The following is a 72089-nucleotide window of genomic DNA, read 5'->3' on the forward strand; positions in this document are numbered from 1 at the left end:
GAATCGTGCCCTAACGTGTTGGGTTGCAATTTCTCGTTTGCTTAAAATAATCAAATATCCCTTCAAAATTTCACTCAGGTCTTTTAAAAATCTTTTAAAACGAAGGTAATACTCGGTGTTTGATAATTCGGGAATCATGCCCTGTCGTGCTGGGTTGTGATTTCTCGTTTGTTCAAAACAATCGAATATTCCTTTAGGTTTTTATTCATGTTTATTAAAAACCTTTCAAAACGAAGGCGATGTTTGATGTTTGGCGATTTGAGAATCGAGCCCTATCGTGCTGGGTTGAACTTTTTCATTTGTTCAAAACAATCGAAGATCCCTTCGGAATTTCACTCGTATTTCCTAAGACGAGGCAACGTTCAATGTTTGGAAATTCGAGGAATCGTGCCCTACTGTGCTGGGTTTCAGTTTTTTCGTTGGACCAAATAGTTGAGTATCCTTTTGTGATTTTCGAATTATAAACTTTCGGACGTCGAAACGAAAAGATTTTTGGCAATCAACTCGGGTTATTCGAATGTTATTGAAAAGGAATCACATTTCAAAAACGTTTTACAAAAGGACAGCATTTAATCGATTCGTTACCAATTTTGGGCGTAGTGAGGGTGCTAATCCTTCCTTATGCGTAACTGATTCCCGAGCCCATTTTCTAAAATTTTCGTAGACCAGAGTCGTTGTTTTAGTAGATCACAAATGTTTTATTAAAATAACCAAATTCTTAGGCGATTCGATCACACCCAAAACAAAAAGATCGGTGGCGACTCCATATTTCTATTTTCCAAAAGTCAATCCCCCCGTATTTTCATTAAATTTAAAACTTTAAAATTTTTGAAAAAGGGATGGTTTCGACAATTATTATTTCCAATATGTATATATTATGTAAATATTTTAATGTTATATTATATATGTATTTTTTATGTATTATGTGTGCGTACTTTTTAATATTGTATTTTTATATATCATGCATATATATCGAATACTATACTATATTTTTACATATTATATTATGTATATGTTTTTCATATACGTTATGTACATACATCTTTCAATATTTATTATTATGTATATACTTTAACATTACTAGTTATATATGTTTTACCACTTCATGTATATATTATTATTACATTTATTTTATTCCTATTATATTTATTATTAACATTAGTACACATATTTTATTATACGTGTATATATATTTTATATATATAGTATTATTTTCATATGTTATTATACTCATTAATATACTTGTTATTTTCCTATTGTCACTTATTATTTTATTTTAATATTATTATGTGTTATTCGTGTACATATATCTCTTTATTATTACTATTATTACTATTATTATTAGTATATATCTCATTATATATGTATATTGTATATGTTCATTTTAAATATATTATGCATATATATATATATATATATATATATATTATGTACCTATATTTAGTATTATTATGTAAACATTTTTCATTCCTATATTACTTATTATACTTTAATATATATATAGCACTATTAGTATTTTTAATATTAGTTTTACGTCATTTCATTTATTATTTTATGTTTATATATATTCATGATTTTATTTCGCGTTTAATAATATTGTCATCATGTTTAATATTGCATACGTTGTTATTGTTTTAATATTGTTATCGAAGTTATTATTTGTTTCGACGTATTTCTAACTCTGTTATGTTTTGTTACCTCCCATTTTTGTATCATCTCACTATTCACCGCTTTAAAGATTTTATCCAAATTTTTATAAATAAGGCAATGTACCGATTTAACATTAAGCCATAGATTTCATCGCTATGTTAGATGAAATTTGTCGGCTTGTGTTAAAGACGGAACACCCTTCTAAAAAACCGAAATCGAAATTATAAAAACTCTCATGTTTTGGTTGGATCATGATTAAAATTTAAATTGAACTTGTATTTTTGAGAATTAAGACAACGCGTGTTTTACAATATACCAATTTTGGGCGTCGCGAGGGTGCTAATACCTTCCTCGTGCTTAATCGACTCCCGAACCCTATTTTACTCTGATTTTCACGTAGACCCAAATTTGGCCTTCATTTTTGTTCGAGAATAAATTTTCTTAAAAAAATAATTTATTTGGTGTCCAATCACACCTAGAAAAAAGATCGGTGGCGACTCCCTTTTTAATAAAACAGTTTTCAAATTTTTAAATAATTGCCTCAATTAGCAATCGAAAGGAAAAGTTTACGTCGCTAAGCTGGCGACTCCGCTAGGGAACCTTTTTGAGAGTCGAGTCGAGTTAAGCATGTGTTGTCAAAATTTGTGAAAATTCCTTGTTCGAAAACATATTTAGTCGTGATCCTTAAAATTTTAAATTTCGAAAAATCATTTGTATTGTGTTGTAAATATTTTCCTAACTTGTTTATCTTCCGTTTTTTAACTCTAAGTTTTTATGATTCTAGTTTTTAGTTTTAAATAAAGTGAAAAGGTTTGCAAGTTTCTCCCCATACACCGTGCACTTGCATTTTGCATAACATGAGCTCTCTACTCGGGCTCCGTCCGTTTAAGTGGAAGTAAACGCTATGCCTTCGTGAGTTAACTCGTCCCTCCGCACAGGCTAGTGAAGAATTTCGGGTTACATATGACTTATGCTTTCGTGAGTTAACTTGTCCCTCCGCATAGGCATAAGTAAATGTAATCCCTCGAATGGAACTCGTGAGCCTGTGATGGGCTACGACCGAGGCTTCGTACTAGTCTTAGTAGACGATAGTACGAACAATTCGAGTACCTGTCTAGAACCGAAACCGTATATAGTAAACCATACGAACCACCTAACTAGAGCCATGCCAAACCTCCATCCGTTTAGTAGTCACCAAAATAAGTGCACGGGAGGAACGCCTCTTACCTTTTATTTCTTTGACATTTACACTTTTTATTTGGATTTTCCGTAATTTATATTTGTTGTGATTACTAACTAAGGTTGTTTGTCTTTATTTTTATTTTTCATCATGCATTAAAGGCATCATATTAGGAAGGTGTTGACTAGAGATCGGTTGCCAAAAAACAGGTTTTTAATAGAAGAGTCAATTATACAAACAACCGAGAAGAATGCCGTGGTTCGAGACTGGTCTCTAAAAACTTAGAAAGAAAAAGGGGATAGTCTAGTGGAGGGATGTATTGCCAATCTGCCCGAGCACATAACAGTGAATGTTCGCCAGAATAACCTTGAAGATTTGGTTCGGGTTTGGAATTAGTGGGACTCGAACAATAAGGGTATTTTCACTGAGAGGTACGGAGATATAACCCACTTGATCACTATCAACATAGACGAGCGTTTGATTCAAGCCATGATCAGATTTTGGGATTCGGCCTATCAATGTTTTACTTTCAATCATGAAGACATGACCCCGACTATAGAAGAATACGCTGCTTTACTTCGTATCGATAATGTGCAATTCCACAAAATATATGTGAAAGAGCCCAAGCCGATGACCTTCAAGAAAAAAATAGTAAAATTGACAGATATGACTGATACATGGGACGAAAAACAAATAAAGAAGAAGAATGAAGTCATCTGTATCCCGTGGTTTGCCCTGCGAGATTTGGTTCTAAGTCATCCTGATGTGTTAAAGAGAGTGAATCTTTTCGCTTTGGCCATTTATGGATTGATCGTCTTTCCGAAGGTCTTTGGACACATAGAAGTTGCGGTGGTGGATTTCGTCGAAAGATTAAAGCAAGGAATCAACCCTGTCCTAACTATTTTGGCCGAGACCTTCAGATCCCTAAGCAGTTGTAGGAGGAAAGGGGAAGGACGTTTTATCGGATGTGCGCAATTGCTTAATGTTTGGATTTTGAGCCATTTCTGGAAAGTAGAGCGCACACCGTACCACATGTTTTCAAAAACCTTCGCTCCGTTGGAAGCCTATCTTGAGAGAGAATGGCCAAAGGATGTCACAAAAGAGCATTGGGTTTTAGTTTTTTAGAACCTTCGAGCTGAAGATGTAACCTCGAGAGCACCGTGGATTCGCCCTTCGGTTCTGTTATACAAGGTTGGAAATCAAGATTTGGTGCCACTACTCAGGTTATGGGGAGGAATTGGATATGCTCCGTTAATGGTCCAAAGGTAATTTTCTTCACGACAATTCATACCAGCCACCGGAGGATTAGCACAGTCTGAGTTTGCTTTTACGGGTGAGGGATATATGAAGAGGGTCCGAGATACCGTAAAGTCTTGGAAGAGAATTCATCTCATGGAGTTAGCTCTATACACTGACACTTTCACCCAAGATTATGTCATATGGAGAAAGCAACGAATGAATAGTCAGCATGTCTCGTCGACAAATTACACCGTCCAGAATCTTTTCTCGGAAAAAGTGCCATCTGAGCTAGAAATGGCAAGACAAGAATTTGAACGAGAAAAGGCCAAGATGTCTCGGGACCTTAGTGCTCTTCAAGAGGAAAACTACCAACTGAAGATCGACGTTCAGATTGAAAGATCCAGAACCGAGAAAGCGCAAAAAGAAACGAAGTCGTAAGAAATGACTTAAGGGGCCTCCATCTGGAAAATAAGCAATTAAGAAGCACTATAAAGAATAGTGGGCTGGGAAAATCATCAGCGGAATGGAAAGAAGAATTAACCAACATCAAAGGCGGGATGGAATTCTGGAAAGGGAAAGCGAAGAAAGAAGAAGAAAAGGCTGCGCGGGCTATGATGGAGCTAAGGAAGAAGAACGCCGAATATGAAGTTGTGTCTGCCGAGGTAATGACTAGTCGATCTAAACGTTAAGAACTAAAAGAGAGGATATGAGAGTTAGACGACATGCTGCAAGATCATCAACAACAGCTAGATACTCTCTTGGAGGCTTTGGAAGAAAAGAATAGTCAGTATGATAGAGACATTCGTGCTTACGAAGAAGGCCTCCAAGAAAAAGAAATGCAACTTAGCTATTTGATCAATGAAGTTCGTGGGGTAGCCATGCACGCGGTACAATTATCGGAAGAAGATGAAATTCTCATTTGCCAATTCCCTCCAAGTCGAAGATCAAATATATCAGAATTCTTAGCACGAGTAAAGAAATATGGCGATATAACTAGGAAGTTTGTGTAATGGCTGAATCGAAAATGGCAAAATATTTTGTAATGGACTCTTTTGATAAATGAAATGCCTAAAAAGGGGCCATCTTGAAATCAACACTAAATTCTTGCATATTCATGCATGACTAACATTCATTTTACATTTATGCATTCATTCATTCATTCATTCATTGCATATCCCATAATCGTTCGCTGAGGTTAAAACATACACTTCGCAGTTATAATACCACAAGACTGGAACCACGTCATTTGTATAGGACACGCCGACAAGCTAGAGTAATGGAGGCTGAATTCAATGAAAGGATCGAAAGGATGGAAAGAATCCAAAGGGAATTACAAGAGCAGTTGGCCAAGTCGCAGCAAGAGACAAGAAACTTAATGGTGAGATCTCGAGAAGAATCGCTCGAACAGAAGGATCAAATGGCCAAGATGATGGAAATGATGTCGGCTCTGGTAAAAGGAAAGGGACCTATGAACCCTGACATTGTGGAACCACAGTCAAGGGTTAACCTCGATCAAGATCCACCCCATCCTCCAGGATTTACTCCATCGCACACCCACGCAACACAAAGAGGGTATGCTCAATGGGAACCTACAGGCCTGGAGCAACGACCAGTGCCACTTGCTAATCTGGGGCAAAGAATGTTCGTATCAAACCTGGGGGCTAGTCCTGCTAATCCACTCATTCTAGATTTGGACGATCCAGCAGAAATAGCCAAGTTGAAAACCGATAATCACGAGGCTCAAGAGAAGTATAGGAGCTTAGAGGAAAGACTCAAAGCGATAGAAGGCACTGAAGTCTTCTTCGTACTAGATGCTAAATAACTCAGTTTGGTACCCGATCTAATTTTGCCTCCGAAGTTCCAGGTGCTTGATTTTGAAAAGTACGATAGGACAAGATGTCCAAAAGCGCATCTTGTCATGTTTTGCCTGAAAAGGACCGGTTATGTGAATGAAGATAAGCTACTCATACATTGTTTTCAGGATAGTCTAGTAGGATCAGCTCTTCGGTGGTACAACCAGCTTAGTAGAGAAAAGATTCGATCCTGGAAAGACTTGGCATCAGCATTCTGTGAGCAGTACAAGCATGTATCGAATATGGTGCTTGATCGAATGACTCTACAAATGATGGAAAAGAAACCAGCAGAAACCTTTAGACAGTATGAGCAAAGGTGGAGAGATATCTCTGCCCAAGTGAAGCCTCCACTAACTAAGACTGAGATAATGGTCCTTTTCATCAACACGTTGAAAGCGCCAGTCTATGACAAGTTGGTAATAAGTGCTACAAAGGACTTTTCGGATATTGTGATATCCGGGGAACTTATTGAAAATGCCATAAAGAGTGGAAGGATGGAAGGTTCTGACAGTTCAAGAAGGGCAGCACCCGTAAAGAAAAGAGAGCTAGAAACCTATATGGTGGGAGCTGGAAGCCATTATACTCCAAACCTATATCCAAACCAACCCCGACCTTAAAATTATCCACTTCCGAATTTCTATTTCCCTCCTCAAAACCCTTACTATCAAACACCACCTCCTTACTCATCCTACCCTGTATATGCCACGAACAACCAAAGACCAGTCACTGCATTCTCACAAAATACTATACCCTCCCAAGGCCAGCCTAAAAACGAACAAAGGCCAGCAAGACCAAATCTTGAGAAACCGTAATTTACTCCTATTTCTGTGTCGTATGGGGAACTGTACCCAAAACTCTTGGAGAAGCAATTAATATCTCCCCATTACATGGAACCCCTTAAGCCTCCATACCCGAAATGGTACGATCCAAATGTTAGTTGTGCATACCATGCTGGGAACTAGAGGCACTCTACGAAAAACTGCATTGCCTTCAAAAGGAGAGTTCAAGGACTCATCGATGCGGGCATTCTGCGATTTGATGGTACTGGCAGTACGGCTGGGAACCCATTCTCAAACCACATAGAAGGGAATATGAGCACAGTGGGAGAGGAGGACAAACGGCAAAGTAGAAGATGGGTTTCTGAAATAAGAACACCTCTGCAGAAAATCTAGGAGGTATTAGTTGAAAAGGGGTTACTCTGTCATCTTAACAGAGTATTCGAAGGAAAAAATGCAAAAGGTCAAAGTTTTTGCGAATTCCATGGTATTGAAGGGCACGACATTCAGTCCTGCGAGGAGTTCAGGAGATTACTACAAAATATGATGGATAATAAGGAGATTGGGATTTTTTATAAAGGTGAAGAGGCCGATAAAGAAGAAATATGCGCCTCTGACAATGAATCGTCAGGTTTTTCGTATAGCGCCGACCGGCCGTTAATAATTTATTACGACGTGAAAAAAGAGCCTGTAAAACCAAAGATGATCATTGAAGTACCATCTCCTTTCCCTTACAAGGCCGACAAGGCGGTACCGTGGAAATACGATATCAACATCGTCGCACCTGAAGGTGAAAAATCTAAAACCACAACTGGAGATGTTGGGGAGGTAGGCCATTTTACCCGCAGTGGACGGTGTTATTCTAAAGAGATTTAGCCGATAAAGAAGAACAGTGACTGGAAGCAAAAAGAAAAGGCAGTGATGTATGAGGCCAAAGTCGAGCAGGAAACTCCACCTGTGCAAGAAACTAAAAAGCCTGTGGATGAGGAGGAAGCACAGGAGTTCTTGAAATTTATCAAGCACAGTGAGTATAATGTGGTAAAGCAATTGAATAAATAACCAGCACGAATCTCGGTTTTATCTCTACTGTTAAATTCAGAGCCACACCGGAACGCCTTGTTAAAGGTGTTGGATCAAGCTTATGTGGCAAACAATATATCCGTTGAGAAGCTTGACAGATGGGTGAATAATCTAAATGCGGATAATTTCATTTCTTTTAGTGATGACGAAATACCACCCAATGGTAGAGGCTCCGTGAAAACATTGCATATCACAACCCACTACAAGGGTTACATAATACTGAACGTGCTCATCGATAATGGGTCGGCACTCAACGTCATGCCCTTGGCCACGCTTTCCAGAATTCTGATGGATCTGTCCTATTTAAGGCCTTGTCATTCCACAGTAAGGGCATTTGATGGGACAAGACGTGAAGTCATGGGGAAGATTAAGATCCCTCTAGAAGTGGGTCTCTACATATATGATGTCGAGTTCCAAGTCATGGACATTACACCCTCATATAACTTCCTTTTGGGAAGACCCTGGATCCATTCCGCTGGAGCGGTCCCATCATCCCTCCATCAAAAGGTGAAATTTATCATGGAGGGCTGTTTGGTCACTGTCGAGGGAGAATAAGATATTGTAGCATCTATTTCTACTGACGCACCATACATTGAAGTGAGTAAAGATGCTATAGAATGTTCCTTCTGATCCCTTGAATTTGTCAATACCACATTCTTCGCTGAGGGAAATAGAATTCCCGTACCAAAACTATCGAGAAATGTAACACCCCAAACCCGGCCCAGATGTTATGACCGGATCTGACATGCCACATCGAAGCGTTCAAAACATTTTATATTGTTGATCCAGAAAAACTTACTTAGTGTTTTAAAAGATAATTTCATTATAGGTTAAAGTGAATGGAAGCTGTGCACCAAGTAGGAAACCGGAAAAGAGGTGGTGAGTCCATCAGACTGCTTAAGTACCAAGTTCCCTTCGGATCCAATCCTAGACATGCATACCGCCATTGCCACACCTTAACGTCATGGATATTTCTAAGAAACCGATTTGATTAAGTCATTTTTAGGAAAAGTGATTAATTTTGGAAAATACTTTCATTGCGGAAACTTTGCTTGTTGTCGTGTTATTTTGAAATCAATTGTTGTTTTTGAAAACGCGCCCTAAAGCTATCCAATTTCAACAGTTAAAATAAGTAATACCTATCTTAGTAATACATATTAAAACCATCAAAAATAATTAAGCGGCCTTATTACATTTAAAAACCCAAAACTCCAAACGTAAATAAAAGGATGTCCAGTTCACCAGAAGAAAATCAAATTTTCAGAACGGGTGGCCACTCCGAATTCCCTCACAGCTCCAAGCCCACTATAGTTGGGGATTACCTGCGTGGATGAAAATAAAAGGGGTGAGTTTAGGGAAACTCAGTGTGTAAGGAAAACCCATTCAAAGCCCAAGTCAGCTCAAGCCAATTGGGCCTAAGCCCATTCAGTAACAGTGGAACCGGACGAGCCCTTTTGATTACAATAAACGGGCCTTAGCCCTTATTGAGATAACAATATGGCCCATAGGCCCATTTCAAAATACATGCAACATCAATAACATATGCAAGCCCATTTGGGAGACTACTCAACCCACCAACCACTACACTCCACCGTACCACCCTACACTCCATGTGGGAATAGCTCAACCCACCCAAACCCAACACTCCACGAGCTTGCAGACTTCTTTGCTCGATTAACGAAGAATTGAGGCAAAGCCTCCAAGATCGTGGACAAGCCACTTTCAGTACTTCCTCCGTCAATATCCCAATCCCATGCATCGATAATAACATGGCATGCAATAAATAACAACAATCAAACATGTATTTAGGTCAATTTAACCCTAGGGTATTTTGGTAATTTATCTACTAGGGGTAAAGCGTAAATTTTCACTTTTAAAGGTATTTCAGTAATTTATCTATTTTAGGGTTTTTCATGCATATTCTTACTTTTCACGTATAATGAATCACGCATCGAGGGTTCTTAAGAATTGGGCAGTTGGCCCATCATTCCAATTTTGGCCCATTAAGCCCAAAAATATCGAGGGCACAGAAATCATGCACTTTGCAATCCAAAATTTTGCGGCTTACCAAAAACATTAATCGATTTACCTCACGAGCATTCGCACACTTGCAAATTTAAAAAAATACCGGTTTTCGGCATTTCGGCTTTTCGAATTTTGCCGATCCAGACTAAGAAAGAGGGTGTTGGTTACACACCTGTTTGCGACGATATGCTGACGAGATCCACACACGAACTGCCTACAATTGGATTAGTAACACGTTAATCTAACTATTCAAATAGGAACTACGTATTAACCCCTTACAATATTCGGCCAACCACACCTACAGATCTTAGTAAGCTTATAAGAAATCAATAAGCAACTCATTAACAAATTTTTGTCAATGTTTACCACATAATCATAATTTCACTGCAAGTTGTCTTCCTGAGCAACAGTCACTAAATCATTTATAACTGGAGCTACGAAACTCCAAATCAAGTTCCGTTAATTTTCCCTGAAAATAGACTCATATATCTTTTATCCATAAAATTGTCAGAATTTTTGGTTTAGCCAATCAATACCAGATTTTTCTCAAAGTTTCCCATGTTTCACTATTTGACTAATCTGAGTACTCTTCATTACGACTCAAATTTCTCATTGTACAGAATTCAAAATATGTCCTCGTTTATTTCATTTGAAACTAGACTCATTAAGATTTAATTACATAATTTTTGCAGCTTCTAAATCATCTCCCACAATTTATGGTGATTTTCCAAAGTCACGTTACTGCTGCTGTCCCAAGCAGATTTATTACCAAATCACTCTTTCACACCTAACTTGCATGCTTGTTATTTAAACATGTATATCACCAATCAATCATCACATATCTATGATTTTACTTAGGTATAATCTCCATTTCATCATTTTAAAGCACAACATGTTAGCTGATTTTTCCCCTTAGCATCTAAGGCACATGCATGCTCATTTGTTTGGCTCAAATTCACCTATCTTCCATTTTTCATCAAAAGAACATGAAACAACAACCATTTCCTTCATTTTAATTCATGACTAAATGCTCACAACACAACTAAAAACCAAAATATGCTTCAAGAGTTAAGGTAGAATCGAAAAGAACTCATGAACATCAAGATAGAAGCAAACTACCATGAACTTACCTTCAATTTTCTTCCCCAAGTGACCGAACATTCAAGAGCTTTCTCCTCTCCTTTCTCTTCTCTAACTTTAGGCTATGATGAACAAAGATGGACAAAACTTTGTTCTTTTCACCCTTTTCTTTTAATAAAATTTCATATTTCATCCATTTAATTCTTTAATACAAAAGACATGAAATGCCCATCATGGAACATTTACCTAAACCATTATCATGGAACATTTACCTAACCCATTATCATGGAATATTTACCTAATCCATTATCATGGAACATTTACCTAACCCATTATCAATTTGTACCATGAATTATGGATATCAAGTGCTCATATTGTCTACAACAACATGATGGCTGGCCACTTCATGTAAAATGAGAGGTTTGTCATGCAAATCCTCCTATTTTGCACTCCTATTTATTTGGCCACTTCAATTTAGCCTATAGCATTTTCAAACATTTTCACATAGGTTCTATTTCATAATTTCACCCCTTTTTTCTTATGGAACAAAAATTAACTAAAATTGTCCGGTTCTATCTTAAGCTTGGGCCTTCTAGAGGCCTACTAACATAATTAAACCTATGCCAACATTCACAAAATTCCTGAAAATTGGGGCGTTACAACTCTACCCTCCTTAAAGAAATTTCGTCCTCGAAATTTACCTGATCCAACTAGTTGAGGGTATTGTTGACGCATTGTCTCTTCTGATTCCCAAGTAGCTTCTTCCCTTCCATGATTACGCCAAAGTACTTTCACTAACGGGACAGATTTCCTTCTGAGAACCTTAACATCTCGAGCCAATATTTGCACAGGCTCCTCCTCAAAGGTCAAATCAGTCTGAACTTCAATTTCTGCAACTTGCAGGACCTGAGCAGGGTCAGAACGATACCGCCTTAACATGGAGACATGAAAAACATCGTGAATCCTGTCTAACTCTGGAGGCAATTCCAATTGATAAGCCACTGGGCCTACTCGCTTCAAAACCCGAAAAGGCCCAATGAACCGCGGACTCAACTTGCCCTTCTTACCGAACCTTAATATCTTCTTCCAAGGAGAAACCTTTAAGAAGACCATATCACCTACTGAGTACTCAATCTCCTTACGCTTCAAATCTGCATACGACTTTTGCCTATCAAATGCTTCTTTTAACCAGTCCCTAATTATTCTGACCTTATCCTCAGTATCAGCTACCAACTCTGGTCCAAGAATTTGTCGCTCTCCTAGTTCAGTCCAACAACTAGGTGTACGACACCTTCGTCCATCTGATGCTTCATATGATGCCATTGAATACTAAATGCAGTAAGCTGTTATTGTGCATAAATTCGCCAGCGGCAAGTAATCCTCCCAACTACCTCGAAAGTCAATCACGCGTCCTCTCAACATGTCCTCCAGAATCTGAATAACCCTCTCTGACTGACCATTAGTTTGGGGATGGAAAGCCGTACTAAAGTTCAATCACGTCCTCAACGCCTCATGCAACTTTTGCCAAAACCGAGATGTGAATCTGGGATCCCGATCAGAAATAATTGAAACTGGGACTCCATGAAGTCGTACAATCTCCGCCACATACAGCTTGGCTAACTTTTGAAGTGAAAAGTCAATACGTACAGGTATGAAATGGGCTGATTTGGTCAACCTATCCACAATCACCCACACCGAGTCTTTATTTGATGGTGTCAAAGGCAACCCACTCACAAAGTCCATGGTTACCCTCTCCCACTTCCAAAGTGGTATCTTCACCGACTGTAACAGTCTAGAAGGTAATTGATGCTCAGCTTTCACTTGCTGGCATGTCAGACATTTCCCTACAAACTCAGTTACTTCTCGTTTAAGTCCAGGCCACTAGTACAATTCTCGCAAGTCGTGATACAACTTATTCCCTCCAGGATGCATGGCACAAAGTCCTCCATGAGCTTTCTTCAATATTGTCTGCCTCAAATCAGAGTCCTTAGGAACATAAATTCTTCTTCGGAAACACAGAACTCCTTCGCCATCTAACCCAAACTCAGAAGTTTCCCCTTCCTTAACTTGTTGGAAACGAGCGACCAAACACTCATTGTTCAACTGCTTTTCCTTAATCTGATCCACCCAGGTTGGCCTCATTTGCAACTCAGCCAACAGAGTTCCATCATCATACAGACTCAGACGAGCAAACATTGCTCTCGGATCGAATCTGACTCTACAACTTAGAGCATCGGCTACCACATTAGCCTTGCTTGGGTGATACTCGATCGAACAGTCATAATCCTTAAGCAACTCAATCCATCTCCTTTGCCTAAGGTTCAGCTCCTTCTGAGTCAACAAATACTTAAAACTCTTATGGTCAGTGTATATAATACACCTTTCTCCGTACAAGTAATATCTCCAAATCTTAAGTGCAAATATCACTGCTGCTAACTCTAAATCATGAGTCGGATAGTTCCCTTCATGAGGTTTAAGCTGTTGTGATGCATATGCAACCACCTTACCCTCTTGCATTAACACGCAGCCCAAACCCACGTGTGATGCGTCACTGTACATAGTAAAATCCTTTCCAGACTCCGGCTAAATTAACACAAGTGCTTCAGTCAGAACTTTCTTCAACTTCTCAAAAACTCCCTGCTGCTTCTCAGTCCATACAAACGGTTCTCCTTTCCTTATGAGTTTTGTCAGAGTTGCTGCCATAACAGAAAAACCTTCCACAAACCTTCTGTAGTATCCTGTCAGTCCTAGGAAACTTCGTATTTTCGACACTGACCTAGGCGGCGTCCACTCCAAAATCGCTTCAATTTTTCGAGGGTCCACCTTAATCCCCTCAGCAGAGACCACATGTCCTAAGAAGGTTACCTCCCTCAACCAAAATTCACACTTGTTAAACTTCGCAAAGAGTTCCTTCTCCCTTAATACTTACAGCACTATACGGAGATGCTCATCATGTTTTGTTTCAGTTTCAGAATATACCAGGATATCATCAATAAAGACGACTACGAACTGATCTAAAAATGGTTGGAACACGTGATTCATCAGATCCATAAATGTTGCAAGAGCGTTCATCAGTCCAAATGGTATAACCGAAACTCGTAATGACCATCTTGAGTCACGAATCTTTGTCTTATGGATATCCACTTCCTTTACCCTTAACTGATGGTATCCAGATCGAAGGTCAATCTTGGAAAATACCGAAGCTCCTCTAAGTTGGTCAAATAAATCATCAATCCTTGGCAGTGGATACTTATTTTTAATTGTCAGTTTGTTCAACTGGCGATAATCAATGCACATCCGCATCGTACCATCCTTCTTTTTCACGAATAGCACTAGTGCTCCCCATAGAGACACGCTTGGCCTAATGAAGCCCCTATCCAACAACTCTTGAATTTGAGCCTTTAACTCCACTAACTCCTTCGGTGCCATTCTATACGGTGCGATAGACACTGGTGCCGTTCCAGGCAATAAGTCGATTCCAAACTCCACTTCTCGGTTCGGAGGCAATCATGGAAGCTCCTCCGGAAAAACATCTTGGAACTCCTTTACGGTCCTAACCTTATCCACTGTCAGTCTCTCCTCTTCCGACTGACTTACAAATGCCAAATAGACCTCACAACCTTTCTGAATCCACTTTTTGGCTCTTAATACCAACACCACATTGGGATTATTATCACTATAACCTCATCATCCTTTGTGGTCCTTAACACCATTCGTTTAGCAGCACAATCCAAGGTCGCTTTATGCTTAACAAGCCAGTCCATTCCCAAAATGAGATCAAACTCTCCGAATGATAACTCCATCAAATCTCCAGGGAAAATCCTACCTTGAGTTTCTAAGGGTACATCCCTATACAGTTTGTCTACCCTAACCGAGTGACTCAAAGGACTTAGTACAGATACCCCACTCACAATCTCCTCAGAGCAGTCTAAGTTGTCCATAATCCGTTCTGTGGCCTCCAACCAATATTCCGCCACATTCGGGGCTATACCAGACAAGCCCTTAAAGATCTCCGCTCCGTTAGCCCGAAGTCGTTCAGAAATAGATTGCCGAACTCCATTGCCCGCACTTGCCCCGGCAACCCTTTCCAGAACACGAAGCATTGCCTATGACAGGGCATCATCCTCGGCACCGCAGTTATAAGACTCTACCTCTGTTGCCGGTGGTACCGGTGCATCTACCGCCGGCATATGTCTCGAAGACGAAGATCTCGCTCGAGCACTTCCTCGGCTCCGTCCAGGCCTCTTGTACTCATATCATATTATCTTGATTACGAATTTTTATGCATTGATTCAATATTCTAGTGTTTATTATAGATGTTTTATGAATCAAATAGTAATTCAGTGTTTGTTTTCGCAGAATCGAAGTCTAGCTACAGTTTCAGTCTCTTATCAAATTTTTTTGTGGTTTCAGTATCATCCTATCTAGAGTATCCTAGCAGGATTTAGTACAGACAGATAATTCAGGAAAATATTCAGAAAAGTTAAGAGTAATACTTACAGGCTTGGGCCAGAGATTCAGAATGCCACCTTCTGAAGATCTAAATTTTGAAAATCACATTTTTCGTAAAAAAAATTTTCAAAATCTTTGTTTTTTTTTGTAAACCCATTCCACAGCGAGTTGTTGCAACCTAGGCTCTGATACCACTAAATGTAACACCCCAAACCCGGCCCAGACGTTATGACCGGATCTGACATGCCACATCGAAGCGTTCAAAACATTTTATATTGTTGATCCAAAAAAACTTACTTAGTGTTTTAAAAGATAATTTCATTATAGGTTAAAGTGAATGGAAGCTGTGCACCAGGTAGGAAATCGGAAAAGAGGTGGTGAGTCCACGGATCGCTAATACCAAGTTCCTTCGGATCCAATCCTAGACATGCATCGCCATTGCCACCCTTAACGTCATGGATATTTCTAAGAAACCGATTTGATTAAGTCATTTTTAGGAAAAGTGATTAATTTTGGAAAATACTTTCATTGTGGAAGCTTTGCTTGTTGTCGTGTTATTTTGAAATCAATTGTTGTTTTTTAAAACGCGCCCTAAAGCTATCCAATTTCAACAGTTAAAATAAGTAATACCTATCTTAGTAATACAAATTAAAACCATCAAAAATAATTAAGCGGCCTTATTACATTTAAAAACCCAAAACTCCAACCGTAAATAAAAGAATGTCCAATTCACCAGAAGAAAATCAAATTTTCAGAACGGGTGGCCACTCCGAATTCCCTCACAGCTCCAAGCCCACTATGGTTGGGGATTACCTGCGTGGATGAAAATAAAAGGGGTGAGTTTGGGGAAACTTAGTGTGTAAGGAAAACCCATTCAAAGCCCAAGTCAGCTCAAGCCTATTGGGCCTAGGCCCATTCAGGTAACAGTGGAACTGGACCAGAGCCCTTTTTAGATTACAATAAATTGGGCCTTAGCCCCTTATTCAGATAACAGTATGGCCCATAGGCCCATTTCAAAATACATGCAACATCAATAACATATGCAAGCCCATTTGGGGAGACTACTCAACCCACCAACCACTACACTCCACCCATACCAGCCCTACACTCCATGTGGGGAATAGCTCAACCCACCCAAATTTCCAACACTTCCACAGCCTTCTTTGCTCGATTAACGATAGAATTGAGGCAAAGCCTCCAAGACGTGGACAAGCCACTTTCGTACTTCCTCCGTCAATATCCCAATCCCATGCATCGATAATAACAACATGGCATGCGATAAATAACAACATCAAACATGTATTTAGGTCAATTTAACCCTAGGGGTATTTTGGTAATTTAACTACTAGGGGTAAAGCGTAAATTTTCACTTTTAAAGGTATTTCATAATTTATCTATTTTAGAGTTTTTCATGCATATTCTTACTTTTCACGTATTAACGAGAATCACGCATCGAGGGTTCTTACCGAATTGGGCCGTTGGCCTATCATTCCAATTTTGGCCCATTAAGCCCAAAATATCGAGGCACGTAAATCATGCACTTTGCGGTCAAATTTTTGCGGCTTACCAAAAACATTAATCGATTTACCTCACGAGCATTCGCTTTTTCGCAAATCTAAAAAATACGGTTTTCGGCATTTGGCTTTTAATTTTGCCGATCCGGACTAAGAAAGAGGGTGTTAGTTACACACATTTGCGACGATATCTTGTGAGATCCACACACTAACCGCCTACAATTGGATTACTAACACGTTAATCTAACTATTCAAATAGGAACTATGCATTAACCCCTTACAATATTCGGCCAACCACACCTACAGATCTTAGTAAGCTTATAAGAAATCAATAAGCAACTCATTAACAAATTTTTGTCAATGTTTACCACATAATCATAATTTCACTGCAAGTTGTCTTCCTAAGCAATAGTCACTAAATCATTTATAACTGGAGCTACGAAACTCCAAATCAAGTTCCGTTAATTTTCCCTGAAAATAGACTCATATATCTTTTATCCATAAAATTTTCAGAATTTTTGGTTTAGCCAATCAATACCAGATTTTTCTCAAAGTTTCCCATGTTTCACTGTTTGACTAATCTGAGTACTCTTCATTACGACTCAAATTTCTCATTGTACAGAATTCAAAATATGTCCTCATTTATTTCATTTGAAACTAGACTCATTAAGCTTTAATTACATAATTTATGCAGCTTCTAACTCATCTCCCACAATTTATGGTGATTTTCCAAAGTCACATTACTGCTGCTGTCCCAAGCAGATTTATTACCAAATCACTTTTTCACACCTAACTTGCATGCTTGTTATTTAAACATGTATATCACCAATCAATCATCACATATCTATGATTTTATTTAAGTATAATCTCCATTTCATCATTTTAAAGCACAACATGTTAGCCGATTTTTCCCCTTAGCATCTAAGGCACATGCATGCTCATTTGTTTGGCTCAACTTCACCTATCTTCCATTTTTCATCAAAAGAACATGAAACAACAACCATTTCCTTCATTTTAATTCATGACTAAATGTTCACAACACAACTAAAAACCAAAACATGCTTCAAGAGTTAAGGTAGAATCAAGAAGAACTCATGAACATCAAGATAGAAGCAAACTACCATGAACTTACCTTCAATTTTCTTCCCCAAGTGACCGAACATTCAAGAGCTTTCTCCTCTCCTTTCTCTTCTCTAACTTTAGGCTATGATGAACAAAGATGGACAAAACTTTGTTCTTTTCACCCCTTTTTCTTTTAATAAAATTTTATATTTCATCCATTTAATTATTTAATACAAAAGACATGAAATGCCCATCATGGAACATTTACCTAAACCATTATCATGGAACATTTACCTAACCCATTATCATGGAATATTTACCTAATCCATTATTATGGAACATTTACCTAACCCATTATCAATTTGTACCATGAATTATGGATATCAAGTGCTCATATTGTCTACAACAACATGATGGCTGGCCACTTCATGTAAAATGGGAGGTTTGTCATGCAAATCCTCCTATTTTGCACTCCTATTTATTTGGCCACTTCAATTTAGCCTATAGCATTTTCAAACATTTTCACATAGGTTCTATTTCATAATTTCACCCCTTTTTTCTTATGGAACAAAAATTAACTAAAATTGCCCGGTTCTATCTTAAGCTTGGGCCTTCTAGAGGCCCACTAACATAATTAAACCTATGCCAACATTCACAGAATTCCCGAAAATTTGGGCGTTACAAGAAATACCAGGATGGGCATCAAGATGACTGTGGGAAGAGGAGCCCGAGCAAGGAAAGGTTTGGAAAGGTACCTGCAAGGAATAGTCAGGGCTTTAAAGCCAGTACATCACAAAGCTTGATACGGTTTGGGATTCTAGCCAGACATGCGTCAAAGAAGAAAACAATGGAAAAAAGATCAGGAAAGAAGGATCGCAAGAACTTTTGGCCGAGAATTAGAATGGGAGCCCATAACGTACCCTCCTTTGTTAAAAACATTTACATCTGCAGGAATGATATACCCCGGGCAAGATAATCCACGAAGTATGATGGTATTAATTGAAAAGGGTCTTCAGAATGTCAGTATAAATGTCATTGACAAAGGAAGTGATGCAATTAAAGATGTTTCAACGATACGCCCTTGTCCTCCTGGATTTGTTTTGAACAATTGGACTACTGTGGAGCTCCTTGTAGTTTCTAAATCTTCTCCAGAGTAATGCTCAATATTAGCGCTATTCATTTTGTGTGTCCCTAAGTACTAGAGGGATTCTTTTGTAAGAGCTTATGATTTGCTCTTTATCAGTTAAATGAACATTAATGAAGATGCATTTTGTCATAGTCTTTACATTCTCATTAACTTCATAATTTTTCCTTCTTCTCACAGCCTGTCATTGCATATATCTCACGTCATACCATGCTTGTTGGTCTCAATACTTTGATACTCCTCTATAGTTTTCTTTTCCATTCAAATTTCAAGTGCTCAGATATCAACGATATGAACAAACCCGTTACAAATCTTGAAATCGATTTCGAGAAGGCTATTTGTTTAGGAGAATTCAAAGCCGAAAAAAATGCTGAAGACTATGTCTCGTCTCCTGACTTGCTAAAAATGGTGGAGCAAGAGGATAAACAGATTTTGCCTCATCAAGAATCTGTTGAAACAATAAATTTGGGAACTGAAGAAAAGAAGCAAGAGGTGAAGATTGGGACCTCTATTTCAGGGGGCACCAGGCACAATTTGATCGCTTTGCTCTGCGAGTACAAAGATGTATTTGCATGGTCATATCAGGATATGCCAGGATTGGATGAAGATGTAATGGTCCATAAGCTCCCATTAAAGCCAGAATGCAAACCCATTCAATAAAAGCTAAGACGAATGAGACCTGCAATGCTGTTAAAGATAAAAGAGGAAGTCAAGAAGCAATTTGATGCTGGCTTCCTACAAGCCTCCAAATATCCAGAATGGGTGGCTAACATAGTCTTGGTACCAAAGAAAGATGGTAAAGTACGAATGTGCATGGATTATCGTGACCTGAATCGAGTAAGTCCTAAAGATAATTTTCCCTTACCACACATTGATACGTTGGTGGATAACACAGCAAAACATTCATTGTTTTCCTTCATGGATGGATTCTCGAGGTATAATCAGATCAAGATGGCCCCTGAGGATATGGAAAAAACTACCTTCATAACAATGTGGGGAACATTCTGTTACAAGGTGATGTCATTTGGGTTAAAGAATACTGGGGCAACATATCAGAGGGCTATGGTGATGTTATTTCATGACATGATACACAAAGAAATAGAAGTCTACGTCGATGATATGATCACCAAATCTAAAGGAGAAAGAGAGCATGTTGGGAACCTCAGGAAGTTGTTCGAAAGACTGAGAAAGTTCCAGCTAAAGCTTAATCCAGCCAAATGTACGTTTGGGGCTACCTCGGGAAAATTGCTAGGCTTCATCGTCAGCAAGAGAGGCATTGAAGTTGATCCAGATAAGATAAAAGCCATACAAGAACTACCACCTCCGCGCACGCAAAAAGAAGTCAGAGGATTTTTAGGGAGGTTGAACTACATCACTCGGTTCATTGTTCAACTTACCAACTAGTGTGACCCAATTTTTCGACTCCTTCGGAAACATAATCCAGGAGAGTGGAATGAGGAGTGTTAAATGGCTTTTGACAAGATAAAATAGTATTTGTCTAGTCCCCCGGTGTTAGTACCGCCAACTCCAGGAAGACCGTTAATATTGTATCTGACTGTGTTTGAAAATTCAATAGGTTGCGTACTGGGGCAACATGATGAGTTAGGAAAAAGAGAAAAGGTGATTTACTATCTCAGCAAAAAGTTCACAGAGTATGAGGCAAAGTACTCGTCGATTGAAAATTTCTGTTGCGCTTTAGTTTGGGTAGTTCAAAGGCTCAGGCAATATATGTTGTATCATACGACATGGTTAATTTCAAAGCTAGACCCAATAAAGTACATGATAGAATCACCTGTACTCTCAGGAAGAATGGCACGATGGCAAATCCTACTGTCAGAGTACGACATCGTCTATGTGAGCCAAAAGTCGATAAAAGGGAGCGCAATAACTGACTTCTTAGTAACTCGAACAACAGAGAAATATGAGCCATTGAGATTTGATTTCCCAGATGAAGACTTGATGTGCATTACAGAAAAAGAGTGCGAGTCATCAAAAGAAAAGTCATGGAAAATGAGCTTTGATGGCGCATCGAATGCCTTGGGGCATGGGATTGGAGCAGTCTTGGCATCACCAGAAGGGAACCATTATCCGTTCACTGCCAGGCTGAATTTCTTCTGTACCAACAATAGAACGGAATATGAGGCCTGTATCATGGGACTTCGTGCTACTATTGAACGAAACATCGAAATCTTAGAGGTGTACGGGGACTCAGCTTTGGTGATATACCAAATCCGTAGAGATTGGGAAGTGAGAGATTCAAAATTAGTCAAATATAGCGATCTAGTGGCAGGGTTGATTAAAGAATTCAAAGAAATAAGTTTTAATTACTTCCCACGAGAAGAAAACCAATTGGCTGATGCCCTGGCCACCTTGGCCTCAATGTTCAAAGCGAACAGAGAAACAGAAATAATGCCTCTTCAAATGACTATATATGAAGTCCCTACACATTGTTTCAACGTTGAGAAAGAGCCAGATGGACAGCCATGGTTTCATGATATCTTAGAATACATCAAGAATCAAAGGTATCCCGAACAAGCAAATGAAAACGACAAAAGAACAATCAGAAGAATGGCAGCGGGATTTGTTCTTGATAGGGACATCCTGTACAAAAGAGGAAAAGATCAAGTGCTCTTGAGATGCGTGGATGCTGTTGAAGCCGGGAAAATACTGGAAGATGTCCATGAAGGAATTTGTGGGACACATGCCAATTGTTTCACTATGGCCAGGAAGATTATGAGACTCGGTTATTACTGGCTGACGATGGAAAGTGACTGCATTAGTTTTGCACGAAAATGTTACAAATGTCAAATTTATGGTGATAAAATTCATGTAGCCCCTTCACCCCTTCACGTCATGACTTCTCTGTGGCCTTTTTCTATGTGGGGCATGGATGTTATAGGGCCAATTTCCCCAAAAGCTTCTAATGGACACCGGTTCATTTTTGTGGTTATCGATTACTTCACAAAATAGATAGAAGCCGCTTTGTTTGCCAGTGTGACGAAGACTGCAGTTTGCAGGTTTTTGAAAAAGGAAATCATCTGTCGATATGGTTTGCCTGAAAGAATCATTTTAGATAACGCCTTGAATCTGAACAATAAGATGATGAAGGAAGTGTGTGAGCAATTTCAAATAAAGCATCATAACTCATCACCTATCGCCCGAAAATGAACGGAGCTGTCGAAGCGGCCAATAAGAATGTTAAGAAGATTATTGGGAAAATGATCGAGACATATAAAGACTGGCACGAAAAGCTACCATTTGCTTTGTATGCATATCGCACATCTGTGCGGACATCTACGGGGCAACTCCTTTCTCTCTGGTCTATGGAATGGAAGCTGTGCTACCTATCGAAGTTGAGATCCCTTCTCTACGAGTCTTAATGGAGTCGAAATTAGAGGAAGCAGAGTGGGTTCGAGCTCGATATGACCAGTTAAACCTTATCGAAGAAAAATGTCTGAAGGCAATTTGTCATGGACAGATGTACCAGAAAAGAATAATCACGGCCCATGACAAGAAAGTACAGCCAAGAGAATTCCACGAATGAGAACTTGTGTTGAAAAAGATTCTCCCAATACAAAAAGACCTACAAGGAAAATGGGCACCAAATTGGGAAGGACCATACATCGTAAAGAAAGCATTCTCGGGTGGAGCTTTGATTCTCATTGAGATGGATGGGAAGGAGTTACCGAATCCAGTGAACTCAGATACTGTAAAGAAATATTATGCTTGAAAAAAGAAAATTAAGATGAAAACCCGAAAAGGGCATCTTAAAAAAAAGATGATCAAGGTGAAAACCCGAAAAGAGCATCTTGATAAATACGAAAGATTAGGATGAAAACCCTAAAGGGCATTCTAATGAAGCAAACGCTGGGCTTGAAAGCAAGGCATTTTGAATGATGGGTCAAACAGCGAGACTACAGTATTTGAAGCATTTTTAAAAGCTCGAAATCTTCTACGCAAGAAGCCATGCTTGGAAAGATTCTTGATTAAGAAACATGGAAGAGTTCATATGTTGAATATCTAGAGCATTTGTATCCGTTGAATACGATCCCTTTTCTCTTTATGACATTTTTACTATCATTGGTTAACTTTCTTCGTCTACTATAAATAAATGTGAGGTATCCTTTTTTGTCCCTACCTGACCATTTTCATGCATCTCATTATGTGGTTTATTTACACGATAAATAGTGAAATGACATACTCTAAACAAAAGAAATGTTAAGCATTACCTGGATGAAAATTTGACAAATACAAGAGTTTCAAAGTAAGGACAAAGTTCAACCAGGGGCAAAAGAGTGATATTTGAAGACGGGTACAAAGCCTGAAGAGAAAGTCGAGAGTCAAAGCAATGAACGCAGATCATCAAAAATTGTGATGAAAAAAGACATACGACAAGCATACCTAAGGCGCATAGCATGATCATGTAGGCATATAGGCATTTAAGACCAACATGTGCATATCATGATGACATCATGCATGACATATACAAGTACTCCAGTAGAGCAAGAAGATGTGATGATAGCTGTACTGAAACAAAGGAAAAGACACCTGAGTTCTACCAAATGATAGGTTTTGGTATTTTGATGTTTTTATTTCTGTTTTCAGAAATCAACTCATATTGCGAGAGGTGAGTTGAGCCACAAGACATGTTGAGGTTTTTTCAATTTATGTATTTTCAATTTATGTTTCAAAAATCAACTCATATTGCAAGAAATAAGTTGAGCCTTGGTTCACGTGCTGAGGTATTTTCAATTTCTATTTTTCAAATCTCTGTTTTCAAAAAAATCAACTCATATTGTGAGAGGTGAGTTGAGCCTCAGGACACGCTAAGGTATTTTCAATTCCTGTTTTTTCAATCTATATTTTTCAAAACAATCAACTCATACTGCGAGAAGTGAGTCGAACCTCAGGGCACGCTGAGGAATTTTCAATTCCTGCTTTTCAATTTCTGCTTTTCAAAAAAATCAACTCATATTGCGAGAGGTGAGTTGAGCCTCGGCACACATGCTGAGGTATGCCGGCGGTGGATGCACCGGTACCACTGGCAATAGAGGTAGAGTCTCATGACCATGATCTTGGGGATGATGCCCCATCACGAGCAATGCTTCGTGTTCGGAAAGGGTTACGGGACAAGTTCGGGCAACAAAATTCGAGGATCGATTTTGAATGACTCAAGCTAATGAGCGGAGATCGTTAGGGCGTGTCTGGTATAGCCCGAATGTGGCGGAATATTGGTTGGAGGCCACGAAGCGGATTATGGACAACTTGGACTGCTCCGAGGAGATTGTGAGTGGGGTATCTGTACTAAGTCCTTTAGGTCACTTTCGGTTAGGGTAGACAAAGCGTATAGGGATGTACCCTTAAAAACTCAAGGTAAGATTTTCCCTGGAGATCTGATGGAGTTACCGTCGGAGAGTTTGATCTCATTTTGGGAATGGACTGGCTTGTTAAGCATAAAGCGACTCGGATTGTCTTGCTAAGCGAATGGTGTTAAGGACCACAAAGGATGAGGAGGTTATGGTGATAGGTGAGCGAAGGGATTATTTGTCCAATGTGGTGTCGGTATTAAAAGCCGAAAAGTGGATTCGAAAAGGTTTTGAGGTCTATTTGGCATTTGTAAGTCAGTTAGAAGAGGAGGGGCTGATAGTGGATAAGGTTAGGACCGTAAAGGAGTTCCAAGATGTTTTTCCGGAGGAGCTTCCAGGATTGCCTCCGAACCGAGAAGTTGAGTTTGGAATAGATTTGTTGCTCGAGGCGGCGCCGTGTCCATCGCACCGTATAGGATGGCATCGAAGGAGTTAGTGGAGTTAAAGGCTCAAATTCAAGAGTTGTTGGATAGGGACTTTATTAGGCCAAGCGTGTCTCCATGGGGAGCACCGGTGCTATTCGTGAAAAAGAAGGATGGTATGATGCGGATGTGCATTGATTATCTCTAGTTGAACAAACCGACGATTAAGAATAAGTATCCACCGCCAAGGATTGACGATCTATTCGACCAGCTTAGATGAGCTTCGTATTTTCCAAGATCGACCTTCGATCCGGATATCATCGATTAAGGGTCAAGGAGGCGGATATCCAAAGATGACATTCGAGGACTCGATATGGTCATTACGAGTTTCGGTTATGCCATTTGGACTAATGAACGCTCCTGCAAGCATTTATGGATCGATGAATCGTGTGTTCCAACCATTTTTAGATCGGTTCAGTAGTCGCCTTTATTGACGATATCTGGTATATTCTAAAACTGAAACGAAACATGATGAGTATCTCCGTATAGTGCTATAAGTATTAAGGAGAAGGAACTCTTTGCGAAGTTCAAGAAGTGTGAATTTTGGTTGAGGAGGTAACCTTCTTAGGACATGTGGTCTCTGCCGAGGGGATTAAGGTGGACCTCGAAAATTGAAGCGATTTTGGAGTGGAAGCCGCCTAGGTCGGTGTCGTAAATCTGAAGTTTTCTAGGACTAGCGAGGATATTCTGAAGGTTTGTGGAAGGTTTTTACGTGATGACAAGACTTTGACAAAACTCATAAGGAAATGAGTACCGCTTATATGGACTAAGAAGTAGCAGGAAGCTTTTGAGAAGTTGAAGAAAGTTTTGGTGAAGCACTGAGTTGATTCAGTAGAGTCCAGGAAGGATTTTAGTGTGTACAAGTGACACATCACACGTGGGTTTGGGCTACGTGTTAATGCAAGAGGGTAAGGTGGTTGCATATGCATCACGATAGCTTAAGCCTCATGAGGGAAACTATTTGACTCATGATTTAGAGTTGGCGCAGATGATATTTGCACTTAAGATTTGGAGACATTACTTGTAAGGAGAAAGGTGTATTATATACCGACCATAAGAGTCTTAAGTATTTGTTGACTCGTATGAGCTGAACCTTAGGCAAAGGAGATGGATTGAGTTGCTTAAGGATTATGACTGCTCGATCGAGTATCACCCAAGCAATGCTAATGTGGTAGCCGATGCTCTAAGTCGTAGAGTCAGATTCGATCTAAGAGCAATGTTGCTCATCCGAGTCGTATGATGATGGAAGTCTCATTGGTGAGTTGCAAGTGAGGCCAACTGGTTGGATCAGATTAAGGAAAAACAGGTTGAACGATGAGTCTTTGGTCGCTCGTTTTCAACAAGTTAAGGAAGGGAAACTTCGAGTTTGGGAGCGAAGAGACGATGCAACAGCAATACCCTCATCTATTTGGATTAGGTAAATTTCGAGGACGAAATTTCTTTAAGGAGGGTAGAGTTGTAACGTCCCAATTTTCGGGAATTCTGTGAATGTTGACAAAATTTCATGCTTTGATTTTGTCATTTGTAAGTGAAATTATGAAATAGGACCTATGTGAAAATGTTTGAAAATGCTATAGGCTAAATTGAAGTGGCCAAATAAATAGGAGTGCAAAATAGGAGGATTTGCATGATAAACCTCCCATTTTACATGAAGTGGCCAACCATCATGTTGTTGTAGAAAAATGTACACTTGATATCCATAATTTATGGTACAAATTGATACAAATTGATAATAGGTTAGGTAAATGTTCCATGATAATGGGTTAGGTAAATGTTTCATGATAATAGGTTAGGTAAATGTTCCATGATAATGGGTTAGGTAAATGTTTCATGATAATAGGTTAGGTAAATGTTCCATGATAATGGGTTAGGTAAATGTTTCATGATAATGGGTTAGGTAAATGTTTCATGATAAGAATATCATGTCTTTTGTATTAAAGAATTAAATGGATGAAATATGAAGTTTTATTAAAAGAAAAGGGTGAAAAGAACAAAGTTTTGTCCATCTTTTTCATCATAGCTGAAAGTTAGAGAAGAGAAAGGAGAGGAGAAAGCTCTTGAGTATTCGGTCATTAGGAGGAGGAAAATTGAAGGTAAGTTCTTGGTACCTTGCTTCTATTTTGAGGTTCATGAGTTCTTCTTGATTCTACCTTAACTCTTGAAGTATATTTTGATTTTTAGTTGTGTTGTGAGCATTTAGTCATGAATTAAAATGAAGGAAATGGTTGTTGTTTCATGTTCTTTTGATGAAAAATGGAAGATAGGTGAAGTTGAGCCAAACAAATGAACATGCATGTGCCTTAGATGCTAAAGGAAAAATCGGCTAACATGTTGTGCTTTAAAATGATGAAATGGAGATTATGCTTAAGTAAAAATCATAGATATGTGATGATTGATTGGTGATATACATGTTTAAATAACATGCATGCAAGATAGGTGTATGAAAGAGTGATTTGGTAATAAATCTGCTTGGGACAGCAGCAGTAACGTGACTTTGGAAAATCACCATAAATTGTGGGAGATGAATTAGAAGCTGAATAAATTATGTAATTAAAGCTTATTGAGTCTATTTTCTAATGAAATAAACAAGAACATATTTTGAATTCTGTACAATGAGAAATTTGATTCGTAATGAAGAGTGGTCAGATTAGTCAAACAGTGAAACATGGGAAACTTTGAGAAAAATCTGGTATTGATTGGCTAAACCGAAAATTCTGAAAATTTTATGGATAGAAGATATATGAGTCTATTTTCAAGGAAAATTAACAGAACTTGATTTGGAGTTTCGTAGCTCCGGTTATAAATGATTTAGTGACTGTTGCTCAGGAAGACAGCTTGCAGTGAAATTATGATTATGTGGTAAACATTGACAAAAATTTGTTAATGAGTTGCTTATTGATTTCTTATAAGCTTACTATGATCTGTAGGTGTGGTTGGCCGAATATTGTAAGGGGTTAATACATAGTTTGTATTTGAATAGTTAGATTAACGTGTTAGTAATCCAATTGTAGGCGGTTCGTGTGTGGATCTCGTCAAGATATCGTCATAAGCATGTGTGTAACTAACACCCTCTTTCTTAGTCTAGATCGGCAAAAGCCGAAAAGTCGAAATGCTTAAAACCGGTATTTTGTAGATTTGCGAGTGTCGAATGCTCGTGAGGTAAATCGATTAATATTTTTGGTAAGCTGCAATGTTTGGACCGCAAAGTACATGATTTCTATGCCTCGATATTTTGGGCTTAATGGGCCAAAATTGGAATGATGGAATAAGCTGCCCAATTCGGTAAGAACCCTCGATGACGTGATTCGTTAGTACGTGAAAAGTAGGAATATGCATGAAAAACCCTAAAATAGATAAATTACTGAAATACCTTTAAAAGTGGAAAATTTACGCTTTACCCCTAGTATATAAATTACCAAATACCCCTAGGTTAAATTGACTTAAATGCATGTTTGACTATTGTTATTTCTTGCATGCCATGTTGTTATTATCGATGCATGGGATTGGGATATTGACGGAGGAAGTCTGAAAGTGGCTTGTCCACGTGTTGGAGGCTTTGCCTCAATTTATTGTTAACTGAGCAAAGAATCTTGCAAGCTGTGGAGTGTTAAATGGGTGGGTTGAACTATCCCACATGGAGTGTATGGCTGGTACGGTGGAGTGTAGTGGTTGGTGGGTTGAGTAGTCTCCCAAATGGGCTTGCATATGTTTCTTGATGTTGCATGTATTTTGAAATGGGCCTATGGGCCATACTATTATCTGAATAAGGGCTAAGGCCCGCTTTATTATAATCTGAAAGGGCTTTGGCCCAATATCTTATTACCCAAATGGGCTTGCATATGTTATTGATGTTGCATGTATTTTGAAATGGGCCTATGGGCCATATTGTTATCTGAATAAGGGCTAAGGCCCGTTTATTGTAATCTGAAAAGGGCTCGCCCATACCCTTTATTACTGAATAGGCTTAGGCCCAATGGGCTTGAGTGACTTGGGCTTTGAATGGGTTTTCCTTACACACTGAGTTTCCCCAAACTCACCCCTTTTATTTTCATCCACGCAGAAATCCCCAACCATAGTGGGCTTGGAGTCGTGAGGGAATTTGAGTGGCCACCCGCTCGAAAGTTTGATTTTCTTTCGTGAACTGGACATCCTTTTAATTACGTTTGAGGTTTTGGGCTTTTAAATGTAATAATGCCGCTTATTTATTTTTGATGGTTTTAATATGTATTACTAAGATAGGTAATACTTATTTTAACTGTTGAAATTGGATAGCTTTAGGCGCGTTTTCAAAAAAACAACAGATTGATTTCAAAATAACACGACAACAAGCAAAGCTTCCGCAATGAAAGTATTTTTCAAAATTAATCACTTTTCTTAAAATGACTTAATCAAATCGGTTTCCTAGAAATATCCATGACGTTAAGGTGTGGCAATGGCAGTATGCACGTCTAGGATTGGATCCGAAGGAGCTTGGTATAGCAAATCCGATGGACTCACCACCTCTTTTCCGATTTCCTACCGGTGCACGACTTCCATTCACTTTAACCCTTAATGAATTAATCTTTTGAACATCAAGTACGATTTTCGGACTTAGAATGGAAATTTTTTTACATTTTGATGTGGCATGCGGATCCGCCATAACCGGGCGGGTTTGGGGTGCTCTGAGATTGAACCAAAGTTACAAGATACGTTGGACTGGAAGGAGACTACCTGAACAAGAGAAGCACCAAAGAAGTCAAGACTAGGCAAGACCGGGCAGATTGGGTCTTCCTTGAAAGTCTTTGCTCTATTCCCGTTGCACAACAATGAGCAAAGAGGGGCATCTGTATAAACCCAAATTGCCCAGGCCCGTAAATAATCCATCAGTCAACCCTTACCCAAACCCCAAATACCCATCTAAACTAACCCAACAGAAGCCCAAACCCCTTACAAAACCATTAACCCATTAAGCCCAAATATCACCAGCCCAAACCCCAAATACCCATCTAAACTAACCCAATAGAAGCCCAAACCCCTTACAACCCAATACCCATTGAAACCCTAGCCACCTACCCCGTCGCCAAGGTTACCTTAGCGCCGCAACACCCCATGCCGTCTGCCACATCCACCACCTGCTCCACCTGTAAAACAAAAAGGACACGCAACAGCAACAAAAAGGAAACAGACAGTATAGCAAATGGGATATATAAGCCGAATGGAAAATATTGTAAAGGGGGGAATGAAAAAACAGATACGAGAAGGAAATAAAAAACAGAAATTAAAGGTTTTCAAAAGGAGAAAATGTTGTTTCTTCATACCGATTAGTCTAGCATCTTATCTTCCAGTCGATTCAACATATATACACATACAAAATACACGTATATTCAAAAAAAAAGGGGAGGAAAGGATATTGTTACCGTCTCGGAGATCGGAGAAATCAGAATCGATTAGTTCCCGTGGTTCGATCTGGTCTCCTAGGCTTCCTTTGGTTTGCCTGGAACTCAAATACAGAGCGAGGGGGAAGAGAGGAGTCGATTTGAAGATTTTAGCACCTCTGACTGCCGTACACGGCGGATGTCGGTGACCGATGGGCACCGATCCGGCGATCGAAAATTGCTTAGGTCGGACTCCCTCACTCCCCTCTTTCTTTTTTTCTCTCTGCATTGATAAAATGATGATTTCTTTAAAAAAAATTTACTTTTATAACCCCTTGGTACGGCGTCATTTTGGGACAAACATCCAATACCCAAAATGGTATCGTTTAATTGCCCGACCCGAACTCTGACCCGAAAACCGCTTGGGATCCGCGTGTTTTTGGACTGAGGGTCTATTTGCGCCCTCAGTCCCTCCGCTTCTGATGTCGGTTTGATGTGGTCTCATTTTTTATTTTTCCCCTGGAATTTCATTACTATTTTATCTTGGTCCCTGATTGAGCGGTGCGTTTTGAGTGGGACGGGTTTATTACCCATTCGGTCCTCCTTGGTTTTTCAAGCATTAAATGCAGGTCCTTTTTATAGTCCAGCAGATTTGTTTTATTTGTAAACTATCCTCCTTATTTTAAATCGATTTCAATTAGGTTTTATTTAGATTCATTTTCAGTTTCTTTATTATTCGTGTTTATTTATTGATATTAATTGTATTATTTGCATCATTTTGTTTATTTATAGGTTGTAGTCGATTAATTATAAATTTATCTTGTACGCATTTTTCTATATTTTATGCATTATTATTTTACCATGTTATTATTTTATACATTCTTGTTGTTATTAACATACTATTACTATTATTATACTTATTAATAATATTATTAGTACTAGTATTGATTTTCATTTAATATTTATATGTGTATATACATATACGTATTTATGTATCGTATTAATATTTTTTATATATTATCATTTCTAATATATATGTACATCGTATATGTTTATGTATATATCATTTATTTTTATTTTTTATATTGTTAGTTATATATATATTTTTATATACTATTTCATGCATATATTTTTATATTATCCTTATTATTATTATTAATCTTGGTATATGTCATATTATATATGTATATATTTTTAATATATGTATAGGTATATATTTATGTAATATTGTAATAGTTTTCTTTAATATCATTATTTCCAATATGTATATATTATGTAAATATTTTAATGTTATATGATATATGTATTTTTTATGTATTATGTGTGCGTACTTTTAATATTGTATTTTTATATATCACGCATATATATGAATACTATACTATAATTTTACATATTATATTATGTATATGTTTTTCATATCGTTATGTACATACATCTTTCAATATTTATTATTATGTATATACTTTAACATTACTAGTTATATATGTTTTACCACTTCATGTATATATTATTATTACATTTATTTTATTCCTATTATATTTATTATTAATATTAGTACACATATTTTATTATACGTGTATATATATTTTATATATATAGTATTATTTTCATATATTATTATACTCATTAATATACTTGTTATTTTCCTATTGTCACTTATTATTTTATTTTAATATTATTATGTGTTATTTGGTGTACATATATATCTTTATTATTACTATTATTACTATTATTATTAGTATATGTACATATATATGTATATTGTATATGTTCATTTTAAATATATTATGTATATATATATATATATATATATATATATATTATGTACCTATATTTAGTATTATTATGTAAACATTTTTCATTCCTATATTACGTACATACTTTAATATATATATATATATATATATATAGCACTATTAGTATTTTTAATATTAGGTTTACGTCATTTCATTTATTATTATATGTTTATATATATTCATGATTTTATTTAGCGTTTAATAATATTGTCATCATGTTTAATATTGCATACGTTGTTATTATTTTAATATTGTTATTGAAGTTATTATTTGTTTCGACGTATTTCTAACTCTGTTATGTTTTGTTACCTCCCATTTTTGTATCATCTCACTATTCACCGCTTTAAAGATTTTATCCAAATTTTTATAAATAAGGCAATGTACCGATTTAACATTAAGCTATAGATTTCATCGCCATGTTGGATGAAATTTGTCGGCTCGTGTTAAAGACGGAACACCCTTCTAAAAAACCGAAATCGAAATTATAAAAACTCTCGTGTTTTGGTCGGATCACGATTAAAATTTAAATTGAACTTGTATTTTTGAGAATTAAGACAACGCGTGTTTTACAAGATACCAATTTTGGGTGTCGCGAGGGTGCTAATACCTTCCTCGCGCGTAACCGACTCCCGAACCCTATTTTACTCTGATTTTCACGTAGACCCAAATTTGGCCTTCATTTTTGTTCGAGAATAAATTTTCTTAAAAAAGATGATTTATTAGGTGTCCGATCACACCTAGAAGAAAGATCGGTGGCGACTCCCTTTTTAATAAAACGGTTTTCAAATTTTTAAATAATTGCCTCAATTAGCGATCAAAAGCAAAAGTTTACGTCGCTACAATGACAATTCTTACCTAATTAGATTTTACATCTTAGCCCTTCTCAAAATTTCAATAAAATTAGAATTTCACCATCTTTTTTCTCTTTTTTCCTAATTAGACATTGCACTTTGCCCCTTTCCAAGTCCTAATAGAATTGCTTTCCATATTTTTTTTATTTTCTTTTTCTCCTTTTTTCTCTCATCCTTGCACCCTATTCTCTCCTTTGTGCTATTAATTATTTTTCTTTCCCCTACTGAATCGTTTCCCATTCATTTAATTCCTATCAAAATTTAGAATCGTCATTAGTGGCATTCGATATATTAGCCAAGAATCGGTAAAAATAATTCATTTCAATGATTAGATTTCATAATTCCATTGTATGAATATCCAATGTAAATCTTTCATTCGATTAATCAATCTTTGGGGAATCTTGCCCAAATCTTGATCCCATCATTAATTTGTGTGCAATTGCCATTGAAGGACTGTATTTAGGTGAATCTGTAACGACCCGAAAGTTAGAGGTGTCCGAAAGTGCATTCCCGATACTCCATTCCCATAAATTAGAATCGTAAATATGTATTAAAAATATTTACGAAGCTAGTTGTGTAGTTAATTAAGTTTTGGTTAAGTAACATTGCAGTAATTAAGAGTAATTAGGTATAAAGACTAAATTTCATATAGGGTGAAAGTTGAATTATAAATTAAAGAAAAATTAAAGGGACTAAAGAAGTAATTATGTAATTTTTCTTTAATGAGGCCACATAAGGTAAGATACTTATAAATTTAATATATGTATTATAATAAAATAAGTTTACTTAATATTTAAGTATATATATATATATATATATATTATAATAATAATAAACTAATGTATAATAAAATAAGTAAATGAATAACAAAAAAAAAAAGAATAGAAAGCCAAAGCCAAACGAAAACAGAAAAGGAAAGAAAGAAAAAGAAAAATAGAAAGAAAGACGCAAGGCTAGGGACTTCTAAGGTTCAAAGTTCAATTGGTTAGTTAATTTAGCCCCTTTTTCTTATAATTTTTATGTTTTTGGAATCCCGGTGTTAAGTACTACCCGACCTATGTCGAAATTTTTAGTATTAGAATTAAATTGATAAATTTAAAGGTTAGAAATGAAAAAGATTGAATTGTAGAATAAATTGTAAATTTTGAGTAATATAGACTAAATTGTGAAAATTTCAAAATTTATGGATTTAAGTGAAAATATGGAGTTAAATATAGTTTAAAGTGAAATTTGTACGAAAATATAGGATTAATTGTAAAGAAATAAAGTTAGTCTCGGTTTAGGGACTAAATTAAAAATTAGGCAAATATTGAGCCAAAATTGAAATATGCAATATGAAATTGAATTGTGTTGTATTGGTGAATTTTAATTATTTTAATTTCGTAGCTAATGTCGTACCGAAATCCTCGACTAAAAAGGGGAAAGATAAAGTCGACATCGAATAGCTTGGAACTTCTGATTTGTATTTCTATAATCTGAATCTAGTTGTTAATTGTTGTATTTTATATTAATGTATATGGTAAGTGGTTAAGGCGAGTATATGGTACTTTGATTATTGAATTGATTTAAAGTTGATTGAATTGAATTGAATTGATATATATATGTGTACAAATATGATATTGGAAAGTGATTTGGAACCCTAGTAACTGTATCGGGTTGAGTCGGATATAGATGGCATGCCATAGGATTGGAAGAGTTCAGGGATTTCGCGTTAATTTACTTTGGTTTAACCGATGAGACACTGAGTGTCAAATTTATATAGCGCTAGGCATAGTTGTAGCACCCCAAACCCGGCCCAGAAGTTATGGCCGGATCCGGCATGCCACATCAAAAACATTAAAAAAAAAATCCATTCTAAGTCCAGAAAATCGTACTTAATGTTCAAAAGATTAATTCATTAAGGGTTAAAGTGAATGGAAGCATGCACCGGTAGGAAACCGTAAAAGAGGTGGTGAGTCCATTGGACTGCTTAAGTACCAAGCTCCTTCGGATCCAATCCTAGACATGCATCTTGCCATTGCCACACCTTAACGTCATGGATATTTCTAGAAACCGATTTGATTAAGTCATTTTAGGAAAAGTGATTAATTTTGGAAAATACTTTCATTGCGGAAGCTTTGCTTGTTGTCGTGTTATTTTGAAATCAACTGTTGTTTTTGAAAAGCGCCTAAAGCTATCCAGTTTCAACAGTTAAAATAAGTAATACCTATCTTAGTAATACATATTAAAACCATCAAAAATAAATAAGCGGCCTTATTACATTTAAAAGCCCAAAACCTCAAACGTAATTAAAAGGATGTCCAGTTCACGGAAGAAAATCAAACTTTCGAGCGGGTGGCCACTCGAATTCCCTCACGACTCCAAGCCCACTATGGTTGGGGATTTCTGCGTGGATGAAAATAAAAGGGTGAGTTTGGGAAACTCGGTGTGTAAGGAAAACCCATTCAAAGCCCAAGTCACTCAAGCCTATTGGGCCTAAGCCCATTCAGAACAGTGGTCTTGGGCGAGCCCTTTCAAATTACAATAAACCGGGCCTTAGCCCCTTATTCAGATAATGATATGGCCCACAGGCCCATTTCAAAATACATGCAACATCAGTAAACATATGCAAGCCCATTTGGGGAGACTACTCAACCCACCAACCACTACACTCCACCCGTACCAGCCATACACTCCATGTGGGGAATAGCTCAACCCACCTAGCCCAACACTCCACGATTGCGGCCTTTGCCGCTCGATTAACGATAAATTGAGGCAAAGCCTCCAAGATCGTGGACAAGCCACTTTCAATACTTCCTCCATCAATATCCCAGTCCCATGCATCGATAATAACAACATGGCATGCGATAAATAACAACGATCAAACATGCATTTAGGTCAATTTAACCCTAGGGGTATTTGGTAATTTTGCACCTAGGGGTATAACAATAATTTTCCATACATAGGGGTATTATAGTAAGTTAACGCTTTTAGGGTTTTCATGCATATTCCTATTTTTCACGTACTAATGAATCACGTCGAGGGTTCTTACCGAATTGGGCCGTTGGCTCATCATTCCAATTTTGGCCCATTAAGCCCAAAAATATCGAGGGCACGTAAATCATGCACTTTGCGGTCCAAATTTTGCAGTTTACTAAAACATTAATCGATTTACCTCACGAGCATTCGCTTTTCGCAAATCTACAAAATATCGGTTTTCGGCATTTCGACTTTTCGACTTTTGCCGATCCAGACTAAGAAAGAGGTGTTAGTTACACACTGCTTTGCGACGATATCTTGTGAGATCCACACACGAACCGCCTACAATTGGATTACTAACACATTAATCTAACTATTCAAATACAAACTACGTATTAACCCCTTACAATATTCGGCCAACCACACCTACAGATCATAGTAAGCTTATAAGAAATCAATAAGCAACTCATTAACAAATTTTTGTCAATGTTTTCCACATAATCATAATTTCACTGCAAGCTGTCTTCCTGAGCAACAGTCACTAAATCATTTATAACTGGAGCTACGAAACTCCAAATCAAGTGCCGTTAATTTTCCTGAAAATAGACTCATATATCTTTTATCCATAAAATTTTCAGAATTTTGGTTTAGCCAATCAATACCAGATTTTTCTCAAAGTTTCCCATGTTTCACTGTTTGACTAATCTGACCACTCTTCATTACGAATCAAATTTCTCATTGTACAGAATTCAAAATATGTTCTTGTTTATTTCATTAGAAACTAGACTCAATAAGCTTTAATTACATAATTTATTCAGCTTCTAATTCATCTCCCACAATTTATGGTGATTTTCCAAATTCACGTTACTGCTGCTGTCCCAAGCAGATTTATTACCAAATCACTCTTTCATACACCTATCTTGCATGCATGTTATTTAAACATGTATATCACCAATCAATCATCACATATCTATGATTTTACTTAAGTATAATCTCCATTTCATCATTTTAAAGCACAACATGTTAGCCGATTTTTCCCTTTAGCATCTAAGGCACATGCATGTTCATTTGTTTGGCTCAACTTCACCTATCTTCCATTTTTCATCAAAAGAACATGAAACAACAACCATTTCCTTCATTTTAATTCATGACTAAATGCTCACAACACAACTAAAAATCAAAATATACTTCAAGAGTTAAGGTAGAATCAAGAAGAACTCATGAACCTCAAAATAGAAGCAAGGTACCAAGAACTTACCTTCAATTTTCCTCCTCCTAATGACCGAATACTCAAGAGCTTTCTCCTCTCCTTTCTCTTCTCTAACTTTCAGCTATGATGAACAAAGATGGACAAAACTTTGTTCTTTTCACCCTTTTCTTTTAATAAAACTTCATATTTCATCCATTTAATTCTTTAATACAAAAGACATGATATTCTTATCATGAAACATTTACCTAACCCATTATCATGAAACATTTACCTAACCCATTATCATGGAACATTTACCTAACCTATTATCATGAAACATTTACCTAACCCATTATCATGGAACATTTACCTAACCTATTATCAATTTGTATCAATTTGTACCATAAATTATGGTTATCAAGTGTACATTTTGTCTACAACAACATGATGGTTGGCCACTTCATGTAAAATGGGAGGTTTGTCATGTAAATCCTCCTATTTTGCACTCCTATTTATTTGGCCACTTCAATTTAGCCTATAGCATTTTCAAACATTTTCACATAGGTCCTATTTCATCATTTCACCCCATTTTTCTTATGGAACAAAAATTAACTAAAATTGCCGGGTTCTATCTTAAGCTTGGGCTTTCTAGAGGCCCACTAATATAATTAAACCTATGCCAACATTCACAGGATTCCCGAAAATTGGGGCGTTACAACTCTACCCTCCTTAAAGAAATTTCGTCCTCGAAATTTACCTAATCCAAATAGATGAGGGTATTGCTGTTGCAACGTCTCTTCTGGCTCCCAAACTCAGAAGTTTCCCCTTCCTTAACTTGTTGAAAACGAGAGACCAAAGAATCATCGTTCAACTGTTTCTCCTTAATCTGATCCAACCAGGTTGGCCTCACTTGCAACTCAGCCAACAGACTTCCATCATCATCTGAGACTCGGATGAGCAAACATTGCTCTCGGATCGATCTGACTCTACGACTTAGAGCATCGGCTACCACATTAGCCTTGCTTGGGTGATACTCGATCGAGCAGTCATAATCCTTAAGCAACTCAATCCATTTCCTTTGCCTAAGGTTCAGCTCCTTCGAGTCAACAAATACTTAAGACTCTTATGGTCGGTGTATATAATACACCTTTCTCCGTACAAGTAATGTCTCCAAATCTTAAGTGCAAATATCATCACGCCAACTCTAAATCATGAGTCAAATAGTTTCCCTCATGAGGCTTAAGCTATCGTGATGCATATGCAACCATCTTACCCTCTTGCATTAACACGCAGCCCAAACCTACGTGTGATGCGTCCACCATACACGATAAAATCATTCCCGGACTCATTTGAATTAACACAAGTGCTTTAGTCGAACTTTCTTCAACTTCTCAAAAGCTTCCTGCTGTTTCTTAGTCCATACAAACGGTACTCCTTTCCTTATGTGTTTTGTCGAGGTCGCCATCACGTAAAAACCTTCCACAAACGTTACAGTAGTATCATGCCGTCCTAGAAAACTCCGTATTTGACGACCCGACCTAGGCGGCTTCCACTCCAAAATCGCTTCAATTTTCCGAGGGTCCACCTTAATCCCTCAGAGAGACCATATGTCCTAAGAAGGTTACCTCCTTCAACCAAAATTCACACTTCTTGAACTTCGCATGAGTTCCTTCTCCTTAATACTGCAAGACTATACGGAGATACTCATCATGTTTCATTTCATTTTCAGAATATACCAGGATATCGTCAATAAAGACGACTACGAACTGATCTAAAAATGGTTGGAACACACGATTCATCAGATCCATAAACGCTGCAGGAGCGTTCGTCAGTCCAAATGGCATAACCAGAAACTCGTAATGACCATACCGAGTCCTGAATGCCGTCTTATGTATATCTGTCTCCTTGACCCTTAACTGATGATATCCAGATCGAAGGTCGATCTTGGAAAATACAGAAGCTCCTCTAAGCTGGTCGAACAGATCATCAATCCTTGGCAGTGGATACTTATTCTTAATCGTCAGTTTGTTCAACTGGCGATAATCAATGCACATCCGCATTACCATCCTTCTTTTTCACGAATAGCACCGGTACTCCCCATGGAGACACGCTTGGCCTAATAAAGTCCCTATCCAACAACTCTTGAATTTGAGCCTTTAACTCCACTAACTCCTTCGATGCCATTCTATACGGTGCGATGGACACGGGCGCCGTTCCAGGCAACAAATCTATTCCAAACTCAACTTCTCGGTTCGGAGGCAATCTTGGAAGCTTCTTCAGAAAAACATCTTGGAACTCCTTTACGGTCCTAACCTTATCCACTGCCAGTCCCTCCTCTTCCGACTGACTTACAAATGCCAAATAGGCCTCACAACCTTTCCGAATCCACTTCCCGGCTCTTAATGCCGATACCATATTGGACAAATAATCCCTTCGCTCACTTATCACCATAACCTCCTCATCCTTTGTGGTCTTTAACACCATTCGTTTAACAGCACAATCCAGAGTCGCTTTATGCTTAACAAGCCAGTCCATTCCCAAAATGAGATCAAACTCTCCGAACGGTAACTCCATCAGATCTCCAAGGAAAATCTTACCTTGAGTTTCTAAGGGTACATCCCTATACAGTTTGTCTACCCTAACCGAGTGACTCAAATGACTTAGTACAGATACCTCACTCACAATCTCCTCAGAGCAGTCCAAGTTGTCTATAATTCGTTCTGTGGCCTCTAACCAATGTTCCGCCATATTCGGGGCTATACCAGACACGCCTTTAAAGATCTCCATTCTGTTAGCCCGAAGTCGTTCAGAAATAGATCCCCGAACTCCATTACCCGTACTTTCCCCGGCAACCCTTTCCAGAACACGAAGCATTGTCTATGACAGGGCATCATCCTCGGTACTGCAGTCATGAGACTCTACCCTCATTGCGGGTGGTACGGTGCATCCACCGCCGAGATATGTCTCAAGACGAAGATCTCGCTCGAGCACTTCCTCGGCTTCGTTGACGGCCTCTTGTACTCATATCGTATTATCTTGATTACGAATTTTTATGCATCAATTAATATTCCAGTGTTTATTACAGATGTTTTATGAATCAGACAGTAGTTTAGAGTTTGTTTTCACAAAATCGAAGTCTAGCTACAGTTTCAGTTTCTTATCAGATTTTCCTATAGTTTCAGTATCATCCTATCTAGAGTATCCTAGCAGGATTTCAGTACAGATAGATAAGTCAGAAAAATATTCAGAAGAGTTCAGAGTAATACTTACAGACTTGAGCTGGAGATTCGGAATGCCACCTTCTAAAGATCTAAATTTTGAAAATCGAGTTTTTCGCATTCTTTATAAAATTTTCGTTTTAGAAAATCTTTGTTTTTGTAAACCCATTCCACAGCCGAGTTGTTGCAACCTAGGCTCTGATACCACTAAATGTAACACCCCAAACCCGGCCCAGAAGTTATGGCCGGATCCGGCATGCCACATCAAAAACATTAAAAAAAATCCATTCTAAGTCCATAAAATCGTACTTAATGTTCAAAAGATTAATTCATTAAGGGTTAAAGTGAATGGAAGTCATGCACCGGTAGGAAACCGTAAAGAGGTGGTGAGTCCATCGGATTGCTTAAGTACCAAGCTCCTTCCGGATCCAATCCTAGACATGCATCCGCCATTGCCACACCTTAACGTCATGGATATTTCTAGGAAACCGATTTGATTAAGTCATTTTAGGAAAAGTGATTAATTTTGGAAAATACTTTCATTGCGGAAGCTTTGCTTGTTGTCGTGTTATTTTGAAATCAACTGTTGTTTTTGAAAACGCTACTAAAGCTATCCAGTTTCAACAGTTAAAATAAGTAATACCTATCTTAGTAATACATATTAAAACCATCAAAAATAAATAAGCGGCCTTATTACATTTAAAAGCCCAAAACCTCAAACGTAATTAAAAGGATGTCCAGTTCACCAGAAGAAAATCAAACTTTCGAGCGGGTGGCCACTCCAATTCCCTCACGACTCCAAGCCCACTATGGTTGGGGATTTCCTGCGTGGATGAAAATAAAAGGGTGAGTTTGGGGAAACTCAGTGTGTAAGGAAAACCCATTCAAAGCCCAAGTCAGCTCAAGCCTATTGGGCCTAAGCCCATTCAGAACAATGGTGGTCTGGGCGAGCCCTTTTCAAATTACAATAAACCGGGCCTTAGCCCTTATTCAGATAATATAGATGGCCCACAGTGCCCATTTCAAAATACATGCAACATCAAGAAACATATGCAAGCCCATTTGGGAGACTACTCAACCCACCAACCACTACACTCCACCCGTACCAGCCATACACTCCATGTGGGAATAGCTCAACCCACCTAGCCCAACACTCCAGATTTCTGACCTTGCTGCTCCGTTATCGAGAATTGAGGCAAAGCCTCCAAAGACGTGGACAAGCCACTTTCAGTACTTCCTCCATCAATATCCCAGTCCATGCATCGATAATAACAACATGGCATGCGATAAATAACAACAATCAAACATGCATTTAGGTCAATTTAACCCTAGGGGTATTTGGTAATTTTGCACCTAGGGGTATAACGGTAATTTTCCATACATAGGGTATTATAGTAAGTTAACCGCTTTTAGGGTTTTTCATGCATATTCCTATTTTTCACGTACTAACGTAATCACGTCGAGGGTTCTTACGAATTGGGCCGTTGGCTCATCATTCCAATTTTGGCCCATTAAGCCCAAAAATATCGAGGCACGTAAATCATGCACTTTGCGGTCAAATTTTGCGGTTTACTAAAAACATTAATCGATTTACCTCACGAGCATTCGCACACTCGCAAATCTACAAAATATCGGTTTTCGGCATTTCGACTTTTCGACTTTTGCCGATCCGACTAAGAAAGAGGTGTTAGTTACACACACATTTATGACGATATCTTGTGAGATCCACACACGAACCGCCTACAATTGGATTACTAACACATTAATCTAACTATTCAAATACAAACTACGTATTAACCCCTTACAATATTCGGCCAACCACACCTACAGATCATAGTAAGCTTATAAGAAATCAATAAGCAACTCATTAACAAATTTTTGTCAATGTTTTCCACATAATCATAATTTCACTGCAAGCTGTCTTCCTGAGCAACAGTCACTAAATCATTTATAACTGGAGCTACGAAACTCCAAATCAAGTGCCGTTAATTTTCCCTGAAAATAGACTCATATATCTTTTATCCATAAAATTTTCAAAATTTTTGGTTTAGCCAATCAATACCAGATTTTTCTCAAAGTTTCCCATGTTTCACTATTTGACTAATCTGACCACTCTTCATTACGAATCAAATTTCTCATTGTACAGAATTCAAAATATGTTCTTGTTTATTTCATTAGAAACTAGACTCAATAAGCTTTAGTTACATAATTTATTCAGCTTCTAATTCATCTCCCACAATTTATGGTGATTTTCCAAATTCACGTTACTGCTGCTGTCCCAAGCAGATTTATTACCAAATCACTCTTTCATACACCTATCTTGCATGCATGTTATTTAAACATGTATATCACCAATCAATCATCACATATCTATGATTTTACTTAAGTATAATCTCCATTTCATCATTTTAAAGCACAACATGTTAGCCGATTTTTCCTTTAGCATCTAAGGCACATGCATGTTCATTTGTTTGGCTCAACTTCACCTATCTTCCATTTTTCATCAAAAGAACATGAAACAACAACCATTTCCTTCATTTTAATTCATGACTAAATGCTCACAACACAACTAAAAATCAAAATATACTTCAAGAGTTAAGGTAGAATCAAGAAGAACTCATGAACCTCAAAATAGAAGCAAGGTACCAAGAACTTACCTTCAATTTTCCTCCTCCTAATGACCGAATACTCAAGAGCTTTCTCCTCTCCTTTCTCTTCTCTAACTTTCAGCTATGATGAACAAAGATGGACAAAACTTTGTTCTTTTCACCCCTTTTTCTTTTAATAAAACTTCATATTTCATCCATTTAATTCTTTAATACAAAAGACATGATATTCTTATCATGAAACATTTACCTAACCCATTATCATGAAACATTTACCTAACCCATTATCATGGAACATTTACCTAACCTATTATCATGAAACATTTACCTAACCCATTATCATGGAACATTTACCTAACCTATTATCAATTTGTATCAATTTGTACCATAAATTATGGTTATCAAGTGTACATTTTGTCTACAACAACATGATGGTTGGCCACTTCATGTAAAATGGGAGGTTTGTCATGTAAATCCTCCTATTTTGCACTCCTATTTATTTGGCCACTTCAATTTAGCCTATAGCATTTTCAAACATTTTCACATAGGTCCTATTTCATCATTTCACCCCATTTTTCTTATGGAACAAAAATTAACTAAAATTGCCGGGTTCTATCTTAAGCTTGGGCTTTCTAGAGGCCCACTAATATAATTAAACCTATGCCAACATTCACAGGATTCCCGAAAATTGGGGCATTACAATAGTTATTACTTCGGATTTATCCGATGAGGCACTGGGTGCCAAACTGGTGTGTTGGTTGGATCCATGTATCCATCTAAGTCCGAGTCATGTTAATAAGGGTAATTAAATAAAATAGTACTATGATTGATATTGGATGATATTGTATGTGAGTGAAAATGGGATAGTGAATTGAAACATGAAAATGAGACACATGAATTACGTATTCATGAATTGGATATGGATTGAATAATATTATTGTTCAAATAATATATATATTATATTGTGAAAAGCTATTATATAGCAAGTGATGAGATTTGAGAATGGTATGAAATGATGTATTTATGAATTGAATATTGAATGGCTAATGCCATTGTATGAATAAATGTGGTCTTAAATATTCAAATGATCTTATAATTAAAATATGCATATTATATTATCTGTATTTAAATATTCGGATTATAGAAATACCACTGAGTTTTACTCAGCAACGGTTTTATTTTTCGTGTGCAGGTTAGGTACTTTAATTTTGATCGCTGATTCAGCATCCAACAACGATCCCGAACTCAAATATGGTGATCTTTATCTTTTGTCTCGGCATGTACCTAGGATGTCTAAATGATAGTTATTTTGTGGATGGATTGTAAATGAGGTTATAAGTGTAAGATCGGTTTGGTATATACATATAAACATGTGTTTGTGTTTGAAGTCATATTATGGCATGGTAAATTGAACCAAATCTAGATATGTGCATGTGAATTTAAGTTGATGTTTAAGTGCTTATGAACTAGGCAAAATGGATTGAATTTGGTATGTTTATAATTTGGATTTGAATGATGCTTCGATGATATGAATTGCTGATATAATTGTGTTACTTATGAGAGTACATTGGTTAGACATCTAGGATGATTGTTTTAACATGTTTTGGATGTGTTCGATCATGTTTTGAATAGGTTAAATGAATGGTTTTTGAATTGCTTAATGTCCAAGTTTGCAGGGAATGGTAAACTTGTTGTTTAAAGTACATTTCGAGTCCACATAGCCAGACACACGAGCGTGTGACTGGGCCGTGTAAGATACACGGGCATGTGATTGGGCCGTGTGAGATATAAGGTTAACACACAGGCGTGCTAGGCCATTTCGAATGGGCACACGGGCTGGGACACGGCCGTGTGTCCCTATTTCGAATGTTCACACGGTCTAAGACACGGGCGTATCTCTTGGCCGTGTGAGTCACACGGCCTGACCACACGGCCGTGTGAACCTTCAGCTTTGAAAATTTTTAATGTATTCTGAGAATTTCTCTGAGTTTTCGAATTAGTCCCAACTTGTTTCTAATGCGTATTTTGGACCTCGAGGTCTCGAATAAGGGACAGTATGTATGAGTTATTGATTTCTGAACTGAATATTATATGATACGAAATGTTTGTAATTTATGTCTGTTTGATCGATAAACTTCGGTGATGCTCAGAAACCATATTCTAGTGACGGATATGGGTTAGGGGTGTTACAAAATCGGATCAAAATTGATTGTGAGGAATGTTAATCGAACCTATGGTGAAAGGTGTGTGTCTTTTCCAAGAGGATCAATGGTGATTGTGTGTAGGTTTAGGGCTACATGATTTCCCACACGGGCAGGTAGACCACACAACCATGTGCCCCTATAATTCTTAGGGTAGTTTGTGTGTTCCACACGGCCTTAGCCTGTTACACGACCTTCCACACTGTACCACGATCGTGTGACCCCTATTTTATAGTTTATATTATAGATAGATATAGATAATGTCAAGTTAGAAATTAATATATATATATATATATATATATATATATATATAATGTAAAACATTAGAAATGTGTACGAATATCTAATTGGATATAATAGATAAAAAATAAAAGATAATTTTGACCTAAGAATTTATTAATTATTATAATACAATAGTGTTAAATTTGTCTGTTAAATCTTAATGTAAAATTAATTTATTAAATATTTTAAACCCAACTTTCAATAACTAAAATATGAAAAAAATATAAAAAATAGAATGAACATGACATGAATATTAAAATCTACCTAAAACAAAATTTTAAAAAAATTATATAAATATATATGACCTTGAAAACAAGGATAACACAAAAATAGGATAGACATGATGATACGTGAGGCAATATCAAAAGTTATCATTAATTACACCTTTACATTTTACTACACAATATAATTACATTACATAAATATAAAAAAAGTTAAAAAATCAACATTTCATGAATGTATAAACATATTAATATTTACATAAAATAAATAGGAAGGAAGTGAGAATTATTTTAAGGCTGAAATTAAATTGTAATTTTATAATAGTAAAAATGTTATTTAACCATTTGAATTATACTCTATATTTTTATAATTTTAAAGGATTAAATTTAATTTTATCATTTTAAGAAAATCAAAATATAAATTTACCTTTATTATTTTAAAATTTTAAAATTTTAAAAGGCTTAAATAAAAAATTTCTATTTTAAGAGTCGGCTCCTATCACCACCTTAAAATAAATTGCGACGTATTAAAATTTATATATAATAAATTGAATTCAATTATAACACCAAACATAAAATAAACACGACACCAATAAATAATAATAATTGAATTGAAAAATAACTTATATATATTTATAACATAACATATATTTCTATTTATGGGATAAATTCTTTGTGGAAAATTCAATGGTCTTCGTAGCAATAGGTTTCGTTTTCAATGTGCAAAATTCAGTCACCTCAAACGAAAAAAAACATGTAACACCTCAAACTCGGCCTAGACGTTATGGTTATATCTGGCAATGTCACACGATAGTGTTTTTGAAACCTTTTTGTTACGACGAAAACATTCCATGTTATTATCTTTAGTAAACCTTTGTTAGAACTTAGGAAGTCTTTTTTATTCATTTAAAACATTTGTTTTGAAACATCCCTTGTTGCGGAAGCTTTAATAAAACAGTCTAAGTGATCATGCGTTTAGAAAATACTTTAACTTTTTGAAAATCGAATTTCCTACGACCAGCAGGTATAAATCCATAAAGTAAAATAAATAAATAAAAACTCAAATTTAAAACCAAAGTCCCAGAGGGTACTTAAATTACAACCCGAATAATCAATAATAATCAAATTATAAATTGTAAATTGAAAACCATGTAGTCCAAAAATTACTGTGGTCACTGTTGAGTCCTCCATCGCACTGATCCGTCTAAGTCTGGGGATTACTTGTGCACACTAAACAAAAAGGGTGAGTTTACATAAACTCAATGTGTAATCTCCCAGAAACAAACAAACAATCAGTATTCACAGTGCACAGTTGAACAGTCTTGGGCCTAAGCCCTTTTCGATATCGATGGAGTTTGCCTTAACCTATCTCAGACGATGTAAAAATACAAGAGGGCCCTAGCCCATGACAAGATCGATAGAGATAACAATTATGCAGTAGCAAAATCGTACCCAACCAACCTCTACATATCATCTCCGTCCAACCCTACACTCCATGTGGGGATATAATCAACCCACCTATCCCTACACTCCAAGTAGTACCGAATACAGCACAAAACAGTAGTTTGTAGCTGAGCTGCTAGTAAATTAGGCTTAAAGTCATTCGATACACTTCCTTCTAATAACAACCCCCAACCCAATGCAATGCAACATACAATGGATGATATGCTATTATGCAATTTCAGTACATATATTCAATTCAAATATTAACATGCTCAATATAGATATCATTCATTCAATTTCACACATTTAGGGGTCTAAGTAGCGCTTATCGACCTTACAGTAGGTTCGCAGTCGACTTGGGCGACCGGTGCAACCTTAGAAACATTTCGGTAAAAATGGGCTCACATGCCCATGTGATCTGCCCACATGCCCGCGTGGCCCTCTCGGCCCAAATTGGCCTTGGCCGTGTGATCCATTTTTAATGTAACCCATGCTAGCTAAATATTCATATATATTTTCACTATTTACTTTTTTGTTCATTCAAAGCTGTCTACTTGAGTCATTGTCACTAAATTTTTTATATCTTGAGCTACAGAATTTCAAATTAAGATCTGCTTGATGTTTTTGAAAATAGACTCAAATACCTTTCTACCATAACATTTTTAGAATTTATAGTTTGTCAAATAAGTACAGTAAAATCTTCGAATTTATCCCTATTCCACTGTTTGACAGCTTCAACCTTTCCTTACTAAATATTATTTATCTTTTAGTACGAAATTTGGATGATGTTTCCGTTTGTTTCTCTTGAAAATAAACTCATTAAGGATTTAAACATATAATTTTTTTTTACAATTTTTGATGATTTTCCAAAGTCAGAACAAGGGAACCCAAAATCATTCTGCCTTGTCTCACAAAATTTATTATATCTCATAATTTAAAATCTCATTTCTTACAATGTTTCTTCCATGAAAAACTAGACTCAATAAACTTTAATTTTATATTTTATTCAACCTCTAGCTCAATTTCCACTATTTTTGATGATTTTTCAAAGTTAGTTTACTGCTTCTATCCAAAATTATTTTAGTGCAAAATGTTGATTTCCAAGTTTATAACACCCTTATTTCCTTTCTCTACAATTTTTTTCGCATCATTTTCTCTTATTTCTCGACAGCATGCAATTTTGGCTTTTCATCGAATCCTGTTTTCTATGTTTCGGGTACACACCTAGTATCGTTTCTGATGCTAAGCACTCCTAAGCCTTCAGAACCTAAAAATTGACCAACATAACTCCAAATTAATCACTTAATTCGTTTTTAATCAACCAATTAGGAAGGAACTCGACTAAAAACTTAACAAAACCCTTACCTCGCTTGAGTAACTACAACTTCACACAATCACAACGTCGATTCAAAACCACTAGCCCCTTGAGTAACTCTTAAACACCAAAAAGGAATCCCTTTAGAGATTAACCAAGAACTTTTAACAATAGACAAAAGCGTTACTTACCGAACACGCACAACCAACGATTAACAACCGAATCAATTGGAAAAAAAAAGAAAGAAACGGAAGGGGAAAAAATAATGGAAATTTTGGTAGCAACTAGGGGAAAGAATCGATAGAGGAGAGTAAAGAAGAAGAAGAAGAAAACATTAGAAAAAGTTTGGGGAATTGGAGAGAAAACTGAAACTCTATTATATATATATTTGCAACAAAAAGATAATCAGATTATTTTCTGATAACTTCTATCCAATTATCTCCTAAAATCACTCCCTATTAACCCACTAAAACACAATTACTCAGAATTTTGTCCAACACAACTCTTAGCCGAAATTAGAGCAAAAATACTATCTCCATGCCATCACAGAGAATTGATCACAAGACCTCCAACCCTCCTCTTAACCACCAAACCAGCAGACCCATTTTGATATAAACTTACAAACAATTAAACTTAAGCCCTTTGCACAAGGTTAAGGCTTTATTTATAAGAATACCAAAATTTGCCCTAAGACTTAAACTTAGGACCTGTCACACACACCCAGAACACTTAACCGCTGATACAAATACACACTTATATGTCATACATACAAGAAATCAAAAAATAAAATTTTAGGGCATTACAAACCAGATCACTATGGAGATATCTCTTGACTTTTGACGTCAAGCCTCCAACCATCTTGTTGTACCCTTCCTACAAGTTTCTTAATTGCTTCAAATTATTGCTGTATCAGCACATTCAAGTGCTAGATTCCTTTAAAAAAAAGTTATTTTTTTGAAATAGCGTCCATTTGGTAATAGATGTCGAAGGTATTGCCTTTCAATGAAAATTTTCTATTTTAAAATAATTTTCTGTTATTTAGTTTGTCGAAACCATTTTTAAATCGAGTTTTGAAAAATGGGAATCGACTTTAAGAAAAATGAAAACGAGAGTCGCCACCAATCTTTTTAGGTGTGATTGGATCACCTTTTAAAACATTTTATTTTAAAATCATCAGTCTTGGTCTACGTAATAAAAAGAACGGGTTCGGGAGTCGGTTACGTACGAGGAAGGATTAGCACCCTCATAACGCCCAAAAATTGGTACCTAATTGATTATCAAGTGTCTTTAATGTCAGAAATTTAAAAATTTTAAGATATAGTCCTCTTTAAAATATTTTGATTTTGAAAATTGGGGGTTCACTCGTATCAAGGTATTGACACTAAGTTAGCTTTTTGGAAATCTCTATCTCGAAACAACAAAACACCATATCCAGTAAGTTAGGACATATTGCTTTGAAATTCCAAGACAGTTGCTCGTATTTTGAAAACCTTTAAAAACTTAGAAGGGTACTTGATTATTCGAACTCAACGAGAAAAATTGCAACCCAATAAGTTAGGGCACTACTTTTCTCGAAGCCTCCAAACACCAAGTATTGCCTCTTTATTTTTGAAAATTTTGAAGTCCTTTTTTAAAAGAACAATACATGAAGGAGCATATTAACATTATGAGATGACATACAAGATGGCATATTATCATAATAGGTAAGTAAAAGCATGAATTTAAACAATATGATAGCAATAATATAAAGATCATGCATTAGATACATACATATAAAAATAATAAATGTAGCAAATCTTAATAACATACGTATAAAGATATACATAGCATATATTGAAGATAAATAAGCAAAACATACCAAGTAATAATTTAAAATGACATTTAATACCAGATGATATATACAATATAAAAATATAAAAGAGTTATTATATATAAAATAAAGTGAGGGATTGTTTAACAAGATATTCAGATAATAAAAATAAAATATGATATTTAATAATAAAAATAGTATTTAATATACAATATATAATATAATAACAAAAATTTAGAAAAGGATAATAATTATATATAAAATAAAAAAATATATTGGTTTAGAAAAATAATGTATAAAATACCAAATATGTAAAAGAATTTATATTTATAATAAAATAATTATATAATATATATAAACATAAGTTACAAAATAAGTAATTAATGATGAAATATATCTTCAAAATATATAATAATAGAATATAAGTAAAGTAATTATTAACATATGAATAAAAATAAGTATATAATACAATTTAAAATTTTTAATGATAATAATGTATAGATAAAAAACATAATAATATAAAATGACATAATATAAAATAATTATAATATATAATATGAAAGTATATACGTATATATATAAATAATTAATAATATATAATACAAGTAAAATATAATAATAATATATAAATAAGAATGTGAAATAATAATATTTTGTGAAAAAGTGATATATAATAACAATAATATATAATAAAATAATTATATAAAAATAAGATTAAAAAAACAAATAACAATATAAAAAGTTTTATATACATAATAATAATAGGAATAAATATATACGGTTAAATTTAAAGTTCAGCAAAATTTCAGGGGTGAATTTTTAAAAAAATAAAGCTGAATTAGGGTCCTAATTAAAACACGCGCGAAACAAAAGGGACTCATTGGGAAAATTGCCCTATTCCCAAAATGACTGTGTTTTAATCTTGGATTTAAAACAGTTACTGTAGGGACTAAATTAAAACTAAAACAAAATAATAGGGTCAAATCATAAATAAAGTAAAGCGTAATTATAAACGTAAAAAAGGTGGAAGGACCGATTGAGTAATTAACCCAATCCTCAAAAACACGCGGATCCTTCCCGGGTAACCGGGTCAACGCGCGGATCTTGATCCTAGAAACGACGTCGTTTTACCGGTGTTATAAAAGTAAAATCAAAGCTTAAAATTATCATTTTGACAAACACTAAAAAATAGAGAGAAATCTAGAATTCTCTCAGAGCTCCGGTCTAGGGCCATCACTGCTCGTCCTTGAGCTCTGCTGCGCGTGGTCTTTACACACCGACGTGCCATCCGAAGGACCACCGCACACGGTGGCTAAGGTTCGAAAAACTCTTCCTTTCCCTCGCCAATCGTCAGGTAACCTCCCTTTTCTTATAATTTCTTTAGTTATCTTTTAAAAAAAACTGTATATACATGCAAGAAGATGAACAGATGAGTAAAAAAATAAAGCAAACAAAACAATTCGATTACCTCAAAAACAGGAAACTGCCCCTTTTTTATTTCTCTTTTTCAAATGAATACAACTTTCCTCTTTCTGAGTGTGTAAATCTATGTATCTCTCTTTTTGTTTCTCTGTTTCTATATGCAAGCCTTTTATCAATGTACTTTGTATATCTTTTTCTTTTTTCAGCGTGAGTCCCTCCGTAATCGTTTTCAAGTTGAAGAGAGGCTTTATAGCCTCAGATTTTTACAATTTTAGGAAAGAAATCGAAGATTTCTTTCCATTTTTATTTCTGTTCTCTACTGTTTGTTTCTTTCCTTTTTCTGCTGGTTTCCTTTTTTGCTTGTAGGTACCGAAAGATCCTGTGAAGATTGTTGTTGATGCGAATCTGCCTGTATATCTGTTCGTGCACTGGTTATGGCTTAACCACAGTACAGTTTCTACTGTGAATGCGAAGATCTCGGCGTTGGCAGTGGAACGATCGGTGGCTGGGATGGTGCGTTGAAAGGTCACTGGAGAGGCGTTGATGGAGCGTTGAAAGGCCCTGAGATAGTGCATTGAATGGTGGCCTCGATTTTAGGAGTTGCAACGTCACTGGTACAGCATTGAAGGAGCCTTAATTCGGGAGCTGGACAGACGCATGGAGAAAGAGCTAGGGTTGAAAACCCTAGCTAGAAATTTTAAATTTTGGGCCTCTCGGGCCCTCATGAGTTTTAGGTCTGCTGTAGGTTTAAGTTTGAGTTTGAAAGTGATTTGGGCCTGTGTTTGGGCTCTTGTAAACTGGACTTTTAAATGGACATTTTAAATAAATAAGTACTTGTTTATTTAATTCTTTTATTCTATTTTCAGCCCGGTCAAATTTGGGCTACTACAGTCTCATCTCTTATTGAAGTAGAGGTAACTGTATCAGCAGCTACACTAATAGAAGAAGGATTCCCAGTCGATGGAACAATAGAAGAAAGATCAACATTATTAGAAGCACCCTAAACTTGAACTGAGCTATACACAACATCGTCAGGACTTTCCTCATCATCTTCGTTAAAGGCAAACTGGGCCCTCGACTATAGGGGAACCAAAACTTCGATTTTTTGACTATGTTATTAGATATTTTATTATTTATATAATATATGTTTTTAAGAAAGTTAATTTTCAAATAGGATATCTCGACACTCACAAATATCAAGTTCATCATTAATGTTATCGTTTGGTCTCAATAATTGGCGTGTGTTTATTTTTGTCACTAAACTACAAAAAACTTTCAATTTCATCACTAATATTATTGTTTAGTTCTATTTTGGTCACCATTTGTTAAATTATTAAAGAATTATTAACATAATTTTTTTTCATTTCTGTCGAAACTATTTTCAAATCGAGTTTTGAAAAATGGGAATCGATTTTAAAAAACGAAAATGGGAGTCACCACCAATCTTTTTAGGTGTGATTGGATCACCTTTAAAACATTTTGTTTTAAAATCATTAGTTTTGGTCCACGAAATAAAAGAATGGGTTCGGGAGTCGGTTACGTCGAGGAAGGATTAGCACCTCTAACGCCCAAAAATTGGTACCTAATTGATTATCAAATGTCTTTAATGTCGGAAATTTAAAAATTTTAAGATATAATCCTCTTTAAAATACTTTGATTTTGAAAATTTGGGTTCACTCGTATCAAAACATTGACACTAAGTTAACCTTTTGGAAATCCCTATCTCAAACGACAAATCGCCACATCCAATAAGTTAGGACACAACGCTTTGAAATTCCAAGACAGGTTGCTCGTATTTTGAAAATCTTAAAAACTTAGAAGGGTACTTGACTATTCGAACTCAACGAGAAAAGTTGCAACCCAATAAGTTAGGGCACTACTTTTCTCAAGCTTTCAAATACTAAGCATTGCCTTTTTATTTTTATAAAACTTTTAAATATTGTTTTAAATGACTTTTTAGAGTGACAATTCTATATTATGAAACATAGATATTCAAATAGAGTTTATTATAAAGTATTATAACACTTTATATAAATGCAATCACTATATAGAGGTAAAATAGAATAATAAAATAATCATGCTAAGCAAATAGGAATATACCAAAAAGAAAACATAATAAATGCACTAATTATATACAATATATCATAAATAAAACATTAAATAATAAAAAAACATGGTAAATATTAATGTGTAAAATATGTATGAGTAAAATAGATGAAATGCATAGCAAATGGATAAATAGAATCTACATAAAATATAAAATCCAATAATTTAAGTACACATGAATGGATTAATAAATAAAATGATACATATAATACAATATATCAATGTACATATATAAAAATATGCATTTGAAAGTAAATTATAAAAGTCTAAGATATTACATAACATATGAAATACATAACATAACAATAATACATTAATGCTAAAGTAAAACAAATATTGTATAATAATAAAAACATAAGTTTTAAAATATATGTATAATATAAACAATTGATAAATAGAATGAGCATATAAAAAATGTGATATTTAATAATAAATTTAAAATATAATATATAATAAAAAATATATTTATAAGAATAATAATTATATAAAAATATAAAATATATTGGTTTAGAAAAATAATGTATAAAATATCAAATATGTAAAATAATTTATATTTATAATGAAATGATTATATAATATATATACATGCATAGAAAATATATATTTGAAAATAAACTATATAAAAGGTTAAATATTATGATATATAAAATACATAATCAAATGTATAAAAGATAGGGAAAAAATATACATATTTGAAAAATGAAGAAATTAAAAATAAAAGAGTTGAAAAACTAAAATAGACGAAGAATAAATAAGAACAAACCATAGAGAGTAAGAACGCAAGAGGGAGAGAAATTTGAGTGAATGCTCTTCAAGAATTCTTATTGCTTCCCAAAACTCAAGTCCTTTACAATAAAGGGAGAGGCCTCTATTTATAGTTGAGCCTCCCTAAATCCAACGGTACAGATCAATTACATCAACGGTTAAGATCAAAGGATATCTACAAATTAAATCTCCAAGATTACAAAATCATATCTTCTAAGATTGTATATCATATCTAAGATTGCAATCATATCTAAGATTGTATCATATCTAAGATTGCAATCATATTTAAGATTGTATCATATCTAAGATTACATATCATTGAAGATTATATTTCCATATGAGTCAAGCTTGTAGATGAACCTTAAATCTTTTCAAGTAATGGGCCATTCTGATCGGGCCAAATTATATTTGTAATTCTGGACTGAACTTGGACTTTGTTTTTTTTTTTGGGGTTTATTATTTTAAATACTGAAATGGGCCGGGTAAAATTGAGTGTCTACAATTTCCGTACCTAATTATAACAATTCCATGTAATTTTCAACTGTATTAATGAAATTAATATTTTGTACTTTTTTACTGCTACTTTCATTTAAAGATTTGGAATCCTAAAATCAAAATTGATTTATTCCTTTTTGTTCATTTCAATGGACGCAGCATAGAATAAACAAAGAAGATAAAGGAAGAAGAAAATACCACAATTGATTTATCCAATATGATATTGGTTTGTTTTATGTGGATTAACGAGTGCTTTAACAATGCCCACAAGACATACTTTACTTTGAAGACAATGGTTGCATCGGAGCATGCGGCATCGGTTTATAGGCAAAATCTGGATAATTCATCTACAATTGTAAATATTGGCATAGGGATTATATTCCATTGTAGTCAATCAAGAAATCCTCCGATTGCATTGGCACATTCATAAGGATCTTCTTGGAATGTGGATACATATCAATGTAGTAACCATAATCTCATAAATACCACAAGCCTGCACTTGTTGAGTTTCCTACAGTCAATTATTGAACAAGAGGTTAGTTAAAAGTTTTTATTATTAGGAAAAGAAATATTTACCTCATTCACTCTTTTGGAAACCCTTATTTGAATCTAAAGTGTTTTAAATGTGCAATCATGATCGGAAGTTAATGAAACTAAAAAGAAATAAAATGATTGACACCAATCCTCAATAATAGCGCCAAAAGTTGTATGGTTGTTGTGACTTACAAAATTAAATTCTTATCAAAAAAAATAAACTTGCAGATAATTGTGAGTAGGGTCGTATCCACAGAGACTAGTGATTGTTCTAATTCTTTAATAAAACAAGTAAAGTAAAAAATAAGGATATTAAAAACTAAAATTAAAGTTAAATCTATGTAAAAAAAGATTGCAAAATAAAATATAGCAAAATCAATATAATGAGAGTCTAACCAAGGTAAAATCTCAATTTTAATTCGTGAGTTTGATCAATGATACAAATATAATTTTAGTGTTTTTAACAAATTAGTTATAGTTGCCCATGTTGCACCTAGCATTAAGAACTCTATAAACAATCTCTCATTACCTTTCGATAACCAAGAGGAAGCTCGTTGAAATTATTCCCCTTATCAATAAATAACCCTATATAACTTTGTGCCTAGGATTTAGCTTACCGATAGTATAAAGAATGAGAGAAACTTAATTCTAATCAACAAACGCACACCAATAGAGTTCATTTAGATTAAATCGGGTATCCACATAACATGAATTGCATACATAGTTTATATGTAATCATGTTATTTGTCACTATGTTCTAAGCAATTGAATATGGTACCAATATCCAACAAACTTGAATATTTGTAATTAAAATAGAACACATGCAAACGCTAAAGAACAAAGAATAAATGAAGAGCAATTAGATCTTACAAACTATTAGAATCAAACTTCAAAATCCCTTTGACTAGAAAAAGATGGTTTAGAAATTCATGGAGAAAAGAAAACACTAAAGCAAAATAATACTAAGGTGGCTATCACTAGGTATAAACCTAAAACTATGTATTTATAGGGAAAAAGTACATAATGGAGAAAATACAAAATACTCTTAATTAAACTATTTGTTTATTTTTAATTTACAAAATAATATATTTTTATAATTTTAATATATATTTGTTAATTAAGTGAAGAACTGGTCTAATTTATAATAAAATTCTATTAATTTTGAAAAATAATTGAGATAATAAAATAACATTTTAAAAGTGAAGAAAATAAAAGAAAAGTGAGAAAGAACCAATAGTAAAATATTAAGGTAGTGTTTGGAAAACCAGAATTTGGGTGTAATTGCTAATAACTACACAAAGATGATATGTTTGGGTAACCATTGATTGGTGAGTCTCACCGAATTGGCTGTAATTAGAGCATTCAATTACACTTTCTAATTCTTAGAAGAGGGTGAGAATTGAAATGATTACATATGTAATTACACTCAAATCCCATTTTAAAATTTATTTTATACTAGTTACAAAAATTATATTATAAGCATAAACACGAATGAGTATTAGATGGTTATGGCAAAAAAATTATATTATAATTCCTAAAAATTAAATAATGAAAATGATTTTTGAATTGTATAAAATTATAACAAAAATATATTATTTAAATCTTAAAAAATTCTAAAGTTATGGTAAAAAGTTTTACCTATTATAAAAAAGTTATAACATATTTATTTATAAAAAATTGTTCAAGAAGTATGAACATAACTTATTTCTTTGTCCATACTATATATTGTAAAATCAATATACTTATTCATAAAAAATGTTATAGTTTTTTTATAATTTATTTACAAAAAATAACTTTCTAAAGTTACAGCAAAAATATATATTATTTATAAAATATGTTATGAAAGTTATTAGACAATTTATATAACTTTTTTATAAAGGTTATATATTATAAAATTTATATTATTTTTTACTTAGTTTACGTATTATAAAAAGGATATAACCTAATACAAGCCTTTCTCCAAATTAAGTTTATATAAGTTTTATAATTAAAAGTATACTATTTGGATTGAAAGCATAAATATTATAAGGTTAATACTAATTTTGCAAATAAAAAAAGTTTTATTGCACCATATCGTAGGATATTATACCATTTGAGAGAATGGTGCTAGACACAAGCACTATAGGTAACACATGAACTTTTTAATTTGAAATATTCAAAGGGGCGGATTGTTGGAAGGACCTAGGATTTTTGAAAATTTACTAGCCCTCCCTCCAAACTTTGTCCCAAGATTCACCACAGCTTCAAAATATGGTTAAGAGATATTGGTTGTTCTAATTATTTTTCATATTAACAATTGATTGACCACAATTCGTTGTGGCAAATTAAGCTCGATTCCATACTTAATGAGTTTGTAAGCAAGTGATTTATTATTTTTTATGCATTTTATGAAGCTAGTAAGGTTATAATTTAATTCAATAAAATGAGCACTTTAGTATGTTTTGTGGCCTATTAGGCCAATTGGGCATAAGGGAAAGATTAATGAGTTGATTAAGTGTGCAAGACATTGTTTTAGGTCGAAGAATCAGTAAACTACCCTAGGATGTCGCAACATCCAACTTCAACAGTCAAAAAGGGCCTTAAGGCATCAATGTCGCGACATCCAACTTCGAACCTAAGAAATTATATTCAAAGTCTAATGTCAAGACAATCCATTTTGAAGTGAAAAGGGGTGCAATTGATGTTCAGTGTCATGTTTTTGTTTGTTTAAGTTGTTTTAGCAACGAATGTAATGTCTTATATTTGAATTCACTGTCCGGAACGAGTGTGTAATGCCCCAAATTTTGTAATTTCGGCTTTTGGGATATTTGTTGTATTCTGCCCTATTTTTTGACAAATATATGTCTGCTTATGTGATTAAGTATTTTGAGGTGTGTTGGGGAGGTCCCAAGTTCGAGCCTTAACTTGGGCTAAATTTCGTTTTTATTTGGATAAAGCCTGACTTTTGGTTAATGGGCTTATGAGAATTTATTGGTAGGAACTTAATAGAATGGGCCTGCTAGTCTAATGGTTAAGTGGCAAGGGATTATGCCTGAGATCTCGAGTTCGAGTCGTGAGTGTAACATTATTTTACTGATAAGCCGTACGGATGTTTGAGTTGGATTAAAACATTAAAAGGGGGTAGGGTTTATCAGATGTTGCCTAACATGTTTTTCCCTTTTTCTTTTTACTTTCTCTGCCGTTTTCTTCTTTTCCCAAACCCCTTGCTGCTGAAATTTATTTCTTTAACCTTCTCCTCCATTTTTCTTTCTTTCGATTAGTTTGGCGTACTGCTAGTGGTTCCGTCTGTTCAGTAAGTATGGTTTTCATCAATTGTAAGGTTTCTTTTTGGAGATCGTTTAAGAAGGATTTAATTTTCTATTTAGGGGATAATCAAGGTTCTATGGATCACTAATCGGGGTTCTAAACATCAAGAAATCGCCGTTATTCATTGAAGGTAAGTAGATTTCTCATTTCGGGATTTGGCTATTTTGAATTATTCAAATCAAGGGACTAAAATTTTGGAGTACAACTGACAATAATAGGTTCTGGAGTGTTTGGGATTACGTTAGGCTTCAATCAGAACCAGGTGTGTACTTTAATCGATCTGAAATCGCATTTCGACAAAAGCCAAAAATGCTGTTGCCGATGCTATACGGGCATGTGGACTGCCCGTGTGACGAGACACATTCGTGTGGTCAACAAAGTAGGCTATGTGCGTGCTACACGGGCACGACATACACTGGCGTGTGAGGCTGGCTAGGCTGTGTGCAAGGCACGGGCTAGACCAATTGGGTCATGTGTGCCGTACAGGCTTATGGGCCCACAGGGGTGAACCACACGGGCGTGTGGGATCTTGGGCCAGGCCGTGTGATCTATACGAGCAAGGCCAATCTGGGTCGTGTGAGTCATACGGGTAAGGCACACGGGCGTGTGAGCTCGATTTGTTTGAAATGTTCTACAAGGTTGCACAGGTTGCCCAAGTCGACTGTGACCTGTTTGTAGTGTCGGTAAGCGTTGCTTAGACCCCTAAACTCTGATCTGATACTAAGATGTATGTACAAGCATGATAATTTAAGCATGTGTATTTTGTTCTGATTTGATGACGATATTATGATCTGATATCTGCATATAAGCATGTCATATTATTTATGTTGCATTGCATTGGGTTGGGATTGATGTAAAGAGAAGGAAGACTGAAAGGCTATTAGCCTGTTATCTAGCCGCTATGCTGCATGCATCTGATATATGCCGTTTTGTAGTACCATTTGGTGTGTATGGTTGGATGGGTTGATTTTATCCCCATACTTGGTGTGTAGAGCTGGGTGGGTCGATTCTATCCCCACATGGTGTGATGGGTTGGACGAAAATGGTGTATAGGGTTGGTGGGCATTATTGTTCTGATCTGTTATGCATGCGATAACTGTATGGGCTAAGGCCCAATTGTTCTAATTCTGTACCTGAGTGGGCTAAGGTCCACACCGATTCTTTAAAGGGCGCTCAGGCACAAATTATCTGTACTCCATTATCTATTTGTATGCATGTTGCTTGTGGGGTTGTACACACTGAATTGCGAAAACTCACCTCTTTATTGTTTTATCTGTTAGGTAATCCCTAGCAGTAGATGGATTGGTGCAGTGGAGGGCTTGACGGTGACCACAATTACATATACTCTGGTTTTTACGGTTTTGATGCTTTCATTACTTTGACTGCTGTGATTGAGAGTATTTATATAATTTCTGGACTCAGACGGTTTGGTTTAAATTCGGGATTTTGGAACTACTGATTATTATTTTGGAAACTACAACGTGTCACAATAACCTATTTGTTTTTTAAGCTTCCGTATATAAAAAGATGTTTTCAAGCAAACCAATCAATACACGTTTTTTGGGCTAAGTAAAAGATAATAACTGGAACGATTTTTAAGTAAACACGATTTTAAATACATTCTTATGTGACTTCGCCAGATTTGGTCATATCGTCTAGGCCGAATTTGGGGTGTTACATTTAGTGGTATCAGAGCCAAGTTATAAAACTCGACTGTGGATTTGGGTTTCAAAATTTTGTTTTTACAAAATAATTTGTAAAATAATTTGAAATAATTTTGATAACAAGTATGTCGTATACTGAGCCTCCAGCACTGATCTTGTAAGTTCTCTGAAACTCTGATATGTATTGTCTGAAAGCATGCTTATACTAAAATTTTGTTTGTATCTGTCTAAAATACTGTGTATGCGTTATGAGACTACTGTGGGTAGTTCATTACTGAAACACTTTAGGTAGTGTAAACTGAAAACCATAGTGAGCTTGTTACTCGCGATAACTGACTCTGAACCTCTATTACTATATTGCATAAAATATCTATTAACAAATAACAAAACTGTAAACTGGTTTGCATAAAAGTTTTAATACAGATTAATTTGATAATTACGATGAGCATACGTGGTAATTGTGGACGGGGTACTAGAGGCCGAGGTAGAGGTCGTAGAGGGATTCGAGCTGAGTCCATCGCATATGATACAATCCCTAATTTGGACACTAACGAGACGCCGGTGTCACATGTTACTAAGACTGGTGCTGAGTTTTAAGACCGTGTGGCTGGGGACAATGCACTGTCTCAAGCCATGCTACGAATTCTAGAGAGGGTTGCTGGGGCTAATACTGGATCTGGAGGTCGTGGGTCGATTATGGAACGGCTCCAGTTCAATAGGGCTAAGGTATTTAGGGGCATTACTGAAGTTGCTCCTAATGTGGCTGAGTACTAGATGGAGGCCACGGAGCGTACTATGGATGATCTAGATTTCACTACCAAGCAGAAGCTCAAGAGGGTTGTTTCATTACTTTGTGATGAAGCATATCAGTGGTGGCTAACGGTTAAAGATGGCACGCAACCTGACAGTTTGATGTGGGATTTGTTTAAGACAGCTTTCCAGGGCAAGTATGTGGGAGCCAACTATATCCATGTTAGGAGGCGTGAGTTCCTGAATCTTACTCAAGGAGATCATTCAGTGGCTGAGTATGAGGCTGAATTTCTGAGACTGCTGTTATGCGCGAGGCATGGTAGTGACTGAGTATGAGCATTGTGTCTATTTTGAAGACGGCTTTAGGGATAACTTGAAGGTCCTAATAGCTCCGCAAAGAGAGCGCGAGATTGCTGTGTTGGTCAAGAACGCCAAGATTACAGAGGAGGTTAAGTGCGTTGAGTACTAGAACTATGATAGAGGGAAGACTAAGAGGGACACAGAGCCTTCGAATGCTGAGATGAGGCCTAAGAAAAAGGCCAGATCTGATAGGCCTATGAGAGTTGGGCCTACTTTTTCACCTGTTGGGGTGCGATTTACCAGCTTTATAATAGACGCCATCTGGACGAGTGTTGGAGGTCTACTAGAGCTTGTCTTAGATGTGGGTCTCCTGAGCATCGTGTTAAGGACTGTTCATTGAGGATTAACCAGATGCAAGCTCTGGCTACTGAGACTGTACAGCCGCCGAGGGTTGTTCAGCAGCGACCTAGGGGTCAAGGTCAGGCCAGGGGTGGTAACGGCATGGGTCAAGGACAGAGAGCACCGAGTAGAGGTACTGGACCGACTGAGGCGAGGAGGCCTGTACTTGTCTATGCTGCATGTCATCGTGAGGATGGAGATGCTCTAGACGTCATCACGGGTACGTTTTTAATTCTTAATGTACCTTATGTTGCACTAATAGACATAGGCTCTACACATTCCTATGTTGCATGTTCTATGTCTAAGACTTTAGAAATATCGTATGAGAGCACTTCTAGTGAGATTTCAATGGTGAGTCCGTTCGGGCAGTCTATTAAGGTTAGTAAACTATTCAGAGACGTTCTGTTGGAAGTCTAAGGAACGATATTTCTGGCTGATCTGATGGAACTTCCGTTTGGGGAGTTCGACTTAATTCTGGGTATGGATTGGTAGGTGAAGCACCGTGTAAGTCTAGATTGTACTAAAAAGAGGGTTGTTCTCAGGACTGAGGAGGATAACGAGATAGTCGTGATTGGTGAATGACGAAATTATTTGTCTAATGTGATATCTGTATTAGTGGCAAAGAAACTGGTGAGGAAAGGATGTGAGGCATTCTTGGCCTACATCAATATTTCTGATTCTTTGGACTCTTCGGTTAAGGACATCCGTACTGTGAGGGACTTTCCAGATGTTTTTCCAGAGGAACTACCAAGATTGCTTTCGAGTCATGAGGTAGAATTTGGGATTGAGTTTATTCCTGGTACAGCTCCGGTGTCTATCGCCCATTATTGAATAGCACCGAAGGAGCTGGCAGAACTTAAGGCTCAAATTCAGGAGCTGTTGGATCGTGGGTTTATTCGTCCTAGTGTGTCTCCATGGGGAGCACTGGTTCTATTCGTAAAGAAGAAGGACGGTAAAATAAGGATGTGTATTGATTACCGTCAATTGAATAAGTTGACGATTAAGAATAGGTACCCACTTCCGAGGATAGACGACATATTCGATCAGTTCAGAGGGGCTTCAGTGTTCTCTAAGATCAATATACGGTCAGGTTACCATCAGTTGAGAGTAAAGGAGGCTGATGTGCATAAGACGACATTTAGGACTCAGTATGGGCATTTAGGACTCAATATGGACATTACAAGTTTCTAGTTATGCCCTTTGGGTTGACTAATGCACCAGAAGCATTCATGGACTTAATGAACAGTATGTTCCAGCCCTACTTGGACCAATTCGTAGTGGTTTTCATCGACGACATTCTGGTGTACTCTGAGACAAATGAGCAACATGATGAGCATTTAAGAGTGGTTTTACAGATTCTTCGTGGGAAACAGTTGTATGCGAAATTCACGAAGTGTGAATTTTGGCTTCATGAAGTGACATTTCTGGGGCACGTTGTTTTTGCAGAGGGGTTTCGAGTGGATCCTCGAAAGATTAAGGCTGTGTTGGATTAGAAACAGCCGAAGAGTGTGTCGAAAATCCGTAGTTTTCTAGGGCTAGTAGGATATTATCGTCAATTCGTAAAGGGGTTCTATTTGATTGATGCTCCAATGACTAAGTCACTACGTAAGGGAGTTCCTTTCGTGTGGACTGATGCACAGTAAAAGAGCTTTGAGAAGCTTAAGATAGCTTTGACTCAGGCTTCGGTTCTAATACAGCCAGAGCCCGGTATAGACTTCGTTAGTGGGTTGCCTTTAACACCCACAAAAAAAGATTCAGTTTGGGTCGTTGTGGATTGATTGACCAAGTCGACATATTTCATTCCAGTGAGGATGGACTTCTTCATGCAAAAGCTAGCTAAGCTCTACATTTCCGAGATAGTGAGATTACATGGGGTTCTTGTTTCGGTCATCTCCGATAGGGATCCTCGTTTTATGTCTCGATTTTGGCAGAAACTTTATGAGGCTTTGGGTTCTCGTCTTGACTTCAGTACTATTTTTCATCCTCTAACAGATAGGCAGTCAGAGAGGGTGATTCAAATACCGGAGGATATGTTGAGGGGTTGTGTTATGGATTTCTGAGGTAGTTGGGAGGAATACCTGCCTTTGGTAGAGTTTGCTTACAATAACAGCTATCAGTCTAGTATTCAGATGACACCGTATGAGACACTTTATGGTCGTAAGTGTTGCACCCCTTTGTGCTGGATTGAGTTGGGTGAGCGATGTGTTCTGGGTCCGGAGTTGATTTCAGAGACTGAGGATAAGGTCTGGTTGATTCGAGAGCGTCTGAAAGCGGCTTCTGATAGACAGAAGTCTTATGTTGATTTGAAAAGGAAGGACGTCTAGTTTTCAGTGGGGGACTTGGCCTTTCTTAGAGTTTGGCCATAGAAGAAGATTCTAAGGTTTGGGCGCAAAGGTAAGCTGAGTCCTCGGTTTATTAGGCTATACCAGATTTTAAAATGAGTAGGGTCATTCGCGATTAGTTAGAGCTTTCTCTAGAGCTAGATCATATACATGATGTACTCCATGTCTTGATGTTGAGACGTTATCACTCTGACCCCACGCACATTGTGCCGGCGGAGGAGATTGAAGTTAGACTAGATCTAACGTTCGAGAAGGAGCCAGTTCAGATTTTGGATCATGACATTAAGGTTCTGCATAGGAAATCTATTCCTTTGGTGAAGGTGCTATGGCGGAATCATATCACTGAGGAGGCTACTTGGGAGCCAGAGGATTCGATGAGATAGCAGTATCCTCACCTTTTCTGATCACGTAAAAATTTGAGGACGAATTTTCTTTAAGGGGGTAGAGTTGTAACGCCCCAAAAATGCCCCGAATTTCGTAATTTCAGCTTTTGGGATATTTGTTGTATTCTGCCCTATTTTTTGACCAATATATGTCTGCTTATGTGATTAAGTATTTTGGGGTGTGTTGGGGAGGTCCCAAGTTCGAGCCTTAACTTTGGCTAAATTTAGTTTTTATTTGTATAAAGCCTGACTTTTGGTTAATGGGCTTATAAGAATTTATTGGTAGGAACTTAATAGAATGAGCCTGTTGGTCTAGTGGTTATGTGGCAAGGGATTATGCTTGAGATCCCGAGTTCGAGTCGTGATTGTGACATTATTTTACTGATAAGTCGTGCAGACGTTTGAGTTAGATTAAAACATTAAAAGGGGGTAGGGTTTATTAGATGTTGCCTAACTTATTTTTCCTTTTTTCTTTATGCACTCTCTATCGTTTTCTTCTTTTCCCAAACCCCTTGCTGTTGAAATTTATTTCTTTACCCTTATCCTCCGTTTTTCTTTCTTTCGATTAGTTTGGCGTACTGCTAGTGGTTCCGTCGGTTCGGTAAGTATGGTTTTGATCAATTGTAAGGTTTCTTTTTGGAGATCATTTAAGAAGGATTTAATTTTCTATTTAGGGGATAATCAAGGTTCTGTGGATCACTAATTGGGGTTCTAAACAGCAAGAAATCGTCGTTATTCGTTGAAGGTAAGTAGATCTCTCGTTTTGGGATTTGGCTATTCTGAATTATTCGAATAAAAGAACTAAAATTTTGGCTTACAACTGATAATAATAGGTTTTGGAGTGTTCAAGATTACATTAAGCTTTAATTGGAACCAGGTGTGTACTCCAATCGATCTGAAATCGCGTTTGCTGTCGATGCCACATGTGCGTGTGGACTGCCCGTGTGGAGGCCGTGTGGCGAGACACGACCATGTGGTCGACGAAGTAGGTCGTGAGTGCCACACTGGCACGACGGACACGAGTGAAGTTGGCTGGGCCGTGTACGAGGCGCGGGCTAGAGCATTAGGCTGTGTGGGCCCACATAGGTGAACCACACGGGCGTATGGAATCTTGGGCCAGGCCGTATGATCCACACTGGCAAGTCCAATTTGGGTCGTGTGAGCCACACGGACGTGTGGGCCTACACAGGTAAGGCACATAGGCGTGTGAGCCCAATTTTTCTGAAATGTTCTGTAAGGTTGCACGGGTCAACCAATTCGACTGTGACCTATTTGTAGGATCGGTAAGTGTTACTTAGACCCCTATACTCTGATCTGATACTAAGATGTATGTAAAATCATGATAATTTAAGCATGTGTACTTTGTTCTGATTTGATGACGATATTATGATCTGATATCTGCGTATAAGCATGCATATTATTTATGTTACATTGCATTGGGTTGGGATTGCTATGAAGAGAAGGAAGACTGAAAGGCTATTAGCCTGTTATCTGACAGCTATGCTGCATGCATCTGATATGTGCCGTTTTGTGGTACCATTTGGTGTGTAGAGTTGGATGGGTTGATTTTATCCCCATACTAGGTGTGTAGGGCTGGGTGGGTCGATTCTATCCCCACATAGCGTGATGGGTTGGACAGAGATGGTGTGCAGGGTTGGTGGCCATTACTGTTCTGATCTGTTATACATGCGATAATTGTATGGGCTAAGGCCCGGTTGTTCTGATTTTGTACCTGAGTGGGCTAAGGTCCACACCGATTATGTAAAGGGCTCAAACCCGAATTATCTATACTCCATTATCTGTTTGTATGCATGCTGCTTGTGGTGTTGTACACACTGAGTTGCGAAAACTCACCCCTTTGTTGTTTTATCTGTCAGGTAATCCCTAGCAGTAGATGGATTGGTGCGGTGAAGGGCTCGACAGTGACCACAGCTACATATACTCTGGTTTTTACGGTTTTAATGCTTTCATTACTTTAACTGTTGTGATTGAGAGTATTTATGTAATTTTTGGACTCAGACGGTTTGGTTTAAATTTGGGATTTTGGAACTACTGATTATTATTTTGGAAACTGCAACGTGTCACGATAACCCTATTTGTTTTTTAAGCTTCCGCATATAAAAAGATGTTTTCAAGCAAACCAATCAATACACGTTTTCTGGGCTAAGTAAAAGATAATAACTAGAACAGTTTTTGGGTAAACACGGTTTTAAATACATTCTCATGTGACTTCACCAGATTCAGTCATATCATCTAGGCCGGGTTTGGGGTGTTACAGAGTGTGAGGTGTCATATCGTACCTAAGAAAGATAGTGCAACCAATCCTCTGCTCTATTAATTTTACACAAACCCTCCAAGGATATTACTCGATAAATTAGTAGCAAATCAAACTACTAGCCTTCTGAAGGACTTAACCCTCCAATCGTGCTTATCACTAAGTTAATCTAAAAGCACAATAAAACAATTAAGGAAACAATAAAATTTCCTACATCTTTCAAGTAGTAAAAATAAAAACTTGATAAAGCTACACAAGATCAATACAATAAGTTGATAAAGAAATGCAACGAGGCATAACATAAACACGGAATCCAAATAAGGGCTAAAATTTGCATTAAATACCAAAGTTTTACAAAAAGACTAAACATGACCTAGTCAATCTGTATTGTCTCATCTCATATTGAAGTAGCGGTAACTGTATCAGTAGCTACACTAATAGAAGAAGGATTCCCATTGGATGGAACAATAGAAGAAAGATCAGCATTATTAGAAGCACCATCAACTTGAACCGAGCTATCCATAACATCGTCAAGACATAACAACAGAACAGTCCTAAGACGACATTTTGGGCCGACACTTTCTTAAGTATTGAGACAGTGTTAAACCAAGCTTTATTTGATAAAATGTTTTGATATAAGAAATTGAAGTGTTTTTGAATAAAATATCAGATTGAAAAAAATTGACAAAATGATTTGTTTGAAATTGAAGTCTAGGTGATAAAAATTTTGAATATCTGCTTTGAACTCTTAGAATTTTTTTGAAACAATTCTAAAATCAAGTTAAAAGAATTTTGACTAAGTAAGTGTTTATCATTTTATCAAGTTAAAATAATTTTCAAACAAGTCAAAATTGCTCTAGGCCAAAAAGTATCGATACCTTTTTAGCCAAGTATCAATATTTTATGAATTATAGCAACCCTTCTTAAAAGCAATACCAAAATGACATTTTGTTTTTCACAAACCCTATTACGTATCGATACATTTTTGTTAGTATCGATATTTTCTAAAATATCAATACCCCTTCTTAAAAATGATACTAAAATGACATTCTGTTTCTCACAAAACTTACAAAGTATCGTTACTATATCGATACCTTTTTATAAGTATCGATAAACTTTTTTTTGGTATCGATAACTGTAACACCCCAAACCCAGCCTAGACGTTATGGCCAAATCTGGCGATGTCACATGATAGGGTGTTTGAAAAATCGTGTTGTCACGATAAAACCATTTTCTTTTGTTTATTATTCTTTACCTCTTATTAGTTCAAAAAACCTTTTACTTATTTAATCAGTTGATTCAAAACGTAACTCGTTGCGGAAGCTTTTAAAAAAAATAGTTTAAGAAATCGTGCATTTCAGAGAAACCATTTGTTCTTTTGAAAATCGAGATTTCCTACTACTAGTAGTTTCTAATCCATGAAGTAAGGAAAATAAAAACCAAAACAAATCCAAAAGTTCGTAAGTCCAAATTACAACCAAAAACCTAACCAAATAAAATAAAATAAAATAAAATAAACCAATACTCATAGATTAAAACCATGAAAGTCCAAAACCGTGGTCACCGCCGAGTCCTCCACTACTCCGATCTGTCTAGGTTTGGGGATTACCTGTGCACATTAAGCAGAGGAGGGGTGAGTTTAGGTAAAATCAGTGTGTAATCCTATAGAAAACAAACAACAGTAAACACAGTGCACAGTTAAAAGCAGTCTGGGCCTAAGCCCCTTTCAGTATCAGTAGCAATTTGGCCTTAGCCCAATTTAGTATCAGCATCAGTAATACACAAGGGCCTTAGCCCATCACAGTATTAGTAACAGATATACAGTATACAAAATCAAAGTCCTACCCAACCAGCCTCTACACACCATCTCCGTCCATCCCTACACTCCATGTGGGGTTCAAAACACCCACCCATTCCTGCATTCCAAATAGCACCAAATGTGGCACATGAGTAGTAGTTTGCAGCTGAGCTGCCAGATATTAGGCTTACAAGCCTTTCAGTACACTTCCTCCAAATATCCATATCCTAACCTGATGCAATGCAACATACAGTAAATGACATGCTTATATGCAACTAAAAGTAATCATACATAAATATATCAGTAAACAGACATACATTATACATTCAGTTCACACATTTAGGGGTTTAAGTAGTGCTTTCCGACCCTACAGTAGGTTCACAATCGTCTTGGGCGGCTCATGCAACCTTAAAACACATTTCAATAAAATAAGCTCACACGCCTATATGGCCTGTCCGTATGGGCCCACACAGCCCAATTTGGTCTTGGCCGTGTGATCCATTTTTAATATAACCCATGCTAGCTAAATATTCATATATGTTTTTCCTCCTCCTCCTCTCCATTCCACATTCTCAATAAAAATATATTTTCACTATTTACTTATATATTCATTCAAAGTCGTCTACTTGTGTCATTGTCACTAAATTGTTTATATCTTGAGCTACAAAATTCTAAATTAAGATCTGCTTGATGTTTTGAAACTAGACTCAAATACCTTTCTACATAAAATTTTTAGAATTTGTACTTTATCAAATAAGTACAGTAAAATCTTCAAATTTATCCTTATTCTGCTGTTTGACAACTTCAACCTTTTCTTACTAAAAACTATTTATCTCTTAGTACAGAATTTGGATGATGTTTTCGTTTGTTTCTCCTGAAAATAGATTCATTAAGGATTTAAATATATAAATTTAAGCCCTAATTATTTTTTTACAATATTTGATAATTTTTCAAAATCAGAACAAGGGAACCCGAAATTATTCTGACCTTGTCTCACAAAATTTATTATATCTTATAATTTACAATTCCATTCTTACACTGTTTCTTCCATGAAAAACTAGACTCAATAAAATTTTATTTCATATTTTATTCAATCTCTAACTCAATTTTCAGTATTTTTTATGATTTTTCAAAATTAGACTACTGCTGCTGTCCAAAATTATTTTAGTGCAAAATGTTGATTTCCAAGTTTATAACACCCTTATTCCCTTTCTCTACAATTTTTTACATTATTTTATCTTATTTCTCTTATTTCTTGACAGCAAGCAATTTCGATTTTTTGCCGAAGCTCATTTTCCACATTTCGAGTACACACTTGTTACTAATTTGCTTTAAAAATACCTTCGAGCGTTCCAAGACCTAAATATCGCCATACCAATGCCCGATTTAGTGATACTAACGAAACTAAAATGAAGATACCACGAGTTATATAACCTTTAGTTGTCAGAAATCTTACCCTTGATCGAGAATAGGAACTCTACACGCTTAAGACATCGATGGACAATCAGCAACCTCTTGATTAACTCCTAAACACCAAGCGTAAAACCTTTCTTTAACCACTTAGCCAGAAACGTTAAGATTTAACAGAGACGAAAACTTACCGAACGTGCACCCAATGCTACACAGAAAAGACGTTTGAAAAAAAAACGATCAGTAAACAAAAGAAAACGAAAGGAAATGAGAAGAGATGGTGAAGAAAGAGCAAAAATTCGGCGACATGGGGAAAAGAAAAGCAAACGCCATTTTTGTTTTTTTTTGCAAGAAGGAGAAACCCAAAATTTGGAAGAAAAACAAAAATATCAAGATAATTTGATAACCCACTAAAATCCCTTAATCCGCTCCCCACACTTCCTACTACACATCCACTACTCGGCATTTTAGTTCAGTTCAAACTCCTACACGGCACCAATAGAAAAAACAACTCCCTTCCACGTACAAGGATTCAAACTCAAGACCATCAGCATATTAATACTCCACTTAACCACCAAACCAGCAAGCCCATTCTGATATATTTTTGCCAACAATTAAACTTAAGCCTACTGAGCAGGGTTAGGGCTTTATTCAGAAAATTTTCAAAATTTGCCAAAAGCATGGCTTAAACTTGGGACCTCCCATACACACCCAGAACACTTAACCACTGAAGCAGATACATATTTTATGTTAAATTTATCAAAATTCGAAATTAAAATTTTGGGGCGTTACAATAACAAAACTCCAACGATCACTCCAACGAAATTAAATGCTCTAATTTTTACATCCGCAACGACTCTATTCATGACACCAACAACCTCAATGGTTGGAAATCAATTAAGGGGTATAACTTCTTAAGTTCCTACAACAACAAGAAATCACTTTCAAACAAAAAATCATCAATCAAACAACCTTTGAGTTTACTATTTCCATATTTCTTTTTCATACACTTATGAGCTTTACTCATATTCTTTTGCTCAAGTGTATTTCATTGTATTTGAGCTTAATTTACAAACACTTTGATTTTGTAAGGATTATTTCTTTATTTGCTTACTTGTATTTCCTTGTAAGGGTTTGTGTCTTAAAATTTGGGATAGAAATCTTAAGAAAGTTGTAAGGTTAAACCTTATCCTTAAAGGTTATCAAACTAGTGAATTTGGGAAAATCCTTAGTTGTGGAAAGCTAATGTAGTGGAGTAGGCAATTGGGGCTGAACCATTCTAAATTATTGTCTTCATATTTCAATTTTCTTTCTATCTTTCACATTTTCTTAAAAGCCACTTCACCCCATCTTAGCAATTTCAGTTTGATCTATTGAGCTAATAGATAGACTTGCCGACATACGTTTTGGCCAACTCTTTATATAAGGTTTGAGATATGAATGCCTAAGGCAATACTTAAATAAGATTTGAGTTTGTCCAACACTATGCTGACACTTTTGGGCTGACACTTTCCTAAGTGTTAGGATAGACTTTTCGACATACGCTTTAGGCAACTCCTTGTATAAGGGTCGGGATATGTATGCCTAAGGCAACGCTTAAATAAAAATTAATTTTATCCAGAACTATGACAACTTTTGTTATACCTTTCCCAACCATATAAAAGTGTTGTCATATGAAAAGCCTAAGACAACACTTTTTGGATTGCACTGACCCTTTTTTGGGTTGTTTAAATTTGTACCTTTAAGCAATTGTTTTGGGTGTTGGAAAAATTAATAAATGCCAAAAGTAACATGTTTTAGCCTCATTCTTAATGCATTTTTGGATTTTTATTTGATTTAAAATGGTGAATTTAACGCTCATAATCCTTTAAATTCATGTGCCTATACTTAGTAGCATTTGAGAGCAAAAGGGGCAAAAATTGAAACAAGTTTCGGGAGCCATACGGGCTGGACACATAATCGTATGGCCATACGAGTTTCAACACAGTCATGTGTAAGACTACATGGAAATCATGAGTCACACTCTAAACCTGCAGGAAAACACTTTTTTTTA

The 72089-nt window shown here is 36.2% G+C and overlaps 1 protein-coding gene and 1 long non-coding RNA gene across 2 annotated transcripts; both read right to left on the reverse strand.

Moving 5' to 3' along the window:
- Window positions 1–8856: 8856 nt before the first annotated feature.
- Window positions 8857–37181, reverse strand: LOC128296541 (uncharacterized). The gene is made up of 3 exons (XR_008287165.1): window positions 37061–37181; window positions 9976–10017; window positions 8857–9100 (listed from the first exon to the last, which is right to left on the reverse strand). It is a non-coding gene; the product is annotated as an uncharacterized LOC128296541 (long non-coding RNA).
- Window positions 37182–38857: 1676 nt separating this feature from the next.
- On the reverse strand, window positions 38858–43025 carry LOC128296540 (uncharacterized). The gene is made up of 2 exons (XM_053031892.1): window positions 42867–43025; window positions 38858–41949 (listed from the first exon to the last, which is right to left on the reverse strand). The coding sequence occupies exon 2, from the start codon at window positions 39863–39865 to the stop codon at window positions 39035–39037; it is 831 nt and encodes a 276-aa protein (XP_052887852.1). The 5' UTR covers window positions 39866–41949; window positions 42867–43025; the 3' UTR covers window positions 38858–39034.
- Window positions 43026–72089: the final 29064 nt, after the last annotated feature.

The sequence above is a fragment of the Gossypium arboreum genome, chromosome 8 (genome assembly GCF_025698485.1).
Source record: "Gossypium arboreum isolate Shixiya-1 chromosome 8, ASM2569848v2, whole genome shotgun sequence".
In the NCBI taxonomy this organism is placed as follows: Eukaryota; Viridiplantae; Streptophyta; class Magnoliopsida; order Malvales; family Malvaceae; genus Gossypium; species Gossypium arboreum.

What these genes read in the sequence shown, in the direction of transcription:
- LOC128296540 (XM_053031892.1), bottom strand. Translation starts at nt 39,865, where the DNA reads ATGCTTCGTGTTCTGGAAAGGGTTGCCGGGGAAAGTACGGGTAATGGA.